Source organism: Centroberyx affinis, unplaced genomic scaffold (genome assembly GCF_046629955.1).
Source record: "Centroberyx affinis isolate AG114_WGS23_722 - 3 ecotype Tasmania unplaced genomic scaffold, CSIRO-AGI_Caff_v1 ptg004438l_1, whole genome shotgun sequence".
NCBI lineage: Eukaryota > Metazoa > Chordata > Actinopteri > Beryciformes > Berycidae > Centroberyx > Centroberyx affinis.
This window is the reverse complement of record NW_027282110.1, coordinates 11,310-71,295: the sequence shown is the minus strand read 5'-3', so window position 1 is coordinate 71,295 and position 59,986 is coordinate 11,310. Positions and strand designations below refer to the sequence as shown.

The 59,986-nt window shown below is 41.4% G+C and overlaps 3 protein-coding genes across 6 annotated transcripts; 2 read left to right on the top strand and 1 right to left on the bottom strand.

The window, feature by feature from the left end:
• Window positions 1–13,237: 13,237 nt before the first annotated feature.
• On the bottom strand, window positions 13,238–26,430 carry cul5b (cullin 5b). 3 transcript variants are annotated; one of them, XM_071544024.1, is made up of 19 exons: window positions 26,391–26,430; window positions 24,807–24,916; window positions 24,583–24,682; window positions 23,460–23,636; window positions 23,031–23,172; window positions 21,387–21,532; window positions 21,023–21,103; window positions 19,869–20,007; window positions 19,128–19,258; window positions 18,191–18,298; window positions 18,015–18,079; window positions 17,793–17,925; window positions 17,545–17,676; window positions 17,222–17,345; window positions 15,919–16,094; window positions 15,399–15,560; window positions 15,172–15,290; window positions 14,616–14,739; window positions 13,238–14,437 (listed from the first exon to the last, which is right to left on the bottom strand). In XM_071544024.1, the coding sequence occupies exons 1-19, from the start codon at window positions 26,412–26,414 to the stop codon at window positions 14,243–14,245; spliced, it is 2,388 nt and encodes a 795-aa protein (XP_071400125.1). In that variant the 5' UTR covers window positions 26,415–26,430; the 3' UTR covers window positions 13,238–14,242. The 3 variants fall into 3 exon arrangements, with proteins under 3 accessions (XP_071400125.1, XP_071400127.1, XP_071400128.1); XM_071544026.1 differs by having other exon boundaries at window positions 19,914–20,007; XM_071544027.1 differs by lacking the exons at window positions 24,807–24,916; window positions 26,391–26,430 and having other exon boundaries at window positions 23,460–23,679; window positions 24,583–24,643.
• Window positions 26,431–27,628: 1,198 nt separating this feature from the next.
• On the top strand, window positions 27,629–36,759 carry slc35f2 (solute carrier family 35 member F2). The gene is made up of 9 exons (XM_071544028.1): window positions 27,629–27,746; window positions 28,501–28,606; window positions 29,310–29,482; window positions 30,228–30,355; window positions 31,294–31,453; window positions 32,013–32,169; window positions 33,134–33,186; window positions 33,307–33,461; window positions 35,855–36,759. Exons 1-9 carry the CDS (start codon window positions 27,629–27,631, stop codon window positions 36,086–36,088), a joined length of 1,284 nt encoding a protein of 427 aa, XP_071400129.1. The 3' UTR covers window positions 36,089–36,759.
• Window positions 36,760–39,368: 2,609 nt separating this feature from the next.
• elmod1 (ELMO/CED-12 domain containing 1) lies at window positions 39,369–50,994 on the top strand. 2 transcript variants are annotated; one of them, XM_071544035.1, is made up of 10 exons: window positions 39,369–39,385; window positions 43,622–43,767; window positions 44,766–44,794; window positions 44,996–45,093; window positions 45,268–45,397; window positions 46,027–46,160; window positions 46,324–46,392; window positions 48,614–48,664; window positions 49,703–49,836; window positions 50,819–50,994. In XM_071544035.1, the coding sequence occupies exons 1-10, from the start codon at window positions 39,369–39,371 to the stop codon at window positions 50,992–50,994; spliced, it is 984 nt and encodes a 327-aa protein (XP_071400136.1). The 2 variants fall into 2 exon arrangements, with proteins under 2 accessions (XP_071400136.1, XP_071400135.1); XM_071544034.1 differs by having other exon boundaries at window positions 46,324–46,396; window positions 48,564–48,664.
• Window positions 50,995–59,986: the final 8,992 nt, after the last annotated feature.

Sequence of the window (59,986 nt, the reverse complement as noted above, 5' to 3'; positions counted from 1 at the left end):
CCCGAGCTCGCGTCTTCAACAGCTCAGCGACACGGGACGGCGCTACGAGGCGAGGCACCGCCCAAAATAGCACATGACAAAGCAATACTATTCTTGGTGTTTTGCATGAAATAGCGACTTTGTTTGTGCCAGAGACTTGCGGTAGAGGAGACAAGTTCTGTTGATGTTGTTACAGTTCCTATGGGTCACGGTCGGAGAATCCTCTGACTGCAACTGGTTCAGTGTCGTTCACTTGCTTGCGCGGGTATTTGTGTTATTAGTGACATCTATAACCGCCGAGGGCTTCATTCTCCTCAAGATCTGAAAGACTCCTCCGACCTGGGCTGCTCCGCGTTGCTATTATCGTTCTTGTTATGATTCATTTATTCATTTTCAAACTCTCGACACATCTAACAAACTATGGGGCGTCTTGGGATGCCGGGTGTCTCCGGTCTAAATTAAGTTAAACCATGCTTGACGTTTCTGCTCTACCTAATAGAAAGAAGCGGGAGGGGAAATTTCTGACGTTGTCACTGATGTGACATTTTCTTACTTCTTTGAAGAAATCTGGATCTTTTTACATATGCGCATAGGCTATTTCATCTGTGACCAGTCTGAGATTAAAACTAGCTTACCTTAACCAGTTTGTTAAATGCTCATTGCTCACGAAAGAAGAAGAACTTTGTGAAAATCATTGAGGAACACTGAGGAAAACCCCTTAAATATGGAGGGCCAAAATGATGCTCTTTCTGCCTTAGCAGTAGGGCTGAACAATGAATCGAAATTTTATCAAAATCGCAATATGGCCTACTGCAATTTTCAAATCACAGGAGGCGCAATATTTGTTAAAGGTGAAATGTGTGTCAAAATACCATTTTAAATGAAATATTGTGGTGCTGCAGAGATGTCCTGGCCTACACATCATATTCTACAGACTTAAGAAAACATCTTTGTTTGGTACAGATCCCTGCAAAAATCACACCATAATCATTTTAAAATGTTTTTCAATGAAAATGAGAATAATGATGTAAAAATTATCATTCCCTCTAATATCGCAAATCATATCGCAATTGCATTATCAGTCAAAATAATCGCAATTAGATATTTTTTCAAAATCGTTCAGCCCTACTTAGCAGCAGCAATCCCATGAAGATACATGAAATCCACAAAATTCACAGCTGCTAAAAAATATTCCCCCAACTTGTATTCACATATTACAAAATAAGAAGCTAAAAAAAGAGCTTGCCGAGTTGGTGTTTGATATCCGACGCATAGTGAAAACTATGTGCAAAAAAATGCTGAAGTTCGATTGCGGACAGACGTTTGGGGAAAAGTTATCTGTGGTGATGTATGAGTTCAGCCCTCCTGTGAGTGGAGGACGGGAGAGAGACAGATGGGAAAGCATTAGAAGGAATACAGTGGAAACGAAACAGAAATTGGCTACACTGTTGAGGGGGAACAGGATTGCATTGCAGCAGTCCAGCAAACCTCAGAATACAAATGATATCTAATGTTGGAAACAGGAATGGTCATACAATGGTTCCTACTGGCTAATTTGCTTAGGACATTTTTTCATTAAGAAAGAAAATGGACGGTAAAGAAGGAGAGGTTGAAGATGGCTGGCAAGGTGTGGATGCAAAACGGCATTCTCACCGTTCATTATACTTATTGTTAGTTATTTAATGAATCACCAAATGTAAATAAAGTATACTGAAAAAAAGAACTGCAGCAATACATTTCATACATCTCAACAGCAGACCCTAAATGTCCATGACAGACTTGAGTCTTGAGTGAAAAATCCGAGGTAAAGATGACAAGCATGAGAGAAAGTTGGACTTACCACAAAAACTGGGCTCTTACTCACATTTAGAACGGCATCGGCTTGAATGACAAGCTTATTCTAGTAATATAGGAGAGCTTCAACAAAACGTTACAAAAAGATGATGGACAAATGAAGGCGGAATTCCTAGACCTGAAACACCGAAGAATGAGAAATAATACGTTGCCGTCATCACTGGCGGAGAAAGATGAAGATGTCTGCTGAGGCCCAAATGAGTGAAAGACAGATGAGCAGGTTGATGGGGGTCTCTATGGGATCGGGTGCTGTGTTGGGGAGGGGGGAAAAGCCCTTTTCCATCAATGATCAATACCCTGATGGGAAAGTGGAGGGAAGGCAATTGATTTGGAATGACTAACTCTTAACTCTGATAAATCATGCCACGCTTGCTTTCTTCGTCTTAATTTCTTTCTCTAACCTCATACCTACAGTTAATTTCCTTTGGTCCAAACCATAGTGGAAAAGTTTAACTTTGTTGAAAGCTTGTTTATTGGACACTTTAGCTAAGCATGATACACTCTTTGCTGTATCCTTCTCTGGTCTTCATACCAGTTAAGAACACATGAAGAAATAGCTGAGCATGAGCGTATAACTATCAGCACTACCTGCTCTTACATTAACAAAATGTTAAAATAACAGATGGTTTTTCATGGTAGCTATGTATAGCAGTGATTCTCAACCTTTTTCATATCATGGACCCCTAATTTAGTCCACATTAGAGCCACAGACCCACATTTGATGAGATTTTGTCTTGTCAAATCTGAGAATATTTTTATTGTTAGATATGATTTTGTCCAGAATTCCATTACTGTCGGTATTGTAGGTAGAGAATAACAGAGAAACTATGACCAAAACAGTCATTCTTCTACATTATCTAATGGTTTTAACTTTTTGTAAATGAAATAATGATGAAGTTTGATGACTCATCAATTTGCTGTGGACCCCCTGGAACCCCCTCAAGGACCCCTGGTGGTCCCCGGACCCCACATTGAGAACCTCTGATGTATGGGACACACAAAAGGGAGGGTGACAACAGTTCAAGGTATGAAATTCAGTTGCCAACTAGGCTGTTGGATCAAAAAAGCTTAGCTATTTTCACCTTGCTAAAAATGTAATACTATCATTTATAGAGGATTTGCAGGACATGGATTCAGTGACCAAGGATGGGATTGGGTGGAATACTGACTGTTATTATCATAGCTCAAAATAAGAGAAGTGATGAAAATGCCTAAAAAAAAAGTGGCTGGGATTTTGAGGTTCATTATACTCAAATGGACTCCCATGGCAGATGGATAATAATAGTCATTGACCAAATTATAGAATACAGAGTTAGCAAAGCAGTTTTGTGTTTACAGCCTATCTGCAGTATTTGCTCAGTTTGGGAATGCCCAAGAGCTGTTTGGGCTAAAAAGCATTTGTTCATCAGTTGGAAGGCTGAGGGAAGCAACAGTGTGCATATTCATAACAAAATAAAATAAAATTAGGGCAAACCACAGTCTGGACTGATGCTCATACTCAGCTATTTCTTATGAAGCAGAGAAGGTGAATTATGACTTCAGAGCACAGACAAGTCTGACATGCTTCATGTTACAGAGACTGAAATCAGATGTGACTCCCCCTGCTGCCACCGACATCTCTAACTTCATTGGATGACAGGCTACCAAACCCTGTCCAATAAACAAGCTCCTTGAGAGTCCATGTGACTTTTGTTTACAAGTCCTGCTTGGCTTGTAATTGGGCAACGTGAACCTTAACAAACCAAATACAAAAATGCAACAAAGTAACCTTTTCCTCTATGGTTCGGCTCAAAGGAAACAAACCGTAGTTGTGATTGCACTATAATAAATGTAAAAACTTACTGCTTTTAATCAGACTTTGAAGAAAACGTCAATTTCCACAGAAAAATACACCAGTTCTTCTTAGTTAAGTGCCTATACATGTATGTTATGCTTGCATTATGAACCCTTTAACAAATTCTAGAACGAATATACAAATACCACAGACAAACGGTTAATTACATATATCCTACAGGAATATTATCATGATACCATCGGAGATAAAGAACAATAAGGTCACTATAAACTCACTATAGATGCACTATAAGTCCCTATAGTGATTTTTCATTAGGAAAAACATATATTTACTACACATTTCTCACTCTCTTGTCCTTCTCTGGTGCCCATACCCCCTCTCCAGTTACATTGCTTGTATTGTACAGATGCGTTGCCGTCGTCTCCCGTTTTTTCCCATTAGATGTCATGATTAGAATTGTTCGCAAAACAAGAGAATCAGGGCAGTAGTGCGTGAGAAAGAGGCTACACAGCAGGCAGCAGATTGTGGTTGTTTTCTGGTCAAGAGATCGGGAAAGTGGGTGTTAGGGGTGAGGGTGGTGGTGTGTGTGTGTTGGAGTGGGTGTGTGAGTGTGTGTGTGTGTGTGTGTGTGGGAGGGGGGGGGGGATGACTGATTGAGTCTGCTTCTGCTGACAGACTGATTACACTCCGCGAAGTGAACCGGGAGCGAGCGGTAATGCACCAGTATACCAGAGAGGAGACAGAGAGAGGGAGAGAGAGAGAGAGAGAAGCAGAGAGAGAGAGAGAGGGAGGGGTGCACCAGACCATCCCTCATCCATCCTCCCTCCCTCCCGCATCGGGGAGGAGGGCTATCCCAGCATCCCATCCTCCTCCTCCTCCTCCGCCTCCGCCTCCCAGCATCGTGATCTCCCCCCTCTGCAGTGTCTTCTCCCCCCCCCTGCCAGCTCTACCGTAGGCTCGGCCATGACATACGACACCTGCACTGAAAGTCACTTTCCTCCGCTTAAAAAAGTCTCGCCGGCTGGAGGCTCTCTCTCTCTCTCCCTCTCTCTCTCTCTCTCCGCTTCGTTCCCCCGCTACCTCGCGATCCGCCGCGCATTTGAATGAAGCCGGGATTTGTTTATGTAAGGGGGAAAGACTTTGGGACTCTCCCTTTACAATAAAGAAACACGTTTTCAAAAGGATACTATCCAAATATCACAGCAAAACTACAAACTATATGGAATATCCTACAGGAATTTCCATAGGAGACAGGAAAACACCATTAATAGATCACTGTAAACTCATTATTAAATACCGCAGACTCTCTCATGAGTTCCTATGAGGATACTATAGAGATTTTTCTCTGGGTTCGATCATATTTCTCTCTCTCCAGCTAATGATGGCATATGGTTTGACAAATGGCCCACATCCCGACTAGGCTCATATTAGGCTGTGGTTATTTTCTATTTTCAAGAGCCTCATTTGAGGCTCTTGAAAATGGCTAAGGCTGGGCTGAGTGACTCTGTGCTGCCAGGCAGGGACCCCCATTTGATCAGACTGAGTCCCAGGGACCCATATGGGGAGATTCTAGTTGTTGTTGATTAAGTAGTGAACAGCAGAACCATCTGCACTGCACATAGTGGTGATAATGGTGGTGAAAGTGAAACCTATGATTGCCCTAAAATAGTCACTCTTTTACATTCTCTAATTGGAATAATTTCTAGCGAATTGTAGTGACATTAAACTCATCACTCCTCATTTTACTCCTTCAAGGGCCCCTGGGAGTCTCCAGACCCCACTTTTGGGAACCACTATACTAGGCTAGATTTTGGGGTATACGCATGGACACAGTCTATACATGTGCATTCATTCCCAACTTGGTCCTCTGTGCACCGACATACTTCTGAAATCATTTACCACTGCAAGCTCCAATCCATCCCCATGCAAAGGCAAAACAGATTCAACAACATCAGATAGGGGCAGGCAGATGACAAAGTCCCTGCACCTAACATCAACTGACACCAAAACTTGCAAACCTCTTGCAAGTGGAGCAATAACTGACGACAGACAAGATATTATTATTTGGTCAGTGTGATAAATTATTAGTCTTAGGTCACCAAACTATCAGAGGGAACACTGGTGCTGAATGCTCCCCCTGTTGTGTGTTTATATGGCTTCCAAATAGACATCTGGCTTTATCTTTGCTCTCCGCTATAATGGTAAAAAAAAAAACCCAACAAGATAACATTTGGACTCATTTAGGAAAGTATGGTGAATGCCACACCTTGCCATACCCAATTGACGCCCATGTCTAATGAACAGGAAAATAGGCTCAACAGCATACATCACATAGGGGCAGTAAAAGGGGAAACAGCGGTTCTGGTAGCCGACCTATGCCGCTATTTTGGCGCAAAGCAAATCCGTGGAGATAAACCCATTTCACTTCGGTAAAGCACGCCGGTTTAATAAACACCCCCCTCCCTCCCGGTTATATCGGCAGCACAATCCCGGACGGAGAGGCCATACATCAGGCGGCTACAGTAAGTAAGTAATAGGATCTCGGAGCTCGTGGATTTAACAAGCCGCTTCATGCTGCTCGCCAGCCGTCGCCTCTCCATCACCAGCAGCCGTTAGAAGCCACCTGCCTGGGGAAGCGGTACGAACCGGTTCTCCGGTGCTGTTACCTGTACAGAGGCCTCTCCCGTGGCGACGTGGTTCTCTCTCGGGTCCTCCTCCGGGGGGGGGGTCCGGCCGGTCCGGCTCTCACTCTCCAGGGGCTGCTGGGATTCCTCACCCCGCTCTCTCTCCGGTCCGCTGGCGGAGCTCCTCTCTCTCTCCTCTCCTCTCCTCAGCGGCGTCAAGCTGCCGGGGAACAGACAGTGTAAAACCGGACGTAATGAAGTATGGCTTTCAAAATAAAAGCGCAAAACGTGTGACCGTGAATATTTTTTGTAATTTGATTAGGCATTACAAATTGAACATACCTTGTACAGGTGGGATCTTGCAGAGGCCTATTTGGCTATTAATATGTTGTAAAAAATGGACGAATTCCAAAAAAGTAGACTAGTATCCTTTACCAAAGATTTCTCCATAAATATTCTATATATATTTGAAATGAGTTCCTCAACAAGGGTTTTATTTTGGCGGTAATGACCGGAAGGTTTATTATTTATGCCTGCTGTCTTGACACTGGTCCTCACGCGCACCGCCAAGGAGGAGCCTGCGCGCGGAGGGGATGGAGGTGAGGTTGGTGGGGGGCTACAGACTGAGCATGCGCAAAGCGAGTAGGCCTGCTGTAATCCTTTTGTCAGAAATAAGAGGATGCAATATGTTGTAATTAACAAAAGCTATCCACCTAATTACAGTCTTCCAGTTGTCTCAACGCTGCTATTTGACCGCTCAAAATATTCCAAAACGTCCATTTCTTTTTCTATTTTGTGATATAGACTTTATTATGCTTTCCGAGAGAGAAAAATAAATCACAATCATTACCAGTAACAATATGTGGTGAAATGAAAGATACAGTGTAGTGAAATATTGCATGAGGACACACTTTTTTTTAAAAACTTTTTATCAGTAATTTAAACAATTATCAAACCTACAATTTTCATGCTAAAAAAAAAAAGGTATTGAGTGGTTCCCCCAGAATTGTATTCTTGGCATTGTGGGAAAACCTCTGAAGCAGCATTTAATAGTGAAAATATTAAAACATATTCATGCATACTTGTGTGGAATCCAATCAAAGTATGGAATTAGAATCAATTCAGGTTAAAGGCTTCCTATAGACAACCAGTGTAGTATTAATTAATTCCACAGTAAATATGGAATCATATTAGAGGTGGACGATACTGACAGCACAATTTTTAGATGGAATCACCATTCACTAGTGTGACCAAAATCTGACCAAAATCCCCCCCCCCCCCCCCCCCCCCCCCTCTCCCCCTCTCCCCTTCTGTCCTACCTTGTCCTATCAATTCTGTATCCCACTTTTCGCAATTTCACTTGCAAAAAAGAACAGAAACCTCAAAAACAGAATTCCCCGACTGACTCTACTCCTCTCAATATCGCGTGACATTTTGGAAAGTCCGTGACCGGTGGGAAACCACGGGCCCCAGCTTACACTCACACAGAATCAATGGCAGAGGCAGCGGAGAGGTGTCATGGCTCACCTCTGGGACCAGAAATACCCAGGACTGACTCCCACCACAACCTTCCCCACTGCTACTTTGTCCCTCCACCCGGATCCCTCTCAAGTCAGCGCTGGCTGGGAAATCAATGGCAATCTAACCCTGGGGCTTTGGGGAGAGCTTCCCTACCAAACCCCCCCCCCCCCCCCCATCTTTTCCATTAATTAAGAGGTCCTAAATGGCCAGGCACTAACACAGAATGACTTAATACAACCTGCACCTACTATCCTATAGTCAGTTCTTATACTCAGCTCTGTTCTGGCTGCATAGCTATATATGTGTATCTATTTTTACTCTGTTTATACCATGCCAAGTCATGTGTACAGTTGCTTTTCACTCCTTTTCCCCTGCAGTGTTCAAAACACCCAGAACCCATTGTGATATTCTCTGGATCTGTATAAATTTCTGTTTAATTTTTAATTTCTTCTATTTTTGATTCTACAGATTCCTATCAGTGCAATCAGTCAGGTTCTAACAGAGAACCATGTGCATTCTTCTGTATAGAAAAGAGACCCATTTCCTAAATTTCTATTTTTTTTATATACTTTTATACACTAGGCTACTTATACTTATATACTACTTTCCCACCATGTTGAATTCTTTGTATGTGCAAACTTACTTGGCCAATAAAATTGATTCTTGCTCTGAAGTAACGGAGCTGCCTCTAGCAGAACTGGGACAGAGACAGTTTGGGAAAAAAAATATCAAGATAGGTTTTAGTTTAACACTTTTTTGTAATGCATTTTGTACACTGTCTCGCTGAATAAAAACAGTGAAAAATTATTTTAAAATAAGACAACGCCCCCCCCCCCTCCCCAAATGCTATTCCGGGTCGGCCAGTGCTCTAGCTCCATCTACTGTCTCAAAGAAGAGAACACTTTTTTTCAGGAATCAAGGTTGTCTATTCTCCTTAAATTAGTAATGCAGACAAAACCTTAGCTGTGCAACCAAACCAAACTGCTTACACATGCAACACTTAATGAGAATTCAGCAGACAGTACTATTGAGTTTTATGAGCTCAGATCTGAAGTTGGTGCCATAATATTGTGGCACTAATTCTGAAAAAACTCATGACTGTCCCATGCACAGTGCTTTCATTTACATCTTTCAAGAAACTCCCTTGATCTACAAAACGTCTTCGCATGTTTTTTTTTAACTTTTGCCTTGTTGGGAATTAAAATAAAAATAATAAAATAAACAAAAAAATTATAATTTCAGAAGGCTTATATATGTTCATGGCAGAGGGTGCTACATGTTAAAGTTGAAAAATGCATTGAGGAAGCCTCTCAGTCTTCCAGCTGAGAGTAACAACTGTTCTGATCATCACTGTTGACTTCTGAATCAGCTGCCGGAAAAAACAATAGCTGTGTTCATTTAAGTGTTGGAATAAGAAACAACATTACACACAAGGGCAAAAAGCAGAGGTGAGTGTTTATACTCAAATGAATTTCCAGCAAGAAGAAATTGGAAAAATTGGGTAGAGAGCGATAAAAAAGTGATCATGTGGACGGAACATTCAGAGACTGAAAGAGATAAAGTCTCTGTTTCCATTTCTCTTCTGTTTTTCCTTGTTGGTCAAGAGCTTATGCTACATGAAAGCACATTTTATGATGCTCGGTTCAAGTCCCATTCATTACCAAGTCCAGACTTCTCTTTAACCATGTGACTGCCATGGACGAGATCGAGTGGTTTTGTCGCTGCGCTGAAGTTGAGAAGTATAAAGGTTCAGTCCTCAACGGATGATTTTCTTTAGATCTTGAAATCCCAGTGGTGAGGGAGGCTGTCAAGCGGAAAATGGAGGTCGGCCATGCCTGGTTGGCATGGGGGACACCTGATTCATCGCAGAGATACCAGCAGGCCAAGGGGGCCGCACCTGCAGCGGTTGCAGAAGCAAAAGCCTGAGCATGGGAGGAGTTCGGAGAGACCATGGAAAAGGACTTCCAGGTGGCCTCAAACAACTTGACGACTCGGGAATGGAAGGCGGGACACTGTCCAGGCTGTCTTCAGCAAGGACGGGGTAACGCTGGGGATATCGGTGGAAAGAGCACTTTGAGGAACTCCTGAACCCGACAGACACGCCCTCTGTACAGAAGACAGTTCCAGAGGATTCTGGGGGCGCTGACATGCCGCCTCATCTCGCATGGATGGTCAGGGACAGTGTCTCAGGATTGGCAGACAGGTGTGGGGGTCCCCATATTTAAAAAAGAGGACCAGAAAGTGTGTTCTAACTATTGATGGATCACACTTGCCTGCCTGGGAAAGCCTACAGGGTGCTGGAAAGGAGACTCAGACTGGTAGTCAAACCTCGGATTCAGGAGGAACAATGCAGCAACTGGGGTTCAAGTTCAAGTATCGCGGGGTCTTGAGAGTAAGAGGGACTGTGAGATTCACCAGTGGATGGGTGAAGCGGCTGCAGTAATGCTGCAATGGACCGTTATGGTGAAGAAGGAGCTGAGTTACCAGGCAAAGCTCTATTTACGTGTCAATCTTCGTCCCAAACCTCACCTATGGTCACAAGCCTTGAGTAGCGACTGAAAGAACAAGGTCAAGCAGTGGAAATTAGGTTTCTCCGTCAGGCTGCAGGTTTCATGCTTTGTGATAGGGTGAGAAGGGTGAGGTAAGAAGGAGTCAGCTGAGGCGGTACGGGCATCTGACAAGGACGCCCCCTGGTCGTCTCCCTTTGGAGGTGTACCAGGTGCATCTGACTGGGAGGAGGCCTCAGGGCAGACCCGGGACACGCTGGAGGGAGTATATCTTTCCGCTTGTCTGGGAACGTCTCCCACCTCAGGAGGAGGTGGTGGACGGGTGCCAGGGAATGAGAGGGCCTGGGCTGTACTACACTTTACTTGTGGTGCAAAAGGTATACAGTATCACAGCACTCCGGTGGCTCAACTGGTAGAGTGTATACCATTAAGGTGAATCCTAATCACAGTGGAATGGGTTCCAATCTGGCCCTTGCCCTTGCTGCATGTCATCCCCCCTCTGCCCTCACTTTCCTGTCAGTCTCTACTGCCCTCTGAAGCAAGTTCTCCTCCAGATTTTGCCTCCATTCATTGGGCCTCATGCAAGAACATTTTCGTATTCTTATCTTAAATTTCTCTTACTTTTTTCGTGAGGTGGACTCATATGAGTGTGCCACGTCGGATTCACCAAACGCTCGTATCTTCAGAAAACAGTCGTAAATGACCTGCATAAACATGATGAATTCTACCTGTTCTAAATGAACGCGCGTTCATGAGAATTGTGAATTTGTATAATTGACGCCCCAATAATTCCATATAAGGTTAGGCGTCCTGCCATAATTGGCGATATAGCAGTGTCAGGTGTTCAGCAGAGGATGTTGCCCTGGACAGCGATTATACATTACTTTACAGTGTCATTTATATATTCAAACTCAACATTTCTTCAAAGTGACAGAGATACAATCCATTAGTCAACAACAAAGGTTTTGTTTTTGCTTTGGAGAACGGCAGGTTGATTGTACGTGACTTGTAGGCCTACGACAGGTCTGGACCACTGGTAGGGCTGGGCGTTATGGACAAAATCAAATATCACGATATTTTTGACCAAATACCTCGATATCGATATTGTGACAATATTGTAGGGATGACTATTGGTGCTTTCACAAAATATTTACACAATGAGATTTCTGATTAATCACCAGTAATGTGGATATAATGACTAAGTGGGTAAAGGCAAATAATAGAACAGCTAGAACAGTCTGGTAAGTTCAGAAAATGACATCACTTCCAAAATCTAAGATGATATCTAGTCTCATATCACGATATCGATATAATATCGATATATTGCCCAGCCCTAACCATTCGTACATTTTGTTCGTACCTAAGAGAAAATTCCCAGTCCCTGCTGCTGAAAAGCCCCCCTACAAGACAATGCTGCCATCACCATGTTCCGTGGTAGGGAAGCTGTTAGAAGGGTGATGATTTGTGCCCACACTATGTCAGACATAGCACTTGTATTACACATGAAGAGGTCAATTTTCATTTCATCAGACCACAGAATCTTTTGACTCATGCTCTCAGAGTCACTGAGTCACTAGCATTTCCAACTTGCCTTTTTTACCCCAGGAGTGCCCTCCTTCCGCGGACTCCTCCATTCAGCCCAGATGTGTGAAGTGCTGCATTAACGGTAAATCCTTCTGGTAAAATCTCCCATCACAGCCAAGGAACTCTGTCCTACAGTCAGAGTGGTCCTTGGCTTCTTGACTGACCGAGCTCCTTCTTGTTCTTTTGCCCAGTTTGATTGAACTTTTTTCGTAATGATGGAGCCTTCTGTGAACTTTTGAACTCCCAACAGAAGTTGTTTTACACCTTCACCAGATCTATGCCTCTTCACAATTCTGTCACTGAATTTCATGGTCAGTTGGACTTCATGGTAGAGTTTCTGCTCTGACATGCACCTGTAGCACCTTATATAGACGTTAAGTGTTTGTTTCTAAATCACGTCCAGTAAATTGAATTGTCAGCAGGTCGACTCCAATAAAGTTCTGGAGAAATCTCGAATTTGGATGCACTTTACCGTAGTTTGGACTGTCACTGCATAAGAGTTGAATATTTAATACTATACTGACCCAAAACATTTCAGCCTTTCATTTTTAATTGATTGTAAAAAATAAAAGAAAGATGTAAATAAATACATCCACTTTAACATTTGTTTGTTTTGTGTTGTATATTGTTGTTTTTTATGGCATTTTAAAATGTATGCATGTTTGTAAGTGTATAGTTGTATTTTGTAAATGCGTATGTATATGTATGTATGGGTGCATGTGTGTATATAGATATGTATAGTTTTACATTTTTATGAGGTACAATCATGTATAGATATATTTCTATTTTTATTAATGTAAATTCTGCTTCTATTCAGTTGTTAACTGTGAGGATGAATACTAATAAACTCAAACTCAACTCATTACGGGCTATTTTGCTTGAATCAGTGATTTAAGAAATCTTGATTTAGTCAATTTTTTATCCATTTCAGGCTGTAACACCACAAAATGCAGAAAAAGTCGAGGGGTTGAATACTTTCTGAAGGCACTGTCCAAGCTGTATCCCTACACATACGCATGTGTATATATGTACAAACTGGCACACACACACAAATCAGTCCTGTTGAGGTAGCTGGGTATGAAGAATCAGCTGACATGCTTAGGCACTCCCGAACTTCAGATCAGCAAAGGGAGGCACAGAGAAAAATGATCTGCATTTAAAATGCAGCACAATTCATTATATACCATGTGTAATCAGATCTGGCCAGAGGAGGAGGATTCAGATTCAGATGATTTGAACATCATATTAGCTAAACATTATTCAAATTTCAGATTAAAAAAAATTAGAGATTAGATATATGCTGACCAAAAAAGATGACGGTAAACCCATAATAGGATGAATGACAAGCCTGTGTTTTATAATAAGGTGCTGTTTATTTAATCATTTCATTATTCACATCCCATTGTACACTCTCCTATAGCTTTGAATTGTAGTAGTTAACATGTGTAATACTGACCTCACCCTCTTCTCCCAGGCTACCTGCAGAAAGGAGGGGTGTAGCCAACATAAGGGAGCTGCTGGTTCAATTCCTATTCCGCCTCTAGCCCCTGGGCACATCTGGTAGATCAAAATGGATTTCATATTTTGTATAGCAATATGCTATTGTTTTTCCATATTCTACTCGTTACCTAGGGGCAGAGGCTTGAGAAGTTTTGGAATTGGCTCCGCTCGCTGTCTGTTTTCCGTTCTGAAAACAGTGAAGTGCTTTTTTTTTTTTCTGGCTCTTCTTTTCTGGCACGTCCGGATCGCGTGTTTGATCGCCCTACCTGAGACCGCAGAGAGTCACCGCCATCGCTGTCCTCTCTGTGTCACAACGGACAGGGACACGTTTTGGTCAAGGTTCACATGTTCTGGGTTCGACTTGGATTAAAAACCGGACTGCGGGGTACCGTGAGAGCCGAGGTCCTTCCGTTTCCTTTCCGCTCAGCATGCCTTTAGACCTTGCACAAGCATTCGGTGGGAGTGTTGCGGATTGGGAGGGGGGGGGGGGGGGATACCGGGGTGACTGGCCATCACGGTGGCGGGGAGACACCACGGCATCAGAAAAAACGGACAAGTACAGCCTCTCTGGACAGCGAGGAAACTCCCTCCGACTCGAAACAACTATAAAAACGCTCGGTGCAGACTCCCGCTGCCCCGATGCTTTTTCTTTTTTTCTTTATACAATTTTAAGGCAGGAAGTTCCACAGTTTTTTTTGTTGGTTTTTTTTTTTAAATAGGTCTCAGTCTTAAATTCATGCCTCCCTGCACAAGACATTTTTTTTTTTTATATGGAGGACGGGGGGGGAGGGGGGGGGGGCCTGGAAGTATTCTAGTGTCCATCAGGCCCGACCCACCGAAAACCACAGTCGACACGAGTCTTCGTAATGTGTTGTGTGCTACGCCATGTAGATGAAGGTGTTTAGGTCGGTCTCATCCCGCTTTATGTACTTGTGCTCTATCAGCCACTCCATCTGCTCCTTGATCATCTTCTTCTGTGGTAAAAACATGTTCTTCAGGATCTCCACCAGCTCCGTCTGCAGCTGGGCGTTGTTGAGGCGCTTCCTCATCTTCATGATCTGGATTATGGCCTCCTGGATTTGGGGAACGGGGAGAGGAGGGTGGGAAAGAGCGCGATTTGGTTTAGATGCGAAACTCAATGATGGGAAATGGAAAACCGTCAGACTATTTCTTCACAGTGGGGGTGGTGTTACATTCCAGCGGCCAGACAAACAGTATCTAATCCCACATGCAGTGAACTGTTCTCCATACCTGTGTTCTTAGTATCCTGAGCTGGACGATACCCTCGTTCTCCTCCTCTCTCATTCGCTCCGTGGTGAGCTGCAGCCGACCAATCAGGTTGATCTTCCCCCTTTTTTGAACCTTTGAGTTTTTTCTGTGAGGTTGGATTAAAAAAAACAAAAACACAACGTGCTGAGTCACTGCACATGTCAAGAGAAGAGGTATGTTGAGCGAGCCCACTTTTTACGACTACATTTACAACGTTCCTTACATCAGTGATTCTCAATCTTTTTCATATCAAGGACCCCTAATTTAGTCCACATTGGGTTTTTGTCTTTCGGACAATATTTTTATTGTTAGATATGATTTTGTCCAGAATCCCATGACTGTCTGTATTGCAGGTAGAGAGATAACAGTGAAACTATGATCAAAACAGTCATTCTGCTACATTCTCTAATTGTGTTAACTTCTTGTAAATGAATTAATGCTGAAGTTTAACAATTCATCAATTTGCTGGGGAGCCCCTGGAACCCCCTCAAGGACCCCTGGTGGTCCCCGGACCACACGTTGAGAACCACTGCCTTACATCAGAGAAAACTCCTGGTTGACGTAGAATAGCGTTCCTTCCGCAAAGTCTTTGGGTGAAGCCACCACCGGGTCGTACGATAACACCTGCCGCTTGAGTTTGGGGAACGCCACCAGAGACTGGGAAGATGGAGAGAAACGTGATGGATCAGGCCATGAGTTTTAGCAGTTTTATCCGCAGTGTTTGTCTCGCAGCGTTTTCCCTGTCCCGGGCCTCCCTCCTCTTACCCAGAGAGTGCGTCGCAGTTCGGCATCCGGCAGCTCCGTGGCCAGCTTGAGGTTTTCAAAGCTGATCCTCTCCCTGGGCCTCTGGTTCCAGGCGAACAGCACGGCCAGCTGGAACGTGGTCACCTCCAGGTCGTACTGGCCAACTTCGTTCTTGAAAGTGATCTGGACAGAGGGATGGAGGAGGTCCAGTTTGGTCAAATCTGCCAGGTACTTTAACAGAGTGATTAAGAAACATATGACTGTTGGAACAGCAAAAATAATACCGACGCATTGGGATTGAATTTAGTTAATGAACTACTCACGTGAATAAGCACACTCTTATTCACATGAACATACAAGGTTGATAAATGCAATGTAAGATTTTAGTGTGACTGTCCAACTACAAATTAAAGTATGAACACGCAAACAGGCAGATGAGGTCAATTCTGTGTGTTTCTAGAGACAGGATGACCCAATCATGTAGCTTTCTAAGTGTATCTATGTGTGTTTTTTTTTTTTATCTGAGCAGATCTATACTCACGATGCCATTGGACATGAGGTGATGCCAGTGAAGCTTCCTGCCACTGTGGTTCTTCTTGTAGAAGTCCTCTACCTCTGGTATCAGATCCTCTAGTTCTGTAGGTAGAGATACAAAGACCTTCTCGCTGCTCCTCGACCATGCGCCGGCATTCAGGATCTTAATGTTGACAGAGTCGGCTGCAGGGGAACACATGAGGAAGTGAGACATCAGGTCCGTCCTGTTTTAGCAGAAACTTGGAATTGAAGTCGACTTACCTTGCAGCTCCCAACTTAAGTTTTCATCTGTATAAGTTTTTGATGACTGTAACAAAGTTGTTGCTTTTAAGTAAAATATTTCCTGAGAAGCTGTTGTAGAAAAAATGTTTAAAAAAAAGCCGATATAAGATCAGCTTTGCTTTTCCGACTAGGCGACAAGAGGTAAAATAAGCTGATCCCGAGTCAGCCTTAACTGCCAGTAAGACCACCTCTTTCAAATACAAGCCACTTTCTGTAACAAAATGCGAGCCGCCGTGATGGAATGGTGGAATACCAACACAGACACAAACAGAGAACTCTTGGCAGTATTTTAGATGCATAGATGTGAAGGATAAGTGGGCTGGAACAGTAGACAGCAGGGGTTCATGAAAGAGCTCACAACATGATGACAACATAAATTGCAAATTCTAATTTATTCAGTGTTTTTATTGAAAAAAATCTCAAGTTTGCCTTTGTGAAAACTTTTCCAGTATAGTCCAGTATCTAAATCAACAGACTTTCTTTCAAAAGTAAATACGCCACTTTGCTATCATAACATAAAATATCCCTGCATTGTAGGCTACGTAGGTCAACATCAACATAAACTCAAACCTTCAGTGGCTTTACTTCAGGGCATCAACATAAAATGCAACTTAAATCATGTAGTGAAATCCCGAAACCTCGACTACTGAATATGTCTCCAAATCTTTCACTATAAAGTCTGTCTGTGCAGATTCATTTCAGTCATTCAGGTAGTAAGATGTCCAAAAAAGGAAGTAGAAACCTATTAAATAGAAATAGAAACTATTACCTTTTGTTATAAACACCCCCAAGGCTTTGGTTATTGGCTATGTTTCTGACCACCATTTTATTTTCTTATCCATTAAAATCTAATAATTTACTTGCAAAACCCAGACACTGTTTACCACTTCCTCCTCTCTTCTCCCCCCTCCCCTCTGCCTACTCCTCCCTCTTTACTTTCTGCTGAGGACTTTATCACTTGCGTTGAGAATATAAACTAATATAAGTGTAATGCACGCTCACTGCTATTCTCTAACTGTATACCTTACCTGGTAAAGCAAGCTTGTTATGCTTGTGCATTTCTTTGAAGGATTGGTTGAGGTCCTCTGACACCTTGATGTCTTGGAACATCCTGGCCAGCTTGTTGACATAGTCGGCTGGCATTCCTACTTCCTATTACGACACATGACAGATAGATAGCACAGATAGCCAGTCAGTGGCGGGTGATATCAAATGAAACTTACTTTTTTGACTATATTTAACATTACTGACCTGAGCAATAAAGAACTTTTCAGACCAGTAGACAATAAAGTGAACACAGACTACTGTTTTAGCTCGCTCTCTCACACTCTCCCACCCACACAGATCATACCCTGAGCCACTCCACCATGTTCTCCTCTATCTCGCTGTCTGCCGAGATGTCCAGGATGAGCCGGCGGGTCAGGTGGGCTTTGTGGTACCGCATGAACACGTCTTTGTTCTGGACGTACTTCAGCACTAACAGCTGAAGAGGAACAGCCATGAGGAAATGTTAAAGGACTGCGCCAATCTTTTGGTTTGGCCCACAATTCTTTGAACGTTTCCAAAAAAGGACCCGCCCAAACACCCCTCAAAACGTACCACTTCCTTGAGCTTGGCCTCGATCTCTTCAGAGGTGAGCTTCTTGCTGAGTGGGGTCTTCCTCAAGAGCATGTCACAGTAGTTGGCCAGCAGCTCTGGACACTTGGACTCCGGTTGGGTTTTCAAACCTACCCTGAAAAACACAGGAGAGAGAGGAGGGGAGCGTCAACACGGTTCATCAGTAAAGAAACAAAATGTATATATACAATGAGCATATCTTACCCTTTCTGCTTCATAGGAAGTTCTAATTTAAATATAGTGGCATCGTTCACGACGGCTTTATATGCCTGCAAAGAGGATAGAACAGCATTGCAGTCAATGAAGCACATTTGCCAACAGGTGTGTCCTACAAATGGCGTGATACTGTTACTGGACGAGTTAGTAAAAGTCGGGCTCACTTTGTCTCTAGCCGTCAAGAAGCGTGGGTCGTCCTGAAAGGCCTCTTTCACCAGTCTGCTGAAGCGGTTAAACAAGGTGAGCAGCTGCTCCACATATTTCTCTGAGTCCTGTTACAAAGAAGCATAAGCATAAGCAAAGACAGACCCTGTTGATGTGTCAGAGAATCTTTGTCCACATACCTTATGCATAAGAATCTTCAAGTTTGAAAATATGCAAGTCAAGTTAGTGCATCAGTATCAGGGCAGGCCAGTAATGTTTTTGTTTATTGACCACACTGGTTGGTAAATCCTAAAATTCACCAACCATGTTACTGTTGTATGTTTTCAGAATCAAGCAGGACCTCCAAGTGATAGCTGTTCACCTGCAAAACTGGCTGGTTTTTGCAGGCTGGTAGACATAAAGGAATGTGGTGTTAAAGGAATAGTTCACCCAAAAATGAAAACTCTGTCATCATCTACTCACCCTCATGCCAAATGAAACACAGGTGAAATGTGTTAGTCCATATAACACACAGGGAGGTTGCCAGCACAACTTGGTAGCAGCCTTCTCCAAAACAACTGAAGTCAATGGGGACCTGTTCTTTAGAGTTCCAAAACAACAACAGCCAAACAATCACACTGAATAGAAAGACCTATACACCATTATTTGTTGCAAATCAATCAGCTGTAGTTAAGATTTGCACTAAATGATGGTGTAAATATACTGTAGGTCTTTTTGGAACTCTGAAGAACTGGTCCCCACTGACTTCAGTTGTTTTGGAGAAGGCTGCTATGGAGTTGTGCTGGCAACCTCCCTGTGTGTTATATGGACAAACTTCACCTGTGCTTCAACTGGCATGAGGGTGAAGAGATGATGACAGAATTTTCATTTTTGGCTGAACTATTCCTTTAATTATCCAACCTGATCAGTTTACATGTGCGTGTGCGTGACACTCACAGAGGTGATAGTCTCCGCCGAGGCCACCATATCAGCCAGGCCAGCGCTCATGATGTGCTCCTCCAGGTCCTTCAGCATGGGCTCGATGCCGCTGGGCACCTTGTCCATCAGAGAGAACATCAGGTGCAACTCTGCGACGGAGGAAAAAGCACTGCGGTCACATACTGGAGGAACTGGGATGCTGAGCTAGGAAGAGTCCACAGTAGCCTGGTGGTAAGGGTGCAGTTACATTATAAGCCCTTACAGAGTAACTTAACACACAAATAAAACAAAAATATATTCCCTGCTACATCTCAGTTAAACAAAACGGTATGAGAAATGAAACAGCAAAATGGAGAACCCTTTGCTTGATGTGATGTACTGAATACTAAGCTAATCCATTTGTCAGCTGCATTTTAAAATTATATAGCAGAATATGGGTTAAAAGGGCTTTAAAATACCCTACTGGATGCCCTTTGTCTATTTTCAAACCATACTGCAAAAGCACAGACTTACACAGATTCTCCATTACATATGGTGACGTTATCACGGACACACACACACTGTGGTTAGAAGTACAGCTCCGGGACACATGATGGGTGGTTATTACAGTCTAGACACTGATCGGGACAGACATGCTCAGTGTATGATCAGACATTAATGTCAGACAGAGGTGGCGACACAAATGGGTGTTCTAGAGGTTTTAAGAAGGTGCTGGACGAGGGTGGGTTTTGGACGGGGGGCCGTTTTCCTGGTGCAAACCTGAGCTGGCTGAGCCTTTGGCGGGAGCGGTCCTGCCGTACTCACTCTCTGTCTCATTTCGTTTGATCATGCCTGGGCACTCGGCCAAGATGGTCTCCTTGAACGACGTCACCAGCGCGTTCACGCAACACTCCATTAGCTGAGAAGAAAAGGTACACAAAGATGCACTGAGTGATACATTTCGGTGAGTTATGGAATGTTATGTCGGGCTGTTCTGGAGGAAAAAAGGGGATCCTACCCAGTAGTAGATAGGTGTACCTAATAAAGTGACCGGTGAGTGTATTTTCACTGAATGCTGTGGTTGTCAGGTGGACACAGCTTTTCATACAGTAATTTATTTTTTTTTAAACGATAGGGTAAAACCTTATTGACACCCATGGGAAAATTATGTCATTGCAGCAGTGAAAGTAATAGGATTCAGAATGGAAAAACATAACTAATAATATAAGCATGCAAATAGAATATAAAGACGGCAATAAAAAACAGTATAATAAGAATGCTAAAAACAATAAAAACAATAAAAGCGATAAAATAGATTATTAACAATTGTGGGGGTATGTAACATATGCTGCCAACAATGAGTACTTTTACATACACACCAATACCCTCATAACTGGGAGTAATCAATATTTCAATGAATTCAATTCAGTTTAATAATCAAAATCTGACTAAGGCATTTAACATAGCCTAAAAAACTGAAAGACTGAGCAGAAATGAAGTGTGTGTTCACTGGGTTAGGCTTACATGAATTACGTCAAATAAGATAATCAGATAAGGGCGTTTACATGAAAATTTCAATAGCATTTAAATATGCCTTATTGGGTTAAGATCAAATTATTAGTGTGCATATAAATATACTCAAGTGGAATACTTGGGTAAAGAGAGAATGCACAGTATGGCGAGATTTGTCCAGAGGGAAATCAATGCAGCAAATACACATGAAATCCGTGCAGTACATATCAGTAAATAAATATAGGTACATTTAAGTATATACAAATATAGGTATGTGTAATCATATTTGTTATATAAATATTTATAAACATAAAATGGCAACCTGTAGCAATTTGGAAATAACAGTGGGTGATATTGTGATTTGGAAGTGTTTTCTTCGACCTCAGATCTATCAGCAATATAAGATGGTCCAGTGTACTCACTGCTTGTACAGAGTTACAGTCACGTCTTGTCTCCAGGTAACGCAGTGCCCGCTTCTCCTCTTCCCTCAGCTTGGCATCAGCCTGGAAAACACACACACTTAATCTAAGTAGAGAAGTCAAAAGTATCTCTCACGTCAGAGAAATGTAACATGAAATTTACATCAAAAAGCATTAGAAATCTATATCAATTTTGTTGCATACTTTCAAATTCTTGCTCATTTCTCCAAAGTTGCTGACAGAAGCTTTAGGGCCGATTTCTTTACCACACAAATTTACTATAGCAGACGCCTTGGGATAACCCCGTTACTATGGCGACCTCCAACTCCATGACCAGTGGGAAACCTGGTCTCCAGCTTGTACTCACATATTTCATGTAGTTTTGGACCCCGTTCTGCTGGAGGTAGGCGGGCGCCTGTGTCCTGTAGAACCTCTCAGTAGAGTCCATATAAGCCTTCTCAAAGTTGTCCCTGTAAATCTGCAGCTTGTCGTCAGGGTTGGAGCACAGGTTCACTGCTCAGAGGAAACAGGCGATACAATCACACACCGACATAGTGGAGCGGCCAATTCATATCACAATAAAGAAAAAATATTGTAGAGGGGGCAAAGCTGCCTGCTTCCCTTGAAATTCATATAACATAACAAACCTAACCTGTTTACCCATGCAACGCTTACAAGAGACCTACTTTTGCTTTATAAGAACAGATCTGAGGTTGGTGCCATAACTTGGTGAAGTTGGTGGCACCAACTCTGAATAATCCTAAATTCTGGATAATATTATTACATAGATAATATGAAACCATAATAATTACCATAAGACTACCATCATCTGATTTATACACTGAGCCCTGCAACAGAGTTAGATCCCTGTGTTATTGGTAGAAAAAAGAAAAAGAAAAAAAAAGAAGAACCCACCACACACACACACACACACACACACACACGCAGACGCACACACGCACACAGTGTAGGGTTGCCATCCGTCCCTTAGAATACAGACTCGTTATCTGTCAGTCAAAAGTCAGTATTTATATCATACATTTAGTATTAGTACGACTTTCAAAAGAAAAAAATGATTGTGAAAGAAGTGTCCCAACCAAGATTCAAACCTTGAGTCATCGGTTTACTGCATGTGCAAGGCCTAGTTTGTTCACAATGCTTCAGAATGATTTTGTTTTGATTTAAAATGACACAAGGCACTGTTCAGTGCTGAGTGTTATGTATGTTAAAAATTGAAAAATGGCAATAAACTTTAAATCATAAAAAATGACGCAAGGCAGGAAGCCTTATTCCACATTTATGGCCTATCTTTGTAGAACCACTTCCCTGAACAGAACAGGTATATACCACTATAGTCAACAACCACTACTGTGAGTGGCAACAGCAGACTGTATCACTCTCTCTCTCACAGACACACACACACACACACAGGTTTGCCATGTGCCCCTTATACAGAAGCTTCCTAAATGAATGGAAAATGTTGTGTTCCTTTGAATAATTCTACCAATTATGCATACAGCATATTAAATGTAAATTGAATTTTGTGGAAGCGTCACTGCCGGGAATCGAACACAGGTTGACAGAACAACCGATAATGTGATCCTTAGAGCCTGGCCTGTCGCTGGGCTAAAAATGAACAAAGAGCAAACCTGCAGAGCACAGACAAATCCATCATGCTTAAGTAAAGCAACAGGGACTGGAATCAGATTTGTTTTGCCTCCTCCTGCCACCAAAATCTCAAATCAAATCTCTGCATCAAATAAAATAAGCGAGCTACTTGTGAGTCTATGTGACCTTTGTTTACAAGCCCTGGTTTGCTTGTAACTGGCCAGTGTGAACCTAAATGAACCAGATAGAAAAATGCAATGAAGTAAACTTCTCCACGAGTGTTGGGCCCAAAGATAACATGCTGTAGGTGCGACTGCACTCTTAAAAGAATGTATTCATGGTCCAACATGGGTGTCTACCACCCTCAGATGGTGTATGATACTTCTACTGTAGCGTTTCTCACCGTAGGACTCTCGTACTCCTATGACCAGCTGGGAGTCGAAGGCCTCGCCCAGCCTCTCGGCGTGGACTAGCTTCATGGCGCTGTCTTGTAGCCTGTTCTTAATGTTGGAGAAGATGGACTCGTTCCACGTGTCCAGCATCAACTGTAGACACCACAGAGAGGACGGAGACAGGAGACACACGAGCAGAATGAAGTTACTCACAATATGACAGCATATATGATATAAATGGTTTGGGATACAGAGAATGTAATGATGAGACATTGTTTTGGGGCTTTGAGATTCTCTATTATATTCTCTAAGGGTCATACTTTGATTCAACCAGACGAAACAGTCAGAGCAGGCCAATCACTGGTAGGCTGCTCACTGATCTCTTATGTAGAGTGAATGTCTAGTCTAACTGATGGATGGCTGTTCCCACTCTTCCTCACCTTGCGGACGATGCTGTCCTCCACGTTGGACTTCTTGTTGCTGCCTTGCTTGCCCATCAGGGTGATCTCCAGCTGGCAGAAGGGCTTGGGCAAGATGTCGCACTGCGTGAAGAACTTCCTCCACTCCACGATGTAGGCTTTCAGCAACGCTGTGTCATCCTGGTGACTCAGCACCCGCTTGGATAGGGTGGGAATGGAGGGTAGGACAGGGTTAAGGGATCTATGGTCAGAGGAGGAAAGTCTTGCTGGTTGACAGATACTCAGCCAGCAAAGTAGCTAATGATGGAGAACCTTATGAATGCCCACGGTGGCAAACCATTACCGCCATCAACTTTTTGGGCATTATGTAAAAACAAGGTGTTACAGGAAAAATCCACCCTCAAACACTAAAACTGTTATTGGCAACACAGGTTGCATTTCTTGGTCAATTTTGTTGCTTGATGGTGTATTTTTCTCATTCCTGTGGATACCTGGCCAAACACAGACAAGGTGACGTCACATATGCTATCCATAACATCGACAGTTAACATCAGGTTTTGGTGTCAGTCTCTCAGAATCAAAGAGCAAGGGCTTTTTCCTAGAGTCGCCATTTTGCACCAATGTTCAACAATCATACAGGGAGAAAACCATCAAAGAAGTGGAAGACAGACAAATTTCTCCACTGACAGCAGCCTCAATAGACCAGAATGCAATGCAGCCACAAGACAAGTTGTGTTTTGAGTAAGGGGCACAGCCTCAATCATAGACACACCACAATGGTCAACAACTAGTTGGCTATCTAACTATATTTATATGCCCATCTGCCCACCTTTGATTGAAAGGAACAAGTTACGTTAGTTAAGTTCAGGTAATCACCAACTGAAGTACAAGCACACAAAGCAAGTTGAGGGAAAGTGGGTACACCAAAAAGTAAATTACACCACTTCATCACAAAATCATCACAAATTGATGAGGGTAAAAGTATCCAAGGGTGGATTTTTCCTTTTGTTCATTAGTCCACCTAAGGGGTAAAAGAAGTGGACTAATGTGGGAAAAGCAAGAACATACAGTAGTTATGACATGAAACTGCATCATTTCACAGATCCCATGACTAACACAATTCCCATCATAGTTCTATGCTTACTGCTTGTGCTTGTTTGATGAAATCTAGGATGTCCTCTTTCAGGGCCTGGTGGATCTTAGCTGGACCTTTGTCATCCCACAGGCATACTGCATGGACGTCTCTATGGAAACGAGGAGGAAAAACAATGGTGGAGGGATTATCAAACTATTTGCTTCAAACAGCTGGGTATTTCTGCCTTAGCTGAATGCTGATGCATCTGGCTAACCGCGACACGTTCAACTTACGAGAATAGGTCGAACCACTGTTGTTTGGTGACGGACTCCTGGCGCAGGAGCTTCAAGACTATGGGACGCATCAGGTCCCATTTGTCCTCAAACTGAAGCGAGCCTTTGTTCTGGAAAAAGACAGGAAGGAAGTAACCTATGTAATACCAATTGTTTATGTGCCATATAACTGGAGTATGTGGAAAATTAACAACATTGCACCAAACTCCATTCAAAAATCTGGCAGTGTACATACCTGTTAGAACATAACTTATGACCTACCTGTTAGGGCCTTCTGCTAAAATCAGCACACATATAGGCTAATCCATCAAGCAGAAGAATAGGTTCACTCTGCTTGCTACTACCCACCACAGTGTATTTTGGTGATAGAAGATTGTGAGAATAACAGTCAAAGAAATTCTAAAATCTTATTGGAATAAGTGATATCTATCTGATATATGGGATGTTTGCCAAATTGAATCATGTTCTACCAGATGTGTACCTTTGCCGCTAACCAAAGCAACATGACACTTTTTAACAGTCTGTCGTTCTGTTCTCTACATACAAGAGTCAAGTCAAGTTTATTTATTTAGCCCTTCTTCACAAAGCATGTCTCAAAGCACTTTACTTTACAGAGAACAAGCTCACCTACATGTAACAAATCAACAATCAAAACAAAAAGATGTAATACAGTATGCAACAAAATAATAAAGCAGAGAACACAAAGTAACATGTTGTAAAGACACAGCAGGCCTACCTATCTACCTAACTGAGCCTAGCCTACCGGGGACCACCAACCTTAGACCCTCAGTGAATACAGGAAATGAAGAAAACAGAGCAGAATCTGGGCAGTGGGCTAGTATCATGAATGCATTAAGGCTAGCTATAATGTTGAGTAACATTACATGTATATGCTTCAGCACTGCGTGACTGTCCGTGTGTACAGTTACTAACTTTCTGCGGTAAAATTCTCAGGACTTCAGTTATGATTGCAATGTCACTGTCCAGTTCAATAGCACAATTTGGTGTGTTTCTCCTGTGTCACCTCCCCTGTCCTTCTGCTAGACGACATGTATTTCCCTCTGCCATATATGCCTGTCAGACCTAGCTTAGCTAGCAGGCTACCAGCAGTGGATTAACGTTCACTTAATGGCACAAAATACTGACGCCAGTTAATTCTGGTGTTTACCCTTTTTCATGCTTTTAAATGGCATGTCAGCTGCAGATTCTTGTGGCACTGGCTGACAGATGATAGCTATGAGATTTCATAATGCAGCTAGCTTACACGGGCAAAGATTGCAAGTTGGCGTAGGCTAACGTTACGTCTCTCTCTCTGTCTATCTCTCCCTCTCACCCTCTCTGTGTATCAAATGTTAGCTGTTTTCTAGCTATTCTATTTAGCCAGCTAAATCAGTGATAAGTAGCTAATGTTAGCCAGAGGTAACTTAACTGGTCCCAGTTAAAGTAAATATTGACAATACAGTCGTGTATGGGTGCAGCGTACTGTTCGTTCAAGTTAGAGCTGAATGGCGACGTTACACTAAACCAGTGACAGCCACTTTAGTAACCGTTAAATAAAAATAATTGAATTGAAGTAGGTCCTACCTTTAGCAAATTAGACGTCGCCATGTTCCCTCAACTTATCCTCTCGTAAAATCTCGCGTGGACTGTATGTCGGTAGTTCGACTCTATTATTTTTTGTATTTTTCAGGATTAAGCAGAAGCGTTCACTTACCACTGACTATAAATCAAATTTATGATAATTTCAGATAATTATGAATGATAACTGTTTTAATTTAAATAAAAAAATATAAGATGTAAACTCAGATATTTGTTTTATTTCCCCATATTTTATCTCACTTGAATATAAGTTACTGCACATATTTCGATAAACAATAATAATTATTATCATACTGCAAATATTTCATTTTTCGTGTATTTTCATATTGTATACCGTTTCACTCAGTTTCGTCGTGTATGGTCTACTACTGTTAGACTATTTTGCACACCCTCCTAACATCTTTTATACCTTTCATTCATATATTTCTTCATAATACGTTCTCAACACGTAGAAATTGTCGGTTGCATTATGTTTAATAATCCCCATGAGCTATTTTCATATTTATATTCTATCTGCTGCTTTTTCAGAGGCTTTTGCACCCTGCCTAGAATAAAATTCTGTCTTTGTATAGCCCGTTACTGTTACAGTCTCAAGGGGTTTCACAACGCCCATATTATGAAATCAATAAAGCAATGTATAAAAAGTTGAGTTAATAACAGGCGTCGTGCAGTCTACACAGCATCTGCAGGGGAGTGAAATCAGAGGCAAGAAGACAATATTTTTGATAGCTTCAAGGACGGATAGAGTTTCTCAAAATAAACTTGGTATTTATTATCATTCTTTCCATGTCTGTCTCTCGGTCAACCTCTTTCTCACACACAGCAGAAGGACTTAACCTTCATGAAGTTTCAAAGATTGCTCGTTGCCGCCCACCAGCCAGGAAAAACAGGCGAACCAATTCTAAAAGTTTATAATTTATTGAAATAGGTAATTGCTTCGTGGCTTATATGTGTGCCGAATTGAAAGGCTGCTCGTAAAGATTCGGAAAAGTCTATTTTTCGAGTCAAAGTAACATTAACCTGGCTAGCTACAACGTAAATGTATGTTTTTCTTTATGAATGAATCGATTAACTCATCTTCTCGTTAGCGCTACACATTACGTTTGACTGCACGGTACAGACGTCGCTTGCTTGACCGAGTGACAGGCTCTTCGACCAATCAAAGCACAGAAGGCGGTCCAAGATAGCGACCAATAATACTATGTTAGATTGATCCAGATTGAATGCCGCATGGATCGTACTGTAACATACCCTGGGGGTGTATTGAGAAAGATGAAATTTCTTCCCAGTTGACGATTTTCCTCAAACTTATTATGAATGAAGACGAAAACGGATGTACAGGTAGAGTTTCTTAACGTATTAGCATGTCGCAGTTGCTCAGTTTTATTTACATATTTTGCAGCTTGGCTAGCCCCGATACATGACGTGCTGTCTTATGTGGCGAGCACGGCGCCTGCGTTACAAATATGACAGTTTAATATTGACTTGCTTGTTGGCTTATTGTACGTACCTGCTAGAACACGACTTAAACCTGTTTACGAATCATTGAGGGCTATTTTTTAATTCGGCAGGCATCTAATACACCAAGTAGCACTTGTTTCATTAATTCATATATATATATTTTTGAATTGGTTCGCCTGCTGTGATCTTCCAGCAACATAAGTTACACTGCGAAGGGCAGATTGAGTGTGAAAAAGTTTAGATTTTATTAAAATTAAGTGCTGCTTGGCGGATCACTTGCATGCCGAATTCACCAGAAGAGCCAAAAGATAAAGATAAAGAAAGTCCTGCTCTGCGAGGTGTGTACATTTGTCAATAACCAAGGAAACTTTGAGTTTGCCAGATTTCGGAATGGAATTCAGCGGGACGTTCTCTCCATACTAGAGAAAACAGCACCTGTCGGGGCTAACTTCATATCGAAGTAGCATAATCCTTGTGAGAAGTGGACAGGAGAATCCACGCTACATTCCGGAGGAGATTACTGGGTACCATGCTCTGCTCTCAGGGCTGTCTGATGGAGAATGTAAATGCGACAGACACTAATTCTTTAATTTTGTTCATAATTTTCTTTTTGTCCATTTCTGTCTCATTCCAGGCTTAGCTCTGAAGGAGATGGAGGAGCCTGTAGGGGACAGGCTGTGTGGGAGCTGGAGGGCTGCCGGTGGACTGTACAGCTACAAACTAAAGGATGTGTTCACATGGTGAGCGCTGATCCAACCGCATAGCCAAAGACATGCGTATCAGTCAGCTCTATCGCCTAATATGTCAAAGCCACGGTCTATCTTTGTCACGCCAAACTCCATTAAAGAATGTGGGCATTTAATGTTGCCCTGCTCATTGGCTAATGTACACACCTGGTAGAACATAACTTAACAATCCTTAGGGTCTTCTGGTAAATTCGGCGCTTTTAGTAAACTAAAAAGTTTACTAAAAGACGAATATCAGCCCCATATATTGACACACTGATATCAGTCTAACCCTAGCAAGCATCCCAGACATATATTGGCATACTATACCATGCCTGTGTAAATCACAATCTAGTGCAGTGGTTCTCAATGTGGGGTTCGGGGACCACCAGGGGTCCTTGTGGGGGTTCCAGGGGGTCCCCAGCAAATTGATGAATTGTTAAACTTGACCATTATTTCATTTACAAGAAGTTAACACAACTAGAGAATGTAGAAGAATGACTATTTTGATCATAGTTTCACTGTTATCTCTCTACCTACAATACAGATAGGAATGGAATTCTGGACAAAATCGTATATAACAATAAAAATATTCTCAGATTTGGGTCAAATGGGGGTACTACTTTACTACAAATGTGTACTACTTTAGGGGTTCTTGATATGGCTGAGAATCACTGTTCTTGTGCATATAATTGACTTGCTCTTGCTCCCTCTCCAGGCGGCTGCTGAAGACCATAGCCATGGGCCAGGCTTTGTCGCTGCTGATCTGTGGGACGGCGGTGAGCTGCCAGTACCTGGCCGACGCCGGGGTGGAGACGCCCATGCTCCAGAGCTTCCTCAACTACGCCCTGCTGCTGCTCGTCTACACGTCCTACCTCTGCACCAGGAAAGGTCAGACTGCCGCTTATCCAGGGTGGCAGGAAAAAAACTGTCTTGGCACCCAGATGAAGGTTCGCACAGGGAGGAGAGTGCATTATATCAGCAACATGACCAAATCAGAAAGGCATGCTGTTCAGTAAACATTTGCAGTGAGTGGAAAAGCTGCAAAAGAGCACTGGTCATAAAATAATAATAATAATAGTAATAATTTTATTTCTATTGCACTTTTCAAAAACAGAGGTGCAAAGTGCTTCACTAACATGAAGCGAAATAAAAACGGACACAAAACATGGTTTCAAAGTGCAGTAAATAAAACAGAATAAAATAGATAAATAAAAGATGAAAAAAAAAAAAAGCCTCTTTGCGCCTGTCATGATCATGCATATGCATATATAAATTGTTAAAAAAAAATCTAAAATTTAATTCTTAAAATTCAAGGTCTTAAATATGGTTTCATGTTGCTTTTGAGTCTTCAGTATGGTTTCTGAGGCTTTAAAAAGATGTATACAATGATACTGCCAAACTTATTTTATACTCTTTGGAGGTGAAATTAGTCGTAAAATGAATTTTAATTTGGAATTAAAAAGGCCACAAAGCTCTGAAATGTAACTTGGAGAAATCTGTCCTCACCTTGTAATCGTATATCATAAATGCTAATCATAGCACTGATGCAGATGGACAGCAGCAGATCTGGACTGGGGGGAAAGTGGTTTTCTTAATTGGGGTTAATCTTATGAACCCTTGTCTGTTTGTAAAGGTGATGGGAACATTTTACAGATTTTAAAAACCAAGTGGTGGATGTATTTGCTGATGGGTCTGACAGACGTGGAGGCCAACTACGCAGTGGTGAAGGCCTACCAGTTCACCACCCTGACCAGTATACAGGTAAGACAAGATAGTCATGATTCCTACTGGTTAGGAATTGGCATTAGTGGTGATCTGTCAAATTTCCCAGCACTATGCAGTATTTGGCCAATGCTAACCTTTACTGAAACATATTTTCTTGCATGCATGAATGTGTTATTACCAGTAGTAGTAGTATCCTGATTTTCATTGGAGAGTTTTAGTGTCCCATGATGGTCTGAATACTGTTTCAGAGGCTTATCCACCCTGACAAGAATACAATTTTGGGGAAATGCTGAATACTTGTAATATTTTGGCCTATCGGCGCCTTTTATCCTAAACTATTAATATTAGCCTTCAAAAATCCCAGCAGACTTGGCAAAGTCTTTTAATTCTTGATAGACAGTGGTGACCTCCAAAGCTTATCATGTTTTCCGGAGTGTTTTTGCCTAGCATGACCTTCCCACTCACAGACCAATGAAATCCCGGCAAGGTTATTATAGTTTTGCATTTTTCATTAGTTTTTATTTTTATTTCGTTTTGACTTTTTGTTTTCAATTTCAGTTTAGTTTTATTTTGTTTTTAAAGCGGGTTTGCTAGTTTAGTTTAGTTTTTATTTTTTTGAAAATGCTTAGTTTTAGTTTAGTTTTTATTAGTTTCAGTGTTAGTTTTAGTCTTTTTTTGTAATATGGGGTATTTGTCAGGGGCGAGATTCAAAAATTCAAAATACTAGGCTTATGTATGAAATAAATTGACAAAGACGAAAACTAAAGACATTTTCTCTATAATTTTAGTTTATTTTAGTTAGTTTTCTAAACACACAATACAGTTTCAGTTAGTTATCGTTTTTTTTCTAAAGCCTCGTTTTTATTTTTATTTCAGTTAACGAAAATGTTTTTTCACACCTAGCTTTCGTTATTTCGTTAGTTTTCGTTAACGATAATAACCTTGTGTCCTTGTGGCGGCGCCGTGTCTTTCAGCTGCTGGACTGCTTCGTGATCCCGGTGCTGATGGTGCTCTCCCGGTTCCTCCTGAAGACCCGCTACCGGCCGGTCCACTTTGTGGCCGTGGCGGTCTGTCTGTTAGGGGTGGGGGCCATGGTCGGGGCCGACCTGCTGGCCGGCAGAGACCAGGGATCCTGTAAGGACACTTCTATCATCGTTTATGTGCCAAAACTGTTGACAATGTTGGCAACACTTTCATTTCCTATTAATTCCTTGGGAAGTTTCCTGGAAAGAGCCATGTAATGAGGTAGTAGTTACTAGAAAATGTCAGCAGTCTGGTGGAGTCGATAAGATGCTGAACATTTCTAAAATAATTTCCTGGAAAGAACTGCAAAACTATTGGAAAAGAGGTCAATTTGGTAACCCAAGTCCTTATTCATATAATCATATAATATAGTTATTTGTTGAATTCCTTCCTCTAATTTAAAAATGTCTATATAAATACTACACAATTTCATGGTTCTGTCTTGTAAACTCCAGAAGAACTTGGAGGAACTTACCAACAACCATTGAACTCTTTCTCTATTTTCCCCTATAATTAGTACAGAATTTCATGGTTCTTTCCAGGAAACTTCCTAAGACATATAGTACAAGTACAATTTTTACTTTTTTTTACTGTGAACAAAGAACACCCAAGAGTGTAAATCCACGAAAAACATTAGACTATACCCCCCCCCCCCCTTCTCTCCCTCTAGCCAGTGACGTCCTGCTGGGCGACGGCCTGGTCCTGCTGAGTGCCGTTCTCTACGCTGTGTCCAACGTGTGTCAGGAGTACACCGTGAAGAACCTGAGCCGAGTCGAGTTCCTGGGCATGATGGGCCTCTTCGGAACGCTCATCAGTGGCATGCAGCTGTGAGTTGTTACATTATGTTTACTGCCCCCTATTGTTTGCTATATTCCTTTTTATATTCTGGTTTTCTTTGCTCTATTCTTTTTTTTGTCGGTGCAACAACAATCATTTTCCCCACAAGTATCATTTAAGTTTTATTTAATCTTTTAAGCCAGTACAAATCTACTAGTGTTCTTTATTCATTTAGAGATATTGAAAATTGGAAATTGAAAAATAAATAACCCAATTTCAACTCTATTCCCCAATAACAATTTTCAAGCCAAATTTTCGATTTGGCTTCAATTTTCCAATGCAGGGTAAACCCATCTAGATTTACAAAGTAGTTTACACACCTTTTTTCTCCCTGACATAAATCTTTTATGTGGTAAATTCATAGTATACATCATGGTAAATAGCATCAATTAAATAAGCCCAGTTTTAGCACTGCAAACCTGCACTAAAACCTCTACCGGGCCCAAAGACCTTCAGTCAAAAACACAAAATTAACCCAGAACCACCATGCTACAAAAATACAGGGAAAGAATACATGTTCTAACATTGTTTTTACCTCCTTTGTTTTAATACTAGTCCCAGGAGAAGATTGGTACACATGTACATGGAGGTTTGGTGACCTTTCTCAGTGGATTTTCAGTAGTACTGGCTGCTGGCTGTACTAGGGAATTGACCAGTAACCCTGACTAATAGACTAGAATATCATTTTTTTAAAGGAAAAATCCACTCATGGATACTTTTACACTGTTCAACATCATCAATCTGTGATATTCAATGCATTCCAGGAGTTATTTTTTGCTACTTACTTTTTTGTTGTACCCACTTTCCCTCAACCTCCCTAGTCTACTTACACTTAGTGATTTTTTTTAACAGTGTTCCAGTGTTTTAGGGTGGATGTTTCCTTTGCCTACCTGCTGCTTTGTGAAAACACCCAATTTCCCTCACTGTCCAACCCCGTGTTGTCTGGCATTGCAGAGCTATACTGGAACCATGTGCAGTAAAGGCAATAAAGTGGGACCTCAAGATCAGTAAGTAATGTTTGCATCACTGAAATCGCAAATACAAGACAAATACCACAGCACAGTGTCAACCTGACTTGATTCCCTCCACCCGCCTTTACTAAAGTCCGTCCGTTCTGCTCTCCCTAGTCATGCTGTTTGCAGTCTATGCCCTGTGTATGTATGCACTGTACAGCTTCATGCCCGTGGTGGTGAAGCTGACCAGCGCCATGGCGGTCAACCTGTCCCTGCTCACCGCTGACCTCTTCAGCCTCTTCTGTGGCCTCTTCCTCTTCCACTACACAGTAAGGCTCATCCACCAAGCATCAAGTGGTCTCCCTCTCTCCCTCTTTCTCCCTCCCTCTCTTCCTCCCTCACTTTCCCATCTCTCAACCTTGAACTATGTAATAGAGGCGAAAATGTCAAGCAAATAATAATAGAAAAAACATCAGTAACTGCTACTATAATGTTGCTGTCAGGTAAAAACTACGTGAATCCAACCTGTGTGTGTTTTCTTTATACTTTAATTGAAGATTTACATAGTAATTTATGTGTTTATTGAGCTTCATAACCCTTAGGAGCCTTGAAACCTGTTAAAAATCCCACCGTCTAATTCCAAAATAAGCATTCTTAAGGTGATGATACACAGGCAAATTTTTAGGGCAAATTTTGCTGTAAATATTTTCTCACTGAAAACAATGAGTTTGAAATCTAGCCAAGCTTGATCTGATTGGTCGATGTTTAAACCTTTCCAGCTCAGAGACAAGAAAATTGGCCAGGTGACCTGTCTGCAGCCTAAAATATTTTTTACAGCAGCAATACATGTCCTTGATCTCCCCACTTCACTTGCAGCAGCAGTGTGTAATAGAATTGGTAGAGGTCGACATATTTCTTTAGACTGCAAAACAGCGTGTTTAAAGGAGGTGGTAGCAATCAGAATTAATTTATGGTAGACAGTTCTGTTGGGGTGGCAAAAAAAAAAAAAAAAGCTTTGAGGATACTCAAACGACCGCTGATAAAAGCTATGCTTGTCCTTAGACCACTGGAGTAGGAAATTACACCAGCCACCAGCCAGATACAGGCAAATCTTAACTGTGGCAGGAGTAAAAGGCTTATGGAGGGGGGACACAACCATCACAAAACGCTTTCGGTTAGTAAGCCTTCCTCAACAAATTGTAAATTTACAATTTTTTATCCTGCCAGTCACTTTGGCAGGCCACCAGCCATCCCCTGTAGGAGCTGTTCCATTCTTAAACAAGCAAATAGAAAACATGTTGTCCCCCACCAGTGATGTAGTTCCACCCTTGGGTCAGTCACTGATTGCTGAGTGTACTTGAAATATGAGTGAAATTGTATAAGCATTTTGTTATGGGACAATGAAAGGACAGATTGACCATATATTTCTGTTGCCTACTCTCCTCAGAATTAGGCTTACAAGTTATATCTTGAAATGTAGTAACTAATTGTCCTGTTTTTATTCAATATAGTACAAAATATAAGAACTACAATACGCAATAAATACAATCCGTACATTACACAATATACACTACAATTTACAATACAATATACAATATAACATACAACACCAGGAGTGTGAGTGTTATGAATAATATAAATGCTATAAATGCTAATATAAATGCTATATAAATGATAAGTGATATATGGTATTGCACAGTAGGTAAGTGGTAATATGATATAAGTAGTCAACACTGAGGCACAGTGGTAGTGCAGTGATGATGCAATAACAGTACAACAGTCCAACAACTGTAGTCTGATGTTTCCAAGTGTGTAGCGTGTGTAGACTATTATGTTACCTATGATAACTTTAACTGTATTGATAACTTTAACTGAGTCCCCATTCATTGTCCCCTACATTGTATAACTTTAACTGTATGACCTGCTTTACCACTGAGTCCCCATTCATTGTCCCCCACATTGTATGATAACTTTAACTGTATGACCTGCTTTACCACTTAGTCCCCATTCATTGTCCCCCACACTGTATGATAACTTTAACTGTATGACCTGCTTTACCACTGAGTCCCCATTCATTGTCCCCCACATTGTATGATAACTTTAACTGTATGACCTGCTTTACCACTGAGTCCCCATTCATTGTCCCCCACACTGTATGATAACTTTAACTGTATGACCTGCTTTACCACTGAGTCCCCATTCATTGTCCCCCACATTGTATGATAACTTTAACTGTATGACCTGCTTTACCACTTAGTCCCATTCATTGTCCCCCACACTGTATGATAACTTTAACTGTATGACCTGCTTTACCACTGAGTCCCCATTCATTGTCCCCCACATTGTATAACTTTAACTGTATGACCTGCTTTACCGCTGAGTCCCCATTCATTGTCCCCTACATTGTATAACTTTAACTGTATGACCTGCTTTACCACTGAGTCCCCATTCATTGTCCCCCACATTGTATGATAACTTTAACTGTATGACCTGCTTTACCACTTCATTGTCAATGCCGCCCCCTAGCGGCACAAAGTCAACATTACAGTGTGACTAACTAACGAACGAACTAACGGACGGAGACCGATCCATAGTCCCCCCCCCCCCCCCCCTTTGGTGGGGGACAAAAAACATTTGGCAGGTTTAAGATGGTGAAATACAGTAAAACGCAGGTGAGTTTTTGTGTTTTTACATGCTCTTCTGTCTCGTCTCTCCTCCCCAGTTCTCGGGCCTGTACATCATCTCGTTCGTGGTCATCACCGTGGGCTTCGTCATGTTCAACGCCGTGCCCACGCAGCCGCCCGCGAACGAGTCCGCCTCCGGAGACGCGAACCGCAACGACCCCACCGGAGCGCGCGCCGGTCAGACGGCGGAGACCTCCTCAGACCGCCTGCTGCCAGCGGAGAAGGGCAGCGACAGAACCGAGACTTTGACCTGTGTGACTGAAACCGACTGAGAAGACAAGGTTCTTCCTAAACGTGTTGAAGAGATTTTTTTTGTTCCATTTTAACCATTTTCCAATTTTTTTTTTTTGCATTCTCGATATGGGAGAAAACGCAGTCCTGAAATCTCATTGCATTGCCTTGTCGTTGTCTTTCTTTTTTTTCATAATTCCAGATTCCTACTTATGGAAAAATGACTATAGATTTATTGTTTATTTATTTTTCTTTTTTTTAACCATGACTAACCGTTATTAAATGGCACCCGTTATTGCATTTGTATGTACATTTGCTAAGCACAAGCCATGCAGTAATATGTGACACGACTATTTATTGCCTTGAATCCTGATCTGTTACTCCTGATCCGTTATCCGTTTTATATAAATATTTTTTACATTTTATGAAGTGCTTTTCTTTTCCTTTTTTTTAACTAACCTCTGTATGGTGTTGCTGCACTTGTTTTTGCACTTGTTCAAAGTTTATTTCTGAATTTATTCACAGACAGATTGTGAATAAGACAGATTACTTTTTATTGGTGGTTTATGGTTACACTTTTGAGATTCCCATGTCATTCTGGTAGTCTGACAGATATATAGCATGTGGGTTTCTTTGCTTTGTTCTGCCAAAAGAAATGCCTGATAACATGCAGCAAGAGGTCTTTTACTATTAAATTATATTTTATATTCTATCTCTTGGCCCATATTGTTTCTCAATTACTTGCCACTTTAAATGTGCCTATTTGTGTGAGTCAGTCTTTCTTAAAGCTACTGTAGAATTTAGACTAGATTTTACACAATATTACATTTTATACTTAATGTAGCAAAAAAATCCACATTATCAGGATCAGCATGAATTTGACTAGGATTGAGGTGTATGTAGGACATTTTATGGTTGGAAAATATAATATGGTTTCGTAGTGATCATAATTTTACCATTGGCTGTATATCCCACAGACATATGTTTTTGATGTCATTGTATTGGCTGCTGATTCTGACAGCCTACCTCCACATAGCCCAGAATAGTGGCTCCCATACTTTTCTACCTCATAGCATAAAAACATAACACATCGGCGGAGAGTTGATCGGGTTATTGATCAATACCAATGACTCAATGATTACTTGAGCACGTGCTGAGATTTCTGGCTTTCAAAACTCACATTCTGGACCGCTACAAAGCCTCATTCTCAAGACAGAAAAGCAAATCAAAAAGCATTTATCATGATACATCACCTCTTCACTATGTTTCTGTTGGATGTCTGCTCTAATTAGCTACCTTACTCTCTATTGTGAAAATGGGTTGAGGCCTGTACCAGAGACTTGTGCGGGAGGGGATAAATTCTATCAGTGTTGTCAGTGGTGGAAGAAGTACTCTGATCCTTTACTTAAGTAAAAGTACCAATACAGCAATGTAAAAATACTCCATTACTAGTAAAAGTCCTGCATTCAAAATCCTACTTAAGTAAAAGTACATAAGTATTAGCAGCAAAATGCAGTTAAAGTATTAAAGTAAAAGTAGTGGTTTGGTCCCTCTGACTGATATTTTATTATATATGACATCATTAGATTATTAATACTGAAGCATCAGTGTGTAAGCAGCATGTTACTGTTGTAGCTGCTGGAGGTGGAGCTAGTTTGAACTACTTTATATACAGTTAGCTAGTTTAGTCCTGTGGTTCCCAACCTAGGGGTCGGGACCCTCCAAAGGGTCACCGGATAAATCTGAGGGGTCGTGAGATGATTAATGGGAGAGGAAAGAAGAAAAAACAAAGTTCTGATACACAAATCTGTTTTCAGTTTTTGGACTTTTTCTCTAATCTTTGATTTTTGCTGAAATATTGGATCGTTTGAACATTTATTGAAATGAAACCATGTGAGGTTTAGAGGGAAAAATCACTATTTGGTGGAGCTGTTAACAACTCATAGACATCTGAAATGTGACCCGACTACACACTGCTTTTTGTAAGACGTCAAAAGCCAAAAAGGTTGGAAACCACTGGTTTCATCTTTAACAATGTGTTGTATTTTAAAAGCTTGTTATATTTTCCATTGTGTCAAATCTCCATCTGAAAAGTAACTAAAGTTGCCAAATAAATGTAGTGGAGTAGAAAGTACAATATTTCCCTCTGAAATGTAGTGGAAGTTTAAAGTAGGATGAAATGGAAATACTCAAGTAAAGTACAAGTATCTCAAAATTGTACTTAAGTACCGTACTTGAGTAAATGTACTTAGTTACTTTCCACCACTGAATGTTGTTGCAGTTCCTACTAGTCGCCTATAGAGGCCAGTAAAGGCCATAATTACATACCGCTCCTTTAATTCCACTGTTATTTGACGTTTTTACTATGAGAGAATACAGAAGGATGTTTTCACTCTCCACCCTGAGGTTATCATTCTATATAAAATATACTAAGGACAGTTATGCAATTCTACACTGAATACTAACAATAAAAAAAAAAAATCAGATGGGGTTCCTCAGGACAAAATCTCATCAAATAAGAACAGAAGGCATGAATACAATCCCAGCAAAAGTTTAGTCATCTGTCAATCGATCACGGGTTGCAATCAGAGGCCTATCGATTTGCGGCTCTGACCCTCTGTGTTCTGCATTGCGATGCTGTGTTGTAGCTTTTAGACGGAGCCCTCCTCAGCCTCAGTGACTTTGTCATCATGGAGGAGAAGCAGGCGGCTGGAACCGAGTGAAGAGGACGAAACGCTGCAACCCGCCGCATCTCATCCGGTTTTTTTTTGTCCGCCTATAATTCTCCAAATCGGTAAGAGAGGGGGAGCGTTCGTTCCTATTTCTGCATGTGTGTTGTTTTGTGTTTGTGTTTTTTTGGGTGCGATCAACGTTACAGGCTGATTATGAATGAGTGTTTGTGCCTTGGGTCGCTAATCAGCCCGGAGACGGGAAATAGCCGCGTTTACCGGATCTATGAGGAATGCATAGGCGCTGCAAACGGGATCTCCGTGTCTGTTTTCGGTTTTATTCGCAACCGAATGGAAACAGAAACGCCACATAATAGCACCGAGGTGTAGCCGAACGGCCGCAGATTACATGCGCGTTAATCCTTCAGCACCGCGGACAGCTCCGGAGAGAAAAAAGGCCCCCAGTTGGATAAAGCAAAAGAGACATGGCAGCGTTACATTAACATCAGCTCTCTGTGGGTAGAATCATAGAGAAATCCCCCCCCCCCCCCTCTCTCTCTCTCTCTCTCACTGTCATTTCATCTTCTTTCCAGGAAAATCACTCCATCCAAAGCGACTGCCGAAGAGACGACGGGAGTGACGGCCGCTCAAGATGAAGCATTTCCTGAGGTAAACAGCCGCCGAGGAGACTCCATCGCTGCGTGGACGCTGTGCTATATTTTGTTTTTCTTATAGTCGTCACAAAATAGGATACAGGTCTTAAAAGATGTAGGAATGCACGTGTCCCCCCCCCCCCCCCCCCCCCCCCCCCCGTGTGCCTTTTGGGTCTACTGTAATGAATAGGGATTTGTCTTTGGATACAGAATACTGTAGCATGTGAATTCCCACTTCTCCCATTTGAAACCCCTCGTCAATCGATGGGTGGTATTGTATGGCCAGTAAGTGGCTGTTGTGGTCTAAATGGATTTGAGTGCAAGAAGAGGCCTCTTAATTATAGAGCACACGTACAAAAGCAAATGCTCCCCATTGGTAGCCTATTATTAGTAACAGTCGTATTATTAGCAGTATTATTAGTTATAAATGGTATTTTCTGTCTATTCTAGTTGTTGCTGTCCTATTCTAATGCTCGCTCTGTATGAAGAGGTTCATTGTGAAATAACTCTATTTGAAAAAACGAACTCCTATTCTGACAAAATCATTGCTGGCATCCAGAGTTGTGACCAAGTCAACTTTGATAAAGTCCCAAGTCAGTCTCAAGTCTTGAGGCACGAGTCTCAAGTCAAGTCCCAAGTCTAAATGTAGAACACCAAGTCAAGTCCAAGTCAAGTCCATGTCATTAATGTCGTCTCAAGTCTAAATGTAGAACAGCAAGTCAAGTCAGAACAAATCAAGAGTCCAGTATTAATTTAATATCTTAAAGAAAACTACATATCTAGGACTTTTCAATGCAATATGGTTTTAATAGGATAAAAACTTGCTAAGAGCATCATGAGTTTGATTTCTATAATCAGTTTCAACTTCAATAAATTCAATCATTCCATACAAATTCAGAAAGCAGAATTGAAATTCAGTCGTCTGCTGGAACAAATCTCCTCACTTTCAATCCGAGTCATTTACACAAACACAAGATCTCAAGTCAAGACTTTAGAAACCTTTTCAAGTCATCAGAGTACAAGTCAGAGTCAAGTCCCAAGTCACCAGAACCCAAGTCAAGTCAAGTCAAGTCTCAAGCCTTCTCTTCATGCATCAAGCCAAGTCTCAAAAATGTGACTTGAGTCTGACTCAAGTCCAAGTCATGTGACTCGAGTCCCCACCTCTGCTGGTATCACTATTCATGTTAAGAGTTCTCTTATTGAGTAATGAATTTCACCTCTACATATTCTCAGCCCTACATTCTCTTAAATGTACACTTACAGGTGCTACATGTAGCATTTTTAAACACCAATATATCATTGTCAAATTAATAGTTCTTCCTTTGTATAATTACCGTAAACAAATGCGAGCACGGTGGAGACGATCGGTCGCCTCTGTCTCACACCGGTGGCATTGTTAGTGTCGGCGTTTCTCAAAATTAAGACTACATTTCCCATAAACCCCCATTGTTTCCAGCCTCCCCTCCCCGCTCCCTGAAGACACTTTCAACATGTCGGACGTGATTTTTTCCCGACCTGATCTGCCGTCGCCAGAAACTCCGAAAGCTTTAGCTCTGTTTGCTCTGGAAGAACAGCGCCCTCTTCCTGTTTGGTGCCGTAAAGCGATCCGGCAGATTTCCCGCCAAATCCGATCCAGTGGCTCACGATGTAAAATACAGTGTAGAGGCCGGTAGAGGCTGCCAATTTTCTCAGCGATGGTCTCATTTGTTTACAGTAATCATACTAATGTCTCAAAATGAATGTGATAATGACTTTTTTTTTTTTTTTTTCAAAACTCTTTTTATTGGTGTTTGTCCACATTGTAAACAGTAGATCCTCAAATCGTTTCAACATGTTTTTTGTAACATACATACAAAAAAAAACAACAAAAAAAACAACATAATGGCATATAAACATTATGTATATGGCAAAAATAGTAGGTACAACCAGGACAGAAGAAATATATGCATACCAAAACACGTTTATAATAAAGTACAATACTCCCCCCCCCCCCCCCCCCCCCCGCAAAAACTAACAACAAACAAAAAACACAGTCTTCATGACGAATTACAAAGTAATTACTGTTAGTGCTACAGATCAGTATCGAGTAAGGAGTAAGATAATAAAGGAAAAATAAGTGATAATGACTTCTTGAGGTTTTTTGGTTTATATCTACCGCTTTTATCCAGAGCGACTCGGAAGGATTTGCAGGTTGGCAGTTCAGTGTCATGTTCAAAGACGCTTTGAGAGAACACATATTGGCGGTGCTGAACCTCAACACGCTGCTGCTTAACATGCCAGTCTCATCCACAGGCCTAGAGAGGGGAACTCACCCTTCAGGACCGCAGTTATGATCACTTTCTTTTTTTATTGACATGGAAGATGCTGCATGCTTTTATCAACTGGGAGACAGTGGCATTTTCATTTAGTTAACTATGACCTTCAGTCGTTTCTCTTCATAAGGCAACAGACCACCGATATAAAAAAAAAAAAAAAAAAATCAATTATATTTTCATTTCATTATCCCCCCTTCAAAGACTGCCTGTCCTCATATAATGTACATCACTTGGACACTTACGCTATGATGATACAGCGTGAGAGAGGTTTATTTCAGCCCTGCAGGGGTTGTTAACTTCTGTTCTGCAGATAGAAAACAGTGGTTAAAGTGACAGGGCAGATGTTGTACAGATGGATTTTTCCACACTTTCATAATAGATGAGGAAAAAGTCAAGCTTCCTGCAGGATAAGAGCTCAGGGTGAACTGGGTTGTGATGGTTTCCCCTCCACTGCCTCCCTGCCTATTGGTGTGAGTCTGCTTGTGAGCATCACCTGCTGTGTGTGTGTGTGTGTGTGTGTGTGTTTTGACGTGTTTTAATGGGACTTTGCAGTGAACCACAGATCCGAGATCAGTTCTAGGTTAGATTGGAGGGATGGTTATAGTGAGGTTATAGAATGGCGTTAGAGTTCTTTTTCTTTCTTTCTTTCTTTCTTTCTTTCTCTCTTTCTTTCTTCTTCTTTCTATCTATCTATCTATCTGTTTTTCAAGGATACTGTGGCTAGTTTTCAGGTGTTTCAGGTGTTTTTTAAGAACACCAAAAGTAAAAAAGTATCTATCTATCTATCTATCTATCTATCTATCTATCTATCTATCTATCTATCTATCTATCTATCTTTTGTTCTCTTTCTTCCTTTCTGTCTTCCTTTCGTCCTCTCTCTCTCTCTGTCTATATTTCTTTCTTTCTTTCTCTCTCTCTTTCTTCCTTCCTCTCTTTCTATATTTCTTTCTTTCTATCTTTCTTTCTTCTTTCCTTCCTTCCATCCTTCCTTTCTTCTTTCCTTTCTCTCTCTCGTTCTTTCTTTCTTCCTTCCTCTCTCTTTCAATATTTCTCTCTTTCTTTCTTCCTTTCGTCCTCTTTCTTCCTCGCTCCCCCCCCCCCTCTCTGTATATATATATACTGTATATATTTCTTCCTTCCCTCCCTTCCTCCCTCCCTCTTATCTGAGGCCTACCTTGTTGTATAGCAGTTAACAGGGAGGCTGTTTCTCTATCTGTCTCTAAGCTCATGCACACACACACACACACACACACACACACACACACAAAGCCTTTCTCCACAGTTGAAGAGACCATCATTCAGTGCAGAGGGAGACCAGTGAGGGCCGGAAAGCGTTTATTCTCCACAGTTTGTTAATGGGTCACTATGCATTTCCCAAGACGCCCACGTCTCCATTTTGTTTCTCCGTGTCACCTGTAAAAATAGCACACTTTGATCTGTTGCAAATCTCCCCTGGTAGGAAAGAACTAAAATACATTTTACTGACTTCCTTCTCTTTCTTTCTCCCTCCCCCTTCCTCCTCCTCTCTTCTTATTCTCTCTCTATCTCTACAGCGATACTCTCTATCTACAGTGACTAGGAAAACTATTCACCCCGTTGACTTTTTGTCTTGTGCTACAAAATTTGATCAAAATGCATTTATGTGGGATTTTTTGGTCTAAAATCCTATACTACTATTACCTCAAGATGAAGAAAAAAATATATATTATTAAATGTTTTTACCCATGAAGCAAAAAGCATTTCCACTACAGAATTCTGCATGAATTTTAGACCAAAAATCCCAAATATGTGTTTCAAACTAATTTTGTAGCAAAAGAAAATGTGCAAAAAAAATCTATGTATCTATGTATATCTAAGTGTATCTATCCATCTATCTATCTAACTATCCATCTATCTATCTATCTATTACCCCTCCCCCCCCGTCTTTTTCTCTCCAGAGTTGTGACCCATTTCTTTGTGTTCCTGTACTGTAAATGTCTGTGGCGAGGACTGAAGTTTGTGGTCAGGAAGTTTACGGGACGCTGTGAGCTGCAGCGAATCTGCTACAACAACAAGCACGGGGCCCGCAGGACCCTCAAGATCGGTAGGCTCATACACTGCCTGTATAGGTTTTCATTATGTTATGTAGGTCTTTGTTGTGCAAAGCAACTAAAAGCATCAAGCAGAACGAATCAATTGGTCAAAATAATGTTACACTGATATGTTATTCGGATATTGTCATTCCGACATTATTGTTATTATCCTGGATTTCAGTGGAGGGTTTTAGTGTCCCATGATGGTCTAAATGGTTTCAGAGGTTTTTCCACCCTGACAAGATTAAAATTCTGGGGGAAATATTGTTTTTTTTTGTCATAAAAATGGTCAAAGGTTAAAGATATTTAATATCAGCTATTGGTAGCTTCAATCTAAAAATATTGGCATGTGTATCAGAAACCTATATCAGTCAATCGGCCTAACATCCACCATTTGAAAAATTGACATACTTTTAGAAATTCATTGCTGGTATGATTTTGATGTAAGTTGCATTTTACTTTACTCATCTTGAAACCTTTGCTTACACTTTAATTGTGGTTATGGAGCATAATCCTTATTAATATTTTGAAAATGATTTAGTTTCATGTATAATCATTCAATCAGTATTTATTATTATTATGTTATGTAGTTCTTTGTTGTGCAAAGCAACTAAGTGTCAAGCAGAACGAATCAATTGGTCAAAATAGTGTTACACTGATATGTTATTCTGATATTGTCCTTTTACATTATTGTTATTAGCCTGGATTTCAGTGGAGAGTTTTAGTGTCCCATGGTCTAAATGCTGTTTCAGAGGTTTTTCCACCCTGATAAGAATACAATTCTTTGGGAAACACTGAGTACTTGTATTTTTTGAAACTTTTTAGTATGAAAATTGTCAAATTTAAAGCTTCCGACAGTTTGAATACAAAATATCTGCATCGGATCAGCCTTCAAAACGTAAAAATATACATTTTGAAAGCTACTAAATTGCAATTTCTTTCATTTGACTTTATCTAGTTGTGTTCCACTGTAAAAATAGCCTCACACTGTGCAACTCTTTTCTTCCAGAGTCGTCTCTCAGGTACTCCAGGAATGAGGTAAGGATCTCTGAATCTATCAGATCATTTAACCCCACTGGCATCTGTCTAGCTGCAATCTGTTTACAGGTGTGTGTCCTCCTCACTCTCCCTCTCCCTTTGTCTCTTGCTTATTCCCCCTTCCATCTTTTCTCCTCCTCTCTTTTTCTCTCCCTTTGTCCCGCTCCCTCTTCTGTCTTTTCTCCTCTTCCCCTCCCCCAGCTGCTGCAGTCTGCCCTCAGCGTCCATCCGGACAAAGTGGAGAAGACCATTGACAACATCATGGCCCTGAAGAAGATCAACCCTGACACCAACCCACAGTGAGACGCTGCATTACATATCGCATTACTATGTTACTGCGTCACATATGTTACAGTAGAACAGTTTTAAGCTCGTAGCGTAAACTGGTTGTGGGACGAGGACCTTAAGACAGGCAGGCTAACAATAGGAGACTCCTCCAGCCTGACCCCTTCCACTCCCCCGTCTGTCCCCAGGCTGAGCATCTCTCTCCAGGCCAGCCTGTTTCAGATTGTGGGCTACAGGAGCCTGGTGGCCGAGGTGGAGAAGCTGCGCAGGGAGCCGTACGACTGTGAAAACCCCGACCACGAGGACATGCTGATGAAGGTACAGTAACAACAACAACAACAACAACAACAACAATAATACTTTTTGTAGAGCTCCAATGCCAACAGCCTGCTCAGCTTTGGTCTTCAGCCTAGACTTTGACTCATGGGTGGTTAAAAGGTCTATGTTATATCTTGGAGCCAGACTTAACCACGCTTTAAAAGGGATCTGTCTTATCTTATATCTGTCTTAAATCTTATAATATCAGTAAAATGAATAAAATCCAAAATTTAATAGGTAACTGGTGAAGAGATGGCAGATCTGGAGTGATGTGATTTGCTGTTTGTAGCAGTGAAAATCAGAGTTTTGCATTTTGAACAAGCTGGACTGATGAAAGACTTTTGGTAGATGCCAGAATAAAGAGAGTTACAGTAGTCTAAACACGAGGAGATACAAACATGAATGACTTTCTACGGATTACAGAATTATAAAAATTACTTAATTGTGGAAATGGTTCCCTTTGTTACCTGTTCATCAATGCTAAAGTTAGTACCAAAACTGATGTTAATACCAAAAATGTACCAAAAATGATGATGACGCATGCAACCTCGCTCATTGTTTACAAGTTCATGCAATTGTTGAAGGAGCAAGTGTGTGTGTGTGTGTGTGTGTGTGTGTGTGTGTTACAGCTATGGAAGGAGCTGCGTCCTGACACACCTCTCACCGGCCGCATCTCCAAACAGTGGTGTGAGATCGGTTTCCAAGGCAGCGATCCCAAGACTGATTTCAGAGGCATGGGCCTGCTGGGCCTGCACAACCTGCTGTAAGTGTGTGTGTGTGTGTGTGTGTGACTGTATGATAGAGAGATCCGTAAACCGAGGCAGAATGATGAAATGCTGAAAAATGTTCAGTCTGACAGCTGCGTGATGCAATGGTAAAGTCTGTGCTCTGGAAGTCCTTTCCTTGAGGTTTGTATCTTTCTGCAGGTATTTTGCAGAACATGACAAGGCCACCGCTCTACAGGTGCTCCACGACTCCCTGCAACCTAAGCACAAGTATGTCAACCCCCTTCTATAGTTTTACCAGACCCATGCATTAAAGGAATACACAAGTTTTTGGTACATTGTCCTTTTGGTCAATTTATCTGTTAAGTGATGAGAACATAGACACCAAAATCATACATGTGTCCTGGGTACATCATTGGCTCTGGTGCTCCATGATAACACTTTCGCATACACTATGTTGAGTGATAGCTAGTAGACTCCATGCTAACATTTTAGCATAGCCTACACCATGTTGAGTGATAGTAGGCTTCATACTAACACTTTAGCATAGCCTATGTTGAGTGATAGTAGGCTTCATGCTAACACTTTAGCATAGTCTACACTATGTTGAGTGATAGTAGACTAACACTTTAGCACAGCCTACACTATGTTAGCCTTCGTGCTAACATTCTAGCATACACTATGTTGAGCTAACTATAGCATACACTATGTTGAGTGATAGTAGGCTCCATGCTAACACTTTAGCATACACTATGTTGAGTGAGTAGGCTCCATGCTAACACTTTAGCATACACTATGTTGAGTGAGTAGGCTCCATGCTAACACTTTAGCATACACTATGTTGAGTGAGTAGGCTCCATGCTAACACTTTAGCATACACTATGTTGAGTGATAGTAGGCTCCATATGAACACTTTAACAATACACTATGTTGAGTGATAGTTGGCTCCATGCTAACACTTTAGCATACACTATGTTGAGTGAGTAGGCTCCATGCTAACACTTTAGCATACACTATGTTGAGTGATAGTAGGCTCCATATGAACACTTTAACAATACACTATGTTGAGTGATAGTTGGCTCCATGCTAACACTTTAGCATACACTATATTGAGTGATAGTAGGCCACTAGCATTATCTCAAAATTGAGAGAATGAGAACTAGGAATTACTTTCCCTGTTTCCATAGATTGTGTACAGCTAAAAATCACTGCACAATAAAAGATTATGTGATTGCTCATCTGAAATAGTTCCAACAACAACCTTGGCTACATCAGCTATACTGAGTTGATGATATTGCATTTGTTATATTTATGAATCTACAGGCCATATAATAAAAAGCATTAACAACTTTTTATTACTAAAACAGTCTTCTTACTTTGGATAATGGCAGGCCTACTATCAGTCAACATAGTGTATGCTAAAGGTCTGGAGCCAACGATCTACCGGGGACACATGTATGATTTTGATGTCTTTGTTCTCATCACTTAACAGGCAAATTGACCAACGGGACAATCTCCCCAAAACTTGCTGTATCCCTTTAACACTAACTAAACTGCACTATACCACTCATAGCTCTGCATTGACCATATTCTGCTTGATCGCGTTCATTCTTACTGCTTAATGTCATTCACTGTGTCGTCTTTGATGGTCTGCTGTGACGAAGCAAGCGCTCACTTGTATTGTTTGGCATCGGCATCTCAGTGAGCTGTCTCATTTCACAAATGAACACTATTCTTCTTTTTTTCCCCCCTTCCATCTCCATTTTGCCCATGCTTCCTTCTTTCTCACACGCACTGTAGGAGCACACACAGAAAGCCAAGGTACTTGATTTCACTTTCATTCACAAGTTTTGTGCTGAATTCATAGCTTTCTCTTATGCTTTGATGTTTCACACACTGTTGTTTCATGCATTTAAAGCTGCGCTAGGCAATGTTTTCATGTATAAATCCCATCTCATCAGCCTAAATCACAAAGTGGGGCAGCAACAGAGAAGAGCGTCCCATCTCCACTAATAGAGACTCCATGGATTCATCCTATTTGGACAAATTAAATTCTGGTGTTGGAATGGTCACTGGTGGGAAATCTGTTTTTTTGGACCACTGGAACACACATTGTAATTACAATCTACCAGCTGAAAATTTCAGTCTTCTCACTTTGAATGGAACGCAGCATAAGAAGAAGAAAACATAACAAAACATAACCTTACATGATTTCTGGGTAATGAAATCCTCCAAATTCAAACCGTTACTACCATCTGGAGCCGCCAACTAAGTTGTGTAGTGCAGCTTTAATGCAAAAACATTTCATAATCACATACTGTATAAACAAACACGTCTAAAATATATCAATTGTGGTACATGGCTATTACAAGTACAAGGACACTCCTTGAGATTTTCCAGTAGGTTTTGTGTGCACAAGGTCCACATTACGATGCTCTCAGTGTCGCTTCATTTGTAGACGGTACATGACTGAACTATGTGTCCTTCACAGTGAGATGAGCAAATCCGAATGGGAACAGAAGAGCGTAGACAAAGCTATCGGGTAAGTGTCTGCGCACACAGGCGTGCACGTGTGTGTGTGTGTGTGTGCGAGGTGGGGGGGGGATCATAGCGGTGGTGTATTATGGCAGATCTGGGCTACCGCTGCTGGAGCTGTCTGGAGGTTTGGCCCCAATAGAGGGCAGTTTCAGCAGTGGAGGAGCTCGGTGACGTGGGTTTCCAGGCAGTGTGTTTGTGTGTAAGTGTGAGACAGTGTGTATGTAAGCGATAGAGGGGGGGGAATGTGTGTGTTTGAGTTTCCATGCCTGTGCCTAAAATGGCAGGAGGTGTTTCACTACTGTGCACGCCGCTGAGCAGCAAGCTACTGCTCCGCCTTCTGCCTTCAGTCTGCATTAGTTCTGATAAGCGCTAAGGGCTGACTCGAACAACACACACACACACACACACACACACACACACACAAAAGCTCACACAGTCACATACACACATGCATGGACACACATAAGCGTTTCAGTTACAGCAAAAAGAATCCAGCTTAATTCATCATTTAGTCTGGTATTGAGTCGTAAAATCGTATTTTTCTTAAGAAAAATGAAAAAAAAAAACCCAAAAAACATCCAGGGTGAAGGTAATGTAATTTGTTTCCAATGCAAATCAGCTTGTTTCAAGAATGTTCGAGTGACATCATATCAATACTAGAGTGTGATCCAACCAAATGATCTTGGTTTTCTCAAACAGGGATGAATTTTCACCCTGCCATAATATCATATTGTGAAAATTGTGTGCTTGTTTGGCCAACTCCCAGGTTGAAATGCTACCATGTGGGTTAACAGAGCAACATCATACCAAACTCATCGTTATTCACATAAAATGCAGTAGAAATGAGGCAACTAAAATCTGTCAAGGTTAAATGAATCCTTTCTACAGAGATATAGCACGTTATTTCCACTGACTGTCACTGTAGCTCTTTAGCACCCATCCATAACCCCACTAGCACCCTTTAGTATAGCTTCTGACTGAAACCCTCAGAAAACAGGCTTCTACACACTTAAATCTGTTATTTCCATTGTCTCCCATCCAGCTATTCTTTTGCCATCGTGGGCATCAACATCACAGACCTGGCCTACTCTCTGCTGGTGAGCGGAGCTCTGAAGACCCACCTGTACAACGTGGCCCCGGAGATGCCCAGCCTGCTGCACTTCCAGCAAACCTTCTGTGAGTTGATATGCATGAGGAGTTTCACTGCTAAATAAGCTGTCCACTAGGGTTAGACTGATTGTGTTCTTATATTAAAAATGAGATCTTGTCAATCTCTGATATGATGGATATGATGCAGTTGGATTGATTACATACTTATTGAAATTAATACTACTAATACTACTCTGGTTGTCAATGGGAGGCCCTTAACCTAAATTGATTATAATATGGAATTTTTATCAGATTCCACACAAGTATGCATGAATATTTAGTATTATTATTATTATTAGCAATAGTAGTAGTGGTAGTAGTAGTAGTAGTAGTAGTAGTTACATTAGTATTAGTATTGTTATTATTCTGGGTTTCAATGGAGTTTTAGTGTCCCATGGTCTAAATGCCGTTTCAGAGGCTTTTCCACCCTGACAAGAATGCAATTCAGGGTTAAACACTGAATACTTTACTTTTTTTGGCATAAAAATGGTCAAATATAAAGATATTTAATATCGACACAATATCAGCTATTGGCAGCTTCAATCTAAACATATTGGCATGTGTATCAAAAACATATATATCAGTCAGTCAGTCTATCATCCACCATTTGAAAAACACATGCTTTTAGAAAGTCACTGCTGGTATGATTTTGCTGTAGGTCACATTTTACTTCACTATCACAGTTATGAGTCATCTTGAAACCTTTGCTTGCAAATTAGTTCTATTTTTGAGGATAGAATCATCTGTAGTTTTTGAAATATTGACTAGAAAATTGAAGGTAGCAACATTTTTCCAAAACTGATATACTGTATACTGCAGCGTTTTGCAATGAAACTCTTCTTACAGAATGGAAAGAAGGGGCGGATGTAGTATAAATGAAAATGATTTGTGGTTATGGAACTTAATCCTAATTAATATTTTGAAAATGACTCAGTCTCATGCATATTCATTCAATCCATATTGATAGACATTTAGAAGCTAAAACAGGTCTTCCTTTCCTCCACCGCAGGTTACCTGATGCAGGAGTTCCACCGTTTCTGGATCGAGGAGGATCCAAGTGACATCATGGAGTTCAACCGGGTTCGCTCCAAGTTCCACCGGAGGATCCTCCGCCAACTGAAAAACCCCGACATGGCGCTGTGCCCCCACTTCTCCGCCTCCGACCTCCACCTGGTCAACCTCTAAACATGACCCCTGACCTATGACCTCCCCCCCCCCCCCCCCCCCACCCCCCACCCCAATCCACAACCCAGTAGAGGTCTCCCCTAGATGTCTGGTAGGCAGAATACTTGTCAGAAATCAGAATACCCTTTGGTTCCACTCAAACAGGAGGATCCTCAAGACGTCTTAGGGAGTTCCTCTTCCTCCTCTGCTGAACCCACCTCCTCCCAGCTAACGTCATGTCACGTCACTGCCAACAGCTCACTCAGCCAACACACACACACACACACACACACACACACACACACACACTGCCTCTACGCCCTCACAGCACCGTTAGACCACCAGCATCAGAGATGACCATAGCGATTGTAGCTGTGCATGTGGAGGCTGCACCACACCATCACCGACTCATTGTTAGCAGTTGCTTTAACGGTTCATGACATGATTGTACCACAGCCTTGACTCGACAGTCATGTATCCTTTTTCTTATTCTTCTAACGCACCAAATGCTTTGCTTTCTCAGCTGAATAATCCCCCTTTTGAATGCGACTTGCGATCGATCACCAGTTTAGAATATTTTGGCGATCGGGCCGGAGCCAGTGTGAAGGCAAAAGCTTTGAAAACAAGTTTTTGTATTAAAAAAAAAATGGAGAAGAGCGATGTGAAAGTTATGTAGGTCTAACTGACCTGCCGAAATGTGAAAGAAATGTTGCTGATATTAATTCAACCAAATGTTATCCAACAAGACAGGGCCGATTTATCTAATGGTTTTGTTCTGTATTAGTTAATTACTATAGATTGTACTGTATTTTTTATGTCTGCATGACAAGAACACTTAAGACTTCTCCTTGCCAAAATATCGAATGTGGAGAACTCACAATCACAGCAGCAGTTTGTTTCTTGTGAGCTCAAATTAACGTTTTGTCAACCTGCAAAATGATGTTCAAATGAGTGTGTAAAAAAAATTGCATGGGCAGCATTGTTCCCTGATTGGATACTTTAAAAAACAGGTAAAATCAAGTTCTCCAACTAATTAGGCAACCATGTCAAATTTTTACTGGTTAACAAAATGCTTTCACATACAGTATTTTGCATCTATTTCACTTTTTTACACATTCACAAAAGTCGACGTACAAGTTCTAAAATATTTTCCGGACATCATTTTACAGGTTTCCAAAAGTTTTTGCCTTTGAGTTAACCCCAGAGATTCTTTTATGAATGTTCCGTCATATTCATGATTGTTTGATGTGCATTTTCTCTTTTGATTCATTGAATGTGACACTGTTAACCACTGTTTTATCAGCCAAAGCAATAATTTACATTCATTCCAGTGCACATTTCTTAAAATGTATTTATTTGCACCGTGCGTGCCTATGTATTTGTTTTGCTTGTTTAATAGCCTCTGACTCAGAGTTGAAACATTAGTAGGATTACTGTAAACAAATGAGGCCGTCACTGGGAGAGACTGGCAGCCTCTACACTGCATTTTACAGTGTGAGCCACTGGGTCAGATTTGGCGGGAAATCTGCTGGATTGCTTTACGGCACAAAACAGGAAGAGGGCGCTGTTCTTCCAGAGCAAACAGAGCTAAAGCTTTCAGAGTTTCTCAAAATGGCAGATGGTGGAAGGAGTGAAAGGCCGATGGAAAAATCACGTCCAACATGTAAAGCAAGAGAGAAAATCTTTGACCTTGCAAAAGGAAGCAATGTGGATTGTGAGAAATGTGGTCTTAATCTTGAGAAACACTAGCACTAGTGTGAGATAGAGGCTACCAATCGTCTCAACCATGATTTTATTTGTTTACATTAATTATACCAAGGTATCGCAGTTAATTTGACAGTGATGGATTGATTTACAAAACGCTTCACATAGCACCTATAAGAATTCATGTTCTCTCTTCCAAAGGCAGCATTCGGAGAACTAAGACGCTTAAATCTAGAGCTGCTCCACAGATAATGAATTAGGAAAGACAGTAAAAGTGACTCGATAGAGACGTTCTCGCGTTTATCTGCTTCAGAACTGCAAACACTGCTAGAGGATAATGCGTATTTGGGTGTAAAAAGCCAGAAAATCAGTCTCCCATTCATTGTCTTTGGAGCCGCAGTTTGGCTATTATCTCAGCTCTGAATCACACCTCGAAGTTTTTCACTGAATGACAAATCGACGAAAGCCCACATCTGACACACCTGAACACAAAGCCTCCGTACTTATTTGCAGCGATGTCGGTTTTCTTGGGGACGGCCCATTGTTCCGACGGCCCATTATTCCGAAACCCCAATAGTCCGGAAAATGTCCACCCAATCGGACCGAAAGCATGTTTGTCCGACAGCCCGTTATCCCGGAGGTGGTTGGGTTGAGGCATGAGGTCACTGAGGTTAGGGTTAGAGCAAGCTTACGGTCAAGGCTGTCAGAAGCCACGGTTGTGGATGGAGCCAGGCATGGAGTTTTCGGACTATTGGGGTTTCGGAATAACGGGCCGTCGGAACAATGGCACGGCACCGTTTTCTTTAACATGCGAACGTTGTGTTTAGAACCATTGGCGCTCGGTCAATGGTCGACGCTGACAGCTTTGACAAAACTTTGTCACCGCGCACCTCGAAATGTACGATATCATTTGAACGCCGCGCTTGCACCGTCGATTGTGTTGGCCTAGTATTTAATATCTTTGTTACATTTAAGTGAATGTCAAAGCTTTCTGTCAGTATTATGCAGCCGTTTACTTCAGTGAATGTCAGTGCCGGTTTCATCTCTCGCCGTTTTGTTTCGCTTCGCTATCGTCAGCAGTTGCGCTATTGTGAAAAAATCCTGTTTCCTTTATGGTAACGAAACAGTCATTTGTGTTATTGGAGTATACGGGGCCGATATGTCCCACGATGATGTAGATGAAGTTAGATACACGCTGCTGTACATACTGCTTTGAAACTGCTTATGAGACCAGAATCTGCATGGTAATATTCACATTGTCACCGCTGTGGCATCCTGTACTCTACTGTAAAGCCTAGGGCAAAAGGAGACACCCTCTAGAAATGATACAGTCTTACGCTTCATTTGTCTGTGCTGTACTTTTTGAGACCACAATAAAAGCTAAATGTCAATTAATGTTATAGTTGCCTGAGCCTCCGTCCTTTTCCTTGGATTTTCTGCAGTTTGATGCAGTTTGAGTTTCTATAGGTGGCGCTCTTTTCTTTGTCTGTTCAGCCATGGCTGCTAGCGCTGCTCATGCTACCTACCCAGTTCTTCTTCTGTTGATTCCAAACAAACTGGAAACGTAAAACGCATCACTTCCTATGAGCCACAGGAGTTTACCCAGGAAAGAGCTACCAGACGCCGGGTGTTTAGAACAGACAATGTAAAAGCTTTCATGAACTGAATATAGGTTGATCACTATTGTGTTAAATCAAATGGTAATAGACAGTAGCAAAACAGACATAGAGGATTTTAGCCCTTCCCATAATGCTTTGCTTTACCAGTTGTTCTGGTCAATACACTGCCTGCTAACTGCCGTTCAGTCATACTGAAGAGAGTGTAAAACTGTTGGTGTAACTTAATAAAGTGACTATAAACAACTAATTCAGTGTTAATATTACTTGCATTGGACATTTCCAACTCATCAGTGGAACACCAAGTACTGTTAATGAAGAAGATCAGCCGAGACAAGCTTATTTTGGATTAGGCTACTTGAGATAGTTGGTCACAGTTAGCTAGGTTAGCTAGGGAGCTAGCCAACGTTAGTTATCTGTATTTTAATATAATTGCTACAGTGTATCTTATGCTGATATATTTGGCCGTACAACAACGGGTTATCTTAGGTAACGTTATTGATTCTGATTTGACCCAAAGTTGTTAACGGACTAATCGGTAATAGTAACTCTGTAATTTGCCAGTTTTGTCAAGTTGACAGCCACTAAGTCTTTAGGAAGATGGCAGTGACAGTCTTCTTTGAGTGTCTCACAGTGTTCTTACCACAGGAATGGATTGCAAACCTAATTTCCAGTACTACAAAACAATACATTTCATATATACTTCAGAGTATGTTTAGAGATATTTCAAAACCTACAAAAAATTGCCAAAAAATGTAAGTTGCACATGCAGATGACACCCATTTGAAATATATGTTGGACACTGGAAATACATTTTCCTGCTGTGTGCTCTTCATATAGCCGCAAGAATACCCAAAATATATTTTGGCCACTCAATGACTGTCATGTACAATATGTGTACAATTCGGCAATTTGGGTATCATAGAAAATTCTCACTTTCCCATTTAATGCTTTCTTGGACGTTAATGTGCACTGAAGTCGAAATGATGATGTTTCCGACAGCATTTGAATGCAGCATTATTCCTCTAACCCATATTTCCTACACTGCTATCTATTTTATTTCATATAAGCACCAGAGGGCAGTAAGCTCACACACAATGTGAGGAGGCAGGCTCTGACATGTCCTTCTATAGCTGTAACTGCAGGTCCAGCAAACAGGAACATGTGTATTATGTATTTATGTAGAGTGACATGTACTGTCTAATGGCCATAGTATATTTTTCATTCTCTCTATGCACTGTGTGTGAGGTTAGTTTTACTCTATATTCAGGCTATATAAATCCATCCTGATATTTGTCTTTTTATATGCACAAGCTGACATGACTGAACTATCTTATTATGGCCAGTACTGCTGTTCTGAACCTTTATCTTTGCTTTCTGTTTTAATTATAAATGCTCATTGGAACCAAGTGCTCAACTGGTTTGCACTACAGTTCGCAATTATCCATAACATTGAACAATAAGTCCTGTAATATGGTGAGTCCATCATGAATAATTATAGATTCCTTAATTATATAAAGCATACCATCTTCATCTGTTTCCCCTGGACTGTTTTGTTTACAGACATTGGCTACTACTGACTACAGGTAATAGTCTGCATTAAATAGGCATATTTTTCTTAAATATAAATTTGCATATACTGATATATAGTACAATCAATATTTAACCAGACAGTGGTCACTGCAAGCATTTACTCACACAAAACCATGTAGGTGAGTTAAAGACAGTTAAACACCATGAGTTGATGAGAGAGTGTTTTGATATATGATGCATGTTATGAATGTTCCCTCCAGTATAGATAGAACTGCTTTGAATAAAAACAGTATCACATGCAGTAAGGTCTACAGCATTATTATTCATTATGAAAACCTTATCTGAAGAGACAGGAGGTTCCTCCATTTCATTATCGACTCTACATTTCTATAATGTAATGACTACAATAAATACTCTATACTATATTTAATGCATGTTTATTTGAGAACAGAAAATATATCATGCTGTTCTCCTTCAACAGTCCAAGTCAAAGTCTTTCTGGAAGGTTTATTGTTAGAGTCCTGAATAGTACAGCAGATAAGCAAAAAAATCTTCAAATCTGGAAAGAAGCACCAAAATTTGGTCATTCATTTGGTCATTCTTTTGAAAAATCCCATTAGCCAGGTAAATTTAAAAATGGCTGCCATTTTTAAAGATGGCTTTTACCATAGAATTTCATTGTCCGGGCCGATTTTGATGATTCTGGTGTCGAATGACAGGTTTTTAACAGAAATCCTTTTTATATCTCCTTCTGCCATTTACTCTGAATATTTTTAAAAGTAAAATATGCATAAACACAACATTATTTCAGCAAAACTTTTATTAGAAATGATGTACAAAAATTGTCTTTTTTTTTTTTCGAGGAAAAAGATCATGTTCATCACATGATCTTTTGGTTACTATTGTACATAGCATTTGTACCGCGTAGCATAACACATACAAAATGTAAAATACAGTCATGTATAATCTGAACACTTTAGGATCAATGTATATTTTTCACATTGAAGACATCTGTAACCTGAACAACCTGAACATTCCAGGATCAACAGTTCTGTACATGTTAATACATGTACATGTAAATGTACATGTATAATCAACTAACCTATGCTCTGGGTTGAAACGGAGCCTAATCTTCACATCTACAGCTACACAGTGCTGTGCAAACAAGACAAAGCTGTAGCATTTGCACCTTCCATGGCATTCAAATTTGCATCCACACTTGGTCAGTTGTTGGCAACTCTCTGCAATAGGGGGGAGATCAGTCCTCAAGATATGCCACAGATCACCTTTCTTGATCCATTCCCAGTCGGCAGGACTTTGTGCTTCTGGTTGACAAAGTATTGATTGACCCCATATGCATCCTGCCTGGTAGGAGTAGAGCAGCTCAAGTAGGAGGGATGGCTTCGTATGGCCTCTGCTTCCGAGCAAACATGTCCAGCCTTGCATCATCAACTGTCATACATCATGACCACAAAGTTTTCCAAGATCTTCATGTTGGCATCATCTATTGTTGGTAGATACTGGCTGAGTTTGCTGAAAACTTCAGAAGACTCGTCACAAACATCCCAGGTCTGCCATGCAGTCTTCTTGCCTTTACCACGGAAGGCTGACACAACATCGCAGCCAGTGAAGGCATGGAAGAAGAGAATTCCTTTGCTCTTCTGCAATCCAATAGACAAAAAGAGTTCATGGATGGGAATCCATCTCAGGCTCGGGCCTTGGCCAAAGGCAATCCATAGTTGCTGAAGACCAATCTCTTGAAGGGTTGGCAGAACACTGACCACTATGACGAGAACATCAGTGTCGTTGGCTTTGATGAGGACGCTTTTGAGGCCCTCCTCTACTGCCTGCCTGGCATGCACAAATATTCGAGTGTCAGCTTCCTCATGACTACAGGGAGCCATTTTAGCCAGGCTTATCGGGTGATTGCTGGCAGCACCTTCTTCTTTGGTCACAATGATCATGTTTGTGGCAGACATCTGGGCTATCTTGTCAGCCAAGAAGTTGAAGATCTCAGTTTTGTTGTTGCGTCGTTCCTTTTAAGTGTTTCCTCTATGCCATTACCCTCATCCAGTCTTGTTGGGTCAAGAACAATTGGGAGTTCATTGATGGCTTGAAAGAGAGGAACATTGGTGGCAATCATGGTATAGCCATTATGTTTACTTGGATAATGTACTGGTGGTGATTCCTTTGTCTCCTTTTGACAGAGGCAACATTTGCTCCAGTCAGTTTGCCATGTAGATGGCACTGGAACTGCATTGGCATTGGCCATCTTGTTGAACAGTACACTATAGCTGACAATTAGAATATGCTGTAGGTATAGAAATCTTCTGCAGATGGATTGCAGTGCAGCCCTAAAGCTTCTACCACCTACACCATGCGTCTTAGCAGCCCAGAGCTCAGTAAGCAGATTATTTTCTTTCAATGGCTGAAATATGGTAGAAGGAAGCTTCTTAGCCTCTCCAGAGTTATAAATCTGCCTTCTCTGTGGTCAAAAATGTATGGTTTGATAGCAAGACCATTCATATTGGACAAAGTTGCCCCTAAAATAGTATTTCTGGGCCAGAAATGGTGGCCATCTTGGAAAAGTGGTAGCCATCTTGATTTTTGCGTGGCTAATGGGTTTTATCAAAAGAACAATCCCCAAGGAGGATTTGTGCCAATTTTGGTGTGTCTTTCCACTTGTGAAAGATTTTCCTGCAAAAATGCAATTAGCTGCTACACTAGAAGGCAAGGGGTTGAGGCTGACCCTAGGCTGGAACACATGATCTTTCTCCTCTTTGCAGGCATGCCTTCCTCTGGCCCTTCCTTCTGTTTGTTCTTTTCTCCGGCCTTCCGTTCCTTCAGGACACGGCTGGAGCTGGACTTTCCTCCATTGAATGGTGATATGAGGAAGGCTGGGTTCACTGGTGGGATGATGGAGGACTGGGAAAGAGGCTGACAATCTACGTCCTCAACATCATTGTTGAATGAGGGCAGCCATTCCATGTCTGATGGATGGTTCAGTCAGTTCTCTCTCTGGAGACTGTTCCAGCGCCTCTTCCTGGAAGGTTTATTGTCAGAGTCCTGAAGGCAGGGGGTTGAGGCTGACCCCAGACTGGATTACATGATCTTTCTCCTCTTTGCAGGCATGCCTTCCTCTGGCCCTTCCCTCTGTTTGCTTTTTTCTCCGGCCTTCCGTTCCTTCAGGGCACAGCTGGAGCTGGACTTTCCTCCATTGAATGGTGATATGAGGAAGGCTGGGTTCACTGGTGGGATGATGGAGGACTGGGAAAGAGGCAGCCATTCCATGTCTTCAACATCATCGTTGAAAGAGGGCAGCCATTCCATGTCCTCAACATCATCGTTGAAAGAGGGCAGCCATTCCATGTCCTCAACATCATCGTTGAAAGAGGGCAGCCATTCCATGTCCTCAACATCATCGTTGAAAGAGGGCAGCCATTCCATATCCTCAACAGCATCCATCTTGACCACAGGAGTCCTCAGAGACATCAGCTGCGGGTAAGTCGTTGAAAATCAGAAGAGTTTAAGGCTCTGGATTTGAAAGTTCTCTGGATATCTTGAAGGTGTCGTCTTGTTCTCAGTTGACCGTCAGAAGTTCAGATCAGAAATGACACTCAGACTCACAGCTGCTGTATATATTCTGGAGCTCTGGAGTTCTAAAGTGTGACCACATAATGCTTCATTGGTGTAATGTATGCAGTTCAGTTCTATCAGCGTGATGTCACAAAAACAAAGACTGACTTCTGACATTGGTAGAGTTAGGCATCTGTGCTACAGTTTTAAAGCATGTGTCAAACTATTCTATTTTAAAATAGAATGCTACCACTGACTTAACACATTCAACACTCAATATTTTATCTGAAATTGTACATTTGCATGGCAGACGACAGTGTGGTTGCAGCTGTAGAGGGAACTGAAGTCAGTATCCATCTTTATCATGACTGTAACCTCTGTACCTGTGCCTCACTTCCATTTTAAAGCCACAGCAAGGTCATGTTTCGGCCGAACTGAATTGACTGACCACATTTTTGTGATTTTGAGACACAGTTAACGAGTGCAACCGCCAACCATTTTGGGTTTAGTTTATTTTGGTCAAATTTAGCAGCTCATCCAAAGCTAGCAGATGCCCAGTGTCCATACAGTGAAGTGTTGCTGTG

Bases quoted from the DNA above. Each gene is read 5' to 3' on its own strand.
- slc35f2 (XM_071544028.1), top strand. From the start codon at position 27,629: ATGCCGCATGGATCGTACTGTAACATACCCTGGGGGTGTATTGAGAAA. The intron at 27,747-28,500 runs GTAGAGTTTCTT...GTCTCATTCCAG, and splicing joins AGACGAAAACGGATGTACAG to GCTTAGCTCTGAAGGAGATG. The intron at 33,462-35,854 runs GTAAGGCTCATC...TCTCCTCCCCAG, and splicing joins TCTTCCTCTTCCACTACACA to TTCTCGGGCCTGTACATCAT.
- cul5b (XM_071544024.1), bottom strand. From the start codon at position 26,414: ATGGCGACGTCTAATTTGCTAAAG. The intron at 23,173-23,459 runs GTGAGGAAGAGT...TGGTGTCTACAG, and splicing joins AGGACAGCATCGTCCGCAAG to TTGATGCTGGACACGTGGAA. The intron at 18,080-18,190 runs GTGAGCCCGACT...TCCTCTTTGCAG, and splicing joins TCTTGACGGCTAGAGACAAA to GCATATAAAGCCGTCGTGAA.
- elmod1 (XM_071544034.1), top strand. The intron at 44,795-44,995 runs GTAAGGATCTCT...CCCCTCCCCCAG, and splicing joins TCAGGTACTCCAGGAATGAG to CTGCTGCAGTCTGCCCTCAG. The intron at 49,837-50,818 runs GTGAGTTGATAT...CCTCCACCGCAG, and splicing joins GCACTTCCAGCAAACCTTCT to GTTACCTGATGCAGGAGTTC.